Raw genomic sequence first — 72,089 nt, forward strand, 5'->3', positions numbered from 1 at the left:
CTGTAGATAGATAATGTGTTATAGCTGCATACCAAGAAGGGATGGAAGTTGTATCAATTTTGAATAGACCTTCGATGTCACTTCCTTCAGCCAGAATTTCCTTTGGCTCCCCAAAATCCACAAGACATTCCACAATGCTCTGCAGCTTTGATGGCTTACTCTTAATCTCATAATCAAACTCGTGTAAAGTAATTAACCATTTTGCTAACAATCCAGCGGTTGCAACTTGTTCATCAACAGTCTAAGTTCTTCAGCCTTCATAAAAAATACCACCTTCTCATAGAGAATATAGTGTCTAAATTTCTTTATCGCAAAAACTATTCAAAGGCACAATTTCTCCATGTAAGTATAGTTGACTTTAGATAACCCCAATTTATGACTAGCAAAGGCTATTGAATGATACCATTTCTCTTCCCAAATTTGGGCTAAATAGCAACTAATACTATGCATTGTTACTGCTGAAAATATATAAAAGACCTCACCTCTTTTGGGTGGTTTTAGGATTGGTGCTTTCGCTAGTTCCTGCTTCACACCCTCAAAAGATACCCGAAATTCTTCTTTCTAATTAAACAGATAGTTAGAAGATAACAAGTTCGTCAATGGCAATGTTCTTCCTGCTAGTGCATTAATAAATCTTTGATTATACCCACTGATGACAGAAAGTTGTGTACCTCTTTTGGAGTGTGTGGCGAACTCATAGCGACTATAACCTTTATCTTTTCTGGGTCAATTGTGATCCCTGCTCAGGCTAACCACATGGCCTAGTAACAAACCATAGAGCACCCCAAAGACGCACTTTCGTGGATTAAGAGCAGTGTAGAATTGTCTATAATGCTCAAAACATTTCCTTAAAATGATTAGTTGGCTTTCCCTTGTGGTGGCTGCCCCCAGATCATCAATGAAAACTTTTAACTCATGTGGGGAAATGTCACCAACAGTCTTATTAGCTACATGGTGCCAAGACCTAGGCACATTGCATAACCCAAAAGCCATCACATGATATGCAAAGGTATCAAAAACAGTGATAAACATAGTTTTTAACTTATCTTCCTCTCCAATAGCCATTTAGTTGTATCTCGCATAGCAATCCATAAATGAATAAATTTTCCTACCTACTAATTGATCTAAAATCTAAGCAATAAATGGTAACGGATAGTAATCCTTAATCATGTGCTTATTAATCTCTCTGAAATCCACACAAAGCCAAATTTGATTATTCTTCTTCTTCCTGATAACACTGGTGAACACCACTCTATATGTTGTACCGGAAATATTAAGCCAACTTTCCATAAATTTGTCAATTTCTCAAATAGCCCGTCCATTAGTTCAAAAGGCATGCGCCCTACTTTTTTTCGCACATGGCGGCTACCTTCCTTTAGGGGAATGGTATGAACAACCAGGCTAGGAGGAATATCTCTCGACTCATCATAACTCCAAGCAAAGACATCGGGGAATTCCTGAGTCAAAGGCACATAGTTCTTCCTTTCTTCCAAACTGAGCATGGACCCTAATTTAATTAGCTATGAATCATTCAACATACCAAGGTCCAACTCAATTGCATCTGCATCTCTTATCCTATCCTGAGCCTCTATTGGCTCATTCAAAGTTACTTGATAGATATCCTCTGTAGTAATGGACTCCTCATTGGATTTGTCACTTACTGATGTCTCACTCCTAGCTACATCCTCCAATGTATCTATCTCTATAGAGGATTAATGAACTCTCTCACTTTGAGGAGATTTAGGGTAGGCATCTACTACTACATGTCTAGCACCTCTACTAAAGATTAATCAAACAACGAATATATCGACTTGACAGTCTACTTATAAGACCCATGGCCTACCTAACAATACTTGATAGCTAGGCCATCCCACAAACCTAATCACCCTAAATTCTAGAATGCACTCCACATTAGTGACAATCACACAGACTTTAGTAATGCACTCTTCAGGTTGTCTTAAACTGTTGTTAGCCATTCAAAGAATCATGGAGGCATATTTTTGGATTTCTAACCCTAACCTCTCCATCAATTCTGAACTCATATTGTTGATAAAGGATCCCGTGTCCACAATGGCATGATCCACTAATATGCCATCAACATATGTTGCTACCCTTGGACAATCCTTTTCAGCATGCTCAAGCCAATCATCTCCTACCCGTGCTATGCCCAAGGGCTCCACGATATACCCCATCCATGTATAGAATATTTTTAAACTCCTTGTGCACTTCTGGAGGCAACTTGATTAATTGTAGGAGATTTACATCTAGCATAACTTCGCAAAGAGAACTCGCTAAATCAAATTCATGATAGCTAGCAAAAGTTCTCTTTTTGTGCCAGACCATTCTCTCATTTTGTCCTTGAATAGGATTTGGTGCCTCTTTCTTGGCTTTTGCCTTCTTCTTTGGCGATTCCTTATGGCATCAGTTTTACCATCAATGGCTTTTAGAGGTTCGCCTTCCATGTCGGGATTAAGGACTTGCATCCCCTTATCATCTTGCTTAGGGTTTTCCTTGACAAGTTTCACCTTGTCTTTTTCAATGTCTTTACCCTTTTGACCTCTTGTAATGACCCGTAAATTAGAAGCTTCAGTGCCCTTGACACAAACAGCTCTAATAAGGCTAACTCCGCTACCACTGAGCAACTCCTCTACAATAGCCTTCCTCTTTGTAGTATTTATTTTGGTCTGTCATCTTGCTAGAGATAATTCCCTTATGCTTGATGGTTTACTAGACCTAGCTGTTTACCTCCTTGTTGGAGCTCCTTGTTGGAGAGAGCTAATCTTGCTCTAACAAGTACTAGCTAAGTGGCCAAACTTTTCGCATATGTCACATTTAACATTTGGACAATTCCTAGGGAAACCTTGGCCGCCACACCACTTATAGCTAAACCTTGAGGGGGCACCCTCTTCAGGGCATCGACTCCCTATCAAATTTTGCTCCTTCTTAAGGAAATTGACATCAACAGCTATTCGCCTATATTGTTTGGTGATCATGTCAGTATAGTGCTTCATCATATCTTTAACTTCGCCAAGGACATTCGAGGCACTTGACTCATAGTCGTGATCGTCTACTTGTCATTCCATTGGCCTAACCACTTGATTAGAAATTGATTGTCAATTCCCTGGAACAACATTAGGGTTTGTTGTTTGGCCTTCAACACTTAGTGGAGCCATCTGACTAGCCATAGGCTCCCCTACCATTGGAAGTACTCATGGTCATCCCTTGACCTCCATTTGTCAATGCCAAAGTATTTCCAACACCTACACTTCAATTCCAGTTTCCCTAGAGGTATAGGCTGCTTGTAATCGTGACTCTACCTCCTCTGCTTGTGTAACAGCCGTATCAATATCAACAAGAGAAACACTACTCAATTGCACCTGAATGTTAAATTCTAGCCCATGCAACAAGTATTGTAGTTGACCAGCAACTAGAATGGGAATATAAGTCTGCAACTTACGAAATACTTCCTTCAATTTTTTGGCATAGCCTCAAACATTCTCGTGTGATTATTGGCATGTTACATTGAGAACACATAGCTAGTACACTGATCTTCCCTTTTGGGAGCAAACTCTCTTCGGAAGGCCGCAAAAAATAAATCAATCATTCTAGCCTCTAGGGTGTGATACCATACTACAGCTCATTCCTTTAGAGTCATATTAAAGAACATCATCAAGTGTCCTTCATCTTGGATTCGAGAGTTAAACATTAACTTTTGGAATTCATTAATATAAAGTTCTATATCTTCCTCTGCTAACCCAGTAAAAATGTGTAGAGGAAATCCTAAGGCTAACAAGCATGATGTTCCTACTAGGATTGCAATGGGTTGTGCCATGACAACAATGGAATTAACCAAAGGAGTTTGAACTATGAAAACTATTACTCCACTCGAAGTGGGCTGACTAACTGGAAAAGGGGATGTACTAGAACTTTCTCCTTCTCCTAACAGATTATGCGTGAGGCTAGGGTTACTAAGATCCCTCCCTTGTAGGGATATCAGACCATTCCTTTGAGGAGAATATCTCCTAATAATTTCAGCCTGCCATTTGGCCCATTCAGCTCTTTCTTGCTTTCGATCAAGCTCAGCTTGATGGTCTTTTGACTCTATTTCACTGCCTTTTGGCATACGCTAATAAACTTGTCTCTATCGACCAAGATTCGGAGACCACCAATTATTGGCAACTTCTGGTAATGCACCACCTATCCGAACCTAAAATGGGCCCGACATTGGCTCTATGGCAATGGCCAAGCCTCTACTATGCACCCAAACCACCCCTCGCGGCCCCAAGAGTGTCTAAGGGCTATACTACCCTAACATCTAATGCAGAACTTTGCGTTTGTATGGATTGTAATCCAATGGATAACCCTTCCCACACTCCTCAAAGGAAGTATCTACACATATCAATGTAATACACCACGTAAACACAAACAAAGGGAGCACCCCTTGGCTAATTGTTGTGGCCCCACTATGGCTCTCCTATACCTCGAGGATTGGCCCCAAGATGAGTCGTTCATACATAGAACACATATGAAACATGCTCCACTCTTTTAATCAATCGATCTAGGAGATGTAATATATCCCTCATTGAACACTCCCCAAAGGAACGAACAACTAACCCTATAGCTTAGGGTACCTCACCTCCTCAACGTAGGTCATTGTTCATGAAAACAATTGTTGTGCATCCAGGATGATACCACATTTTGCATGCAATGAAATTGTGTATGATTTATAGTACTCAAACAAATTTTCCATCAACAACTAGCATTGTGAAGGTGCAAAAACATTTCTTTTCATGCCTTTACTCTTAACAAGATTGTTGCATTATATAGGGCCAACACTGAGCATGCTCGTGCTACTAGACCCTCTTAATTTTAAACTACATGTTTCCTATATGCTATGCATTATAAAAACATCATAATTCAGCGTATTATCAGCCCTTAACACCCCCCTTCTCCCTACCGCTTAAGATTGTGCATTCAGCGGTAGGTTTAGATAGTATTTTTAAATGTATTTTTCATTCATAAAAGCAGTAAATATCCACTTTAACATAAAGAAAGGACTGAAATGAGGCTAAACCTCATGCCTCAACCTTATCGTACATTCATAACCACAAATGTGATTTTTTTCAATTTTTTGGATGCAAAAAATCTATTTTTTTCTTATTTTTACTATTTATTTATTGATAAATATTGATTTTTTTTATTTACTAGTTTGGATTGATTAATTTTGTTGAGAATTTCATATCACATTCCATCCCATGTGAACACCATACGCACAACAAAACCCGAACATCACATGATTTTCCTTAAAACCGTAATATTGCGGGTTTTGCGTGTTTATAAAGAAATTATTAAATGGATAAAATTTCTCAATTGCCTTAACATTTCTAACAGCAACCATTTACAATCATTTACCAATAGAATTGATCATAAAACGATTAAATTTACGACTTACTCATAGAATCGCGCCTTATATCATACGCTCCAACATCATCCCATGATGATCGAAATCTCTTATCTCAGCCCACCCCCTTCTCTCATAGAATCAACCATGGAAACACACAACAAGAGAAGAGAAGAGAGAGGAGAGAGAAAGACTAGAATTTTATCTTTCCATTTACTACATCATTTTCTGATCCGTTTTTTATGATGGGAAGAGTGGAAATTGTTCATCTCAGTTCCTTCTTCATTCCTTCTAATGCCAACAGTTGTAGAAAGCCAGTTTTTAATGCAAAAACGGGGCACAAAAAAAAGACACCCCCCTCACGTCATTCAATTTTGAGGCTTTTTGCCTCTTAATCAAGTCATTAAGTTTAAATCGTTAAAATGTCTAGTTCGAACTTGGGATTTCCACACTAGACATAAGTGGTTTTTTTATGAACTGAGGCCCAAACAAACTCCGATTCAAGATCTAACTGGGCATGCAACTTCAAGTGTTGAAATCTATCAACTTGGCCTCTATCATGCACTGTCCAGCTCCTAGATCACATATCTGCTTTAGAATGCCAAACCTTGTGAGGATTAAATGGGGGGTCAAACGGACTCCGATCAATGAACCAAGACTTGCATTGCGTTCCTGGCATCGAACTCTATCTAGGAAAACTCTAACTCATCAATATGCAATTGTTTCATTTCCCATGAAAAATTGGTCTTTTATGCCTCCCATACACTTTTCAGCATTAAATCGGGCCCCAAAATTGAGTTCTCAAAGAGAGAGAGAGAGAGAGAGAGAGAGAGAGAGAGAGAGAGATTTTCATGCTTCTATCAATCGCTATGTGCTCACCACATATTTGATTCATGCAACAATTTTGGTCACCTACATTGACCTTGTCACCCCTAGCCCCTAGTCCCTAGCCCTACACAATGCACATAGCTAAGGCAAAGCATACCTAGGAAGACTTGGCCTACCTAGTGTTGGATATGTCTCCATGACCCCGTAATCACTTTGCTCTTCTCCCCATACCTCTTCATTGACCATTCCCCCTTCCATAATGTGACAATGCTATAATGCCAAGGCTAAAAGAAGCTATGTAGTATTCTAAGTGCTACACATGTGCACTCTCCAAACATCTACATCTAGCTTATTCACATGGATTCTTAAGTGTGGCACATGCCTTTGAGGTCAGTGGCCTCCTTAGACGCATCTCCCAATCCCTCTATCCATGTAATATGAATTTGAGAGAGACCTAGCACTTTCCCCTTGGGGGGTGATTCACAAAAGGTGTTTATCTTGCATGTAAAGAAGAACATAGAGATAAGGATTAGTGGCTTTTCAAGAATAATCTAAATGCATCAACAAGCTCTTCATTATCTCATTTCTATTACAAAATCATATTCAATAAGGCCATATATCTCTAGGCTCATTCTTACAAAGCTCATTGAAGAATGGCACCAACCTTTCATCCATTGGATCATTTGTAACTTGTAAAGGAAAAAGGAACGCAAGTATCCTTGTAGAGGGAAAAAAATATAAATCACTCCAATTCAAATGATACTAAACTATGGCCCAAGAAACCTCCTAATCAAGCCTTAAATGAACATTGTCCTATCCATAATCTTCCCCCATTTCCTCCCCTACCTCTTTTGTACATAATCTTCTCAAATTTTGCTTTACTAACCTCAACATACTAGGAACTTCCCTTCTCCACATATTTATAGGACCTTTTGTGCCCTTCAATAACGATTATGGCTCCATTCCCAATCATCTTCATGAGAGTGTTCAAGAAGCAGGACTCAAATTTCTCAATGGGTATTTTTAGGAAATTAAAAAATGGCATAAAATCATAAAGATGTGAATGGAAATACAAAAAGTGGTAAAGATCACAAAGATGTCGTAAGTTATTTTAAGACCAAGCCATTGGCCAAACATGATGGTGCTACAAGAGACACAAACAACCCATTTATCTAGGGTTTTAGGGATGTGCCTATATGTAAAAGCTCTTTGGTTAAGAGACTTTTTTTATCAACTCTTTTCTTGAGCTCAAGAATTCGTTTCTTCTTCTAAGATCTTCACATTGAGTGTGAGGGAGAGTTGAGAGTGATAGGTACAAGTAGACAATTGAGTGTTGAGTGCTTCCATTCAATTTACTTTTTTCTTCTCCTTTCTCTTCTCTTCTTCTCTCATTTCCATGGCCCTCACAAGCAAGAAGCATGCTTATGCTTCTTGCAATTTAAGATTTCTCATCAAGATGTTGTAGATGTAGTTAGGACACTCCTTACTAAGGGATCCTTAAACAAGCCCAACAATCCCCTTAATCATCCTTACCTATCTTTTACGATCTCCTTTGGGAAAAGCTCCATGACCTCTCGTAGAAAGCATAGTGGAAGGTTCATACATGCATTGTCATTAAGAAGAGCATTCAATCAAATGGTCCCATGTCTCCAAGAGAAACAAAAGTGTTTTCTATTATGTTACGAGACTCCTCAAGGTTGATAGGATAGTCTAGGTTTTTGGCTACAAAATGAAAAACCCATGAGCAATACAATTACTATTCCCATCTACATAACATCGACACTCTAGAAAATACACTTAAAGTCAAAAAATGTGAAGCTAATCGAATATAACTTTAACACTAGTTTGATAATAGGACGTACAAGTGTTCTTTGACATGTTTATTTCATCTTAACTAACCAACATCCATTGTTACAATAAATTTATGGTTTGATTGTTGCCATATGCTTCTATTATGGTAAAAGAGAGATTATTAAAGCATTGTTTGCGTCTTTGACTTTTAATTCCATCAAAACTCTAAAGGTATCTCATTGAAATTTCACATTAATTTTTCAAGTTTGGAAACCATGACTAAAATAACCTTTACTTACAAGACTTCTCTCTCAAATTTTAAGACTTAACATCATTTACTTCATACAACATGTAAAAGACTTTATTTTGGGACCCAAATTTAAGAATATACTAGCATTATAGCTCAAGTTATGGTTTTTAATATTGTACATTGCAAGGCTAATATCTTATACATATCTTTTGTGAGATGTATGAATCAAACATGAGTTTCATGCCAGCTACTCATGTGTACAACACTAGTTTGAGGCATTCCTTCATGATTGATTACGTTAGATTTCTTGCTAACATGTATGTTAGCAAAGTACATGATATTACAAGCTATTTTGTAGGCTCTAAATGTAACCATATGTCTCTCTAGTGAAGGGTGTCATAACTCTACTTGAAATATTTCTATATAAGAGATTTGTGCATTTTGCAATTGAAAATTGATGGCTTATACTTTTATGTAAATAGGATTCATGCTTTTAATTATATATCAATGAGTAAAATCCACTTTTATTATTTTTATGATCTAGTACTATAGTGGATCCATGTTAGCTCAATTACCTTTATTTTTTAAACCATCATGGATCATCTACCATGACTTGAAGTATATCCTTCAATGACTAAGTTCTGTAAGAGAATACAATCGTGTATAATTTAGCATAAAGTGGACCTAAATAAGTGAGGTCTTTTACATGTTGCATCCTTCACAACTAGTTTCCCATAGTACCAAATATAATATTCCAACTTCAATTTACAAATTCATTTTATTTCAGAACAAGGATATCTATGAGCACAATTGTTGCAAGTTGCTAAGAACCATGCACTACTATCCTAGGGATGGTCTCATTGCCATATGCATTGCTATATTGACAACTTTATCTTTTGTCATATATTTTGTGAGACATAGATGTATGATTTTTCAAGTAATGCACTTCTAAACAAGATATGACCTTTTTTTCTAAACCTTACAATAGACACATTCCTTTTCTACAATAGTACCAACCTAGAGTCAAATACAATAAACAAATCTAATGGTTTAGTACACAAAATCAATCACAAAAACAAAATGTACTAAGCTAGGCTCCTTCCATTTTCACTTGTTAAAGTTTTATACATCATTGTTAGGTATTAGATAGTATATTATCAAGATGAAAGTAATGAATGTACATTACTAACCATTCAATATATTTATCAGGGTTGGCACGCTTACAAGGATCCTCTTTATTCATTGAGAGAATACAAGTCCTTTCTGATTTCTCAATAAAAAGCTGCCATTGCGGAGCTCCACATGGCTTGCCCATGTGAAAGAACCTATACTCTATGCAACCAATAGAATAGCATTGTTGCTTGGCATGAAAGCATAGGGAGTTTGTCAAGATGCACTTCAATGACACATACTTTTGGAGATTATACATTCAACGGGTTTTATCCAGCCTTTGGTTTTTTATTGCAAAGGATACATAATGAGCATGTTGAACTCTGTAGACATGTTCCACTTGATGATGCCAATGAACCCCCTCCTTGATGTTCTAGGGAAGTAAAGCATTAAACTCTTTGTATGCAAATTTTGATGAAGAAATATGTCTGTGTTTAAAAAAAACCATCGTGTTCAAAAATCCACAAATGAAGTGTAGGATGTTCTCTTGGACACCTTCAAACCATTTATTTTCTTGAGGCAATCATTCAGTATTGAGGTGATGTCCATTAAGATTCATCTTTGAAGTGGTTACATCGATCCATGTTGGAGATGTAAGCCATTCTAAAGATGAAATGCTAAGATGGGATGTTGTGCATACACAACGAACCATAATGCTAGGATGGTGAAAATTAATGGGACACCATCTCCGTCCATTCTTGATGGTGTAATGGTGTCTTTGGGCTTGGTTGGATGAAGAATTTGGTTGGATATGTCCATTGTGAATGCCAAATCATGCAATATCGCCACTTAAACTATTCCCATTGGCCATGACCCAAGAGTGGGTTATAGAGGCGAATAGGAGCATGACCGAGACTACTAATGGACCTCTTACTTCTATGGTGTACACTCCAAGCCCTTCTTCTCGCGGGCTATAACACAAGGAAGGTGGGAACCCACAACTGTTAACAATCCCAATGTGGGGTTAATCATGGTGTATGACAAAATGCTTTTGACACATTATCATTACGGAAGATTGTAATAGAGAAGAAAGTCAATGGCTAAAGAGAGAAGGCACACAATATGCACATTCAACAATTGTTCACTATATTTCCATTACATACAATAGTTACATTTTATAGAGGAGGTGAGGCCTCATTTATGTAGCCTCACAATTTCCATGTGTGTCTCCATGTGACACACTATTACTCAAACTTTACATGTATGCACCTATGTCACACACTTCTCTCGACACCTTACATCCATGTCCTCACATGATACAATGTCGAGCACATAAAGTGATGTCACACACACACACACACACACACACACACACACACACACACACACACACACACACACACACACACACACACACACACACACACACACACACACACAACACCAAGCTCACATTCTCAACACCCCCTCTTAAGCAAGGTGCTTACTTTACTTTTCCAACCATCCAATGTAGCATTGCACAATCGCACTTGTTACCTCTCAACACTCCCACTCAATACTATATTGGAGTGTTAACACATGACTAGACACCTAGTCACCATATGCAAGCTTCATGTGCATGTACCAATGTTCGGTTGAGCAACAGTTGCCCGAGTGAACCTACCCCATCCTTTTGGAACATTTACAATGTTCCGGAAAGGTATGGCAAACCCACATGTGCAACAACCATGTCCACGCTCTACAGACCACACACTCACAAATTCTTATCTCCATCCCAAGCAAAGGATCCCATCACAAGCCAATTCGTGTGCAACCTCATCTCTCAAACACACTTTGTCAAGACATACATGCATATAAATGCATTCATTTTGAGCCTCTAGGTGGGCTCGACAGAGTACCCTCATACCATGGGTATACAATTTTTATTTTAAGGACTTAGGCTCGGGTATGATTACCCTACTAACACATTATTGAATATTTTCTCACAAGGAAACATATAGAAATTATATGATTTTACTTTTATTATGTGAACAAGCTTAGATAGTTTTTTAAAAAATAAAAAAGTTTGGATAAGCATGAGCCACGTGTGTTCTTCTTTTTCTTATATTTTTCCACTTTGTACCATGCTTTTGCTACATTTGAATGAATAATTGTTGGCATTCTCCACAGTTCTCCCAAGCATCTCGTTGGCCTTCTCAGCCTCACCCTCAGATGCCCCTTTGACTGGCAAAGCATTATGGACTCTTGAGAATTCAATGATGTGCTTTCAATGCTTTGAGACTCCAACTATTGTTCACTTTGTTGCAAGCACTATGTGCACACTTAACAATTGTTCACCATATTTCCATTGCATACAATAATTACATTTTATAGAGGAGGTGAGGCCCCATTTATGTAGCCTCACAATTTCCATGTGTGTATCCATGCAATACACTATTACTCATGTTTTACATGTGTGCACCTATGTGGCACACCTCTCCACATCTCACATCCATATCCCCACATTACACAATGTCTAGCACATAGAGTTTTTTCACACACACCTACAAACATCGAGCTTACATTCTCAACAAATTCTCAACAACAACACTCTCACTATAAACACCAGTGGTACATATGGCCCTTATGTCTCTATGTGGAGGACCTTGTTTAATTTTTTCTCAACCAAAAGGTTGGAGGTAACTATTTCCACACCTAATGGAATTGGCCCTCTCTGCAAAGGTCTTCCAAAGGTTCACCAAATATTGCATGTCTTTCTTTGGCTTCTTAAACATCCTTGACACTTTCTAGCAACTTCCCTTAAGTTATGTTGCTCACCATGTATCAAACCTCATTAGTGAAGGTGGTTCACTTGGGGTCATGGGTTAACCCCAATAAACACCATTGCTTCATAACCTTTAGCAACTCAAAGTTTAAAGAATCTTCCATTGACAATAGAGTTTGAAATGTAGACTATGAAGTCCCCTTTTTGTGCATGTTTTGCTAGGGTAGATATGACCTCACTTGCAAACAATTTGTGTTTTCCTTTTCTTTGCTTAGGATATATGGTGACATTATCTTCCTCTCTATGTTCAGGATATATTGTATTACTAACTTCCTTCCCTTGTCTCTACTAGATATTTTAACAACAATTTCCTTATTGCCTAATACAATAGTAGTCTACAAGCAAGGTGCAAGTGTGTTGCATCAAGTTGCGCTAAGTCATAAAGTTAAGTAGTTATTTAATTAAAAAACCTACATACATGTTAATGTAGGCTACAAGCACGTGACATCGACATGCACTTAATCTTAGTTTTATAAATCATCTACCTCATATCACCTTCCAAAAATTTGGGAGATGTAGTTTGATAGAGTATGATAGCTACCAAGACTATGGAAAGGTGTTTACATGCTAGCAATATGTTTACCTTTTATTGTGCTTGTAACTTGAGTACATTGGATCATTAGTTTTTCAATTCGACAATAGAAATTTCCCTTTTTACTACAAAGCACAACATTGCAATATCTAACATATCAATCATACAAATTCACTTCTGCTTGGAAGCTCCAATTGTGATGAGATTCTCATGTTTTACTTCAAACAAGGGCATTATCACATGCAAGAGCATTTCTTTTTCTTTTTTAAAAAAGAGAAAGAGAGAGGGAGAGCACCCTCTTTCTTTAATTTTCTAAAAGTAACTCTTCTTTCTAAAAAAACAACATATTCACACATTTCAAGGCTAAGTTGACCACTTAATTGAAGTTACAATAGGTAATTTTTTGGGACCTACACCTTGTCAATGCACTATTGCATGAGCATATGCCCTAAGGGGAAATGCTAATAAATTACTGATGAGATGTGCATGCATTGTCATCACTCTTCTTTTTTCATTATGCACAAAAAAGTTAAGCAATTATTTTAAGCTTTGTTAATGGCCGTTTACTACTTGTAGTCATCATGTTACCCTAGTGTGCATCAATCAAGGGTCTTTTTATGTTGTAGCCAACTGTTGTTTGCGCGCATTTCTTCGGTATTCGTGAGTTCTCATCATCCTTATCAAATTTAAAAGTGAAATGTCATTTAATTACTAGCTCACAATAATTTGTTGTAGCAAGACTAGCAAAGGGGCCATGCAAAGTCACTAATTTTGAGATTTGCACTGTCGGACAAACACCCTAAACTATTTTGGCACTTAAAGTTCAATAGCAAAAAGGTGAGGCCATAGAAAGGCTCAAAAGTACAAGTCATTCTTCTATACAATGCCAGTGCTACTAAACAAGGGCTGCATCTCCAAAGAAGAATACAAAACTCAACCAGAAGTAAAGCCCTATACATACAACACTTCTTACAAGCTCAAAAGGGATCCAAAAATCAAGGGTGTACCACTATCAGGAACAAACAATTAACACTACGTAGAGAGTCCTATGATCATATCAATCATCAAGAGTATGGGGGTTTCCTATCAAGAGACATCTATGATAGGGTTGTGTCAATAGGTAGTGGAAACTATGTTTTATCAATAGACATCTATGATAGCCTTGAAGTTGCTTAATTTGTCACATTTGCATCTTGATGAGACCCCTCTACTTTGGCAGCAAATGGTGCATTGTTTTCTGATGAAGCTTTATCTTCTTTTGTGCCTTCCTCCAGCTCATGAGGTTGGTTAATTTTATCTTGAAAGGCTGGCTGTTCCAAAGCATCTTCCTCTGGCTTACAGGAATCAACCATCAAGTCTGAATGAGACTCATGTGCTGGTAAACTAGGGCTGGCAATGTCCGTCTGTGGGGCACTGCTATCAGGAGCACCTCTATCTTTGATGCTGCTATCATCAGGCTTTTCTGAACCTTCCTCCAAGCGCAGAATTACGCTTGGTATGGTGGCAGAGAGATGTATCTCAGGATCCGATGCTGCTTTTTCATCTTTCTCCTCCTCAATGGGCCCTTGATCCTGTGGCTTGTGGATGTCAGCAGCAATGTCTACTACATTGGAACTGGCCACTGGTGCAGCAGGAGTATAAGTTATGGTTTCAGTTCGCATTTGATCATCATGTCCATCCCCAGTAGCTTGTCCAGAGCTAGGCCCATGTGTCTCTGTACATAATGAGAAGGGATTTTTCAGATGACCATCAGCATCAGGATGACCTTGGGTTGCAGCACATGCTTCCTTCTCTTTGGCCGACACAGATTGCCCATTTTCACTATCCTCTTTGGCTTGCCCTTCAGTTGCTGCTTTGATCCTTTCACAGCCCTCAAGCCCCTTCATGCCTTCAGTCATCTGATCAACCTCCCTTTCCCCCTGATCATCTGCATCTGTGCATTTGCATTCAAACCCTCCAAGCCCACCCTCCTCTTCCTTATTTTCAACTGATTTTGTTGCTTCAACTTGGCTCCCATGACTTTCATCTGCACTCGGTTCGACACTGTGCTCTCCCTTGCCATTCCAAGCTTCCATTTGACCTTCAGCTATGTTCTCTGGTGCTTTATCATCCTCTCTCTCTTTAGATGAACTGTGTCCATGTTGTTCCCTAACATCATCTTCACCCTGCAGAGAGTCACTTTCAAGTAGACTTTCAACTATGCTCTCTTGCACACCACCATCCTCTCTCTCTCGCGCTGAGCTGTATCCTTGATGTTCCCCAACATCATCTTCACCCTGCTTAGAGCCACCTTCAATGTGACCTTCAACTAGGCTCTCTTGACCGCCTTCTCTCTCTTTAACTGAGCTGTGTCCATGTTCCCCAACATCATCTTCACCCTGCTTATACCCACCTTCAATGTGACCTACAACTAGGCTCTCTTCTGCGCCACCTTCTTCTCTCTCTTCAGGTGGGCTATGTTCTCTCTCTTTAGCTGAGCTACGTCCTTCATGTTGCCCTACATCATCTTCGCCCTGCTTAGAGCCACCTTCAAGTAAACCTTCAACTATGCTCTCTTGTGCACCACCATCTTCCCTCTCTTTGGCTGAGGTGTGTCCATGTTCCCCAACATCATCTTCACCCTGCTTAGACCCACCTTCGATGACACCTTCAACTATGCTCTTGACTGCACCACCATCTTCTTTCTCTTTTGCTGAACTGTGTTCTTGTGCCTCATGATCATCTTCACCCTGCTTGGAGCCACCTTCAAGTTGACCTTCAACCATGCTCTCCCCTGTCCCACCATCTTCTTTCTCTTCAGCTGAGCTGAGCCCTTCGCTCTCTATGTCTTCTATAGCTATGGAGCTGGTCCCTTCTTGGTCAGGCTCAGTTAAAGTCTTTCCTGCTTCACAAGTCTTTGAAGGGAGCTTCTCCTCTACTTGCAAAGATGACTGACTAGCTTCAATTTGTCTACTGCCATTATTTTCCTCTGCTTGCAAAGATGACTGACTGGCTTCAGTTTGTCCACTCTTATCATTTTCCTCTACTGACACGTGTGAAGACACCTCTCTCAGATTCTCCTCCATAGAATCCTCCAACTGCCCACTTGAGTTCATTTCCTTATGTATCACATGCAAGCCTTCTATAGGCAGCTCTCTGGAGGAAGATGCGAGATCCTCATCCACAGCTTCTTCACTAGAGAAGGCATTTACGTCTGATCTGGGTTCCCCATCAGCAGGAGGATTGGGGTCTTCTGTACTTTCTAGGACTGTCTGAAGGGTTTTGGGTCCTTCCTCTTTGTAGTCCAAGACTGTCTGCAGCTTGGCATCGGCACCATGCAGCAAGAAGTCCTGCAAAGTTGGAGCATTGCCATCTACCAGAACAACAGCATCTTCTTCTTTTGCGTGCTGCAACATCAATAAGACTTGTTATTATTATCAGTTTTAAGATCCTTCCATCCCTGTTCAAAGCACGGAATTTTGCCTTGAACTTGAGCATATTTTCACATGTAACAAAATTTTGCCCCAAGATCGTTTGCAAAATCTATACGTATTTTATCCCAAAAATGAGAATTTGCTTGAAAAAGGGGGTAAAAAACGTCTACACTGTTTGAGCAAACAATATTTGCAGGTTTTTCGGAGATTTTTAAAGGCTTCCGAGGTGTATATGACCACACAATGAAATGACTTCGCACTCCTCCATCCTAAACCGTAATTAGTAATTACGGGAACTAATATGTTTTTTGAAATGGATTTTCAAAGCTTAAAAATCGCGCTGACAAAGAGAAAACCAACGACTCGGTCCCAAAAAATTTATACAGAGCGCCAATAATTTAATATAGTAGTTACATTGAAAAACCACACAAAAAAGCAGAAAACGAAGGATGCTAGAGAAAATGGGAGGGAAAAACCCATCTTTTTTTTTTCAAAATATTTCATGTAAGGGCAAAATGCTAGAGGGAGGGGAAAACAGCTAAAGCAGTGTAGGTATCGAGCAGACATATAATGAGACAGGCACAAATCTCCTTCAAGCAGTACTACTACCATACTTTACCCATATGATCACACAGGCACAAAGCATTTCTTGTCAGTGATACTGCTACCATACATTCTCCATGTCATCACTCCAGACATACAGGCTTTCTTTTGTAATGCTACTATCTGCTACCATAGTTTCTCATGACTCAGATATTACAGGTTTTCTTTAGCAATGCTACTACCACCACAGATACACAGAGAGAGAGAGAGAGAGAGAGAGGCACCTGCACAAACAAATTCTGCAAGGTGTTTTGAGATGACTTGTGGACTGATGAGTTGCTCCTCTCAAGGGCCTTCAAGCCAGCATCAGGCCCCTCTCCTGGTCGTGGCTGCTGCTGCTTCATAAGACCCTCATACTCTGCTGTCTTGGGCCTGCTCGTGCAACCGCCCATCTTGCTCTCCCACCGAAACCCAAAAAAAAATGTCGCGAAGACAGGAGCCCAAAAACCCTCACACCATGTCACAGGCCTTGCCTTGGAATCTGGGCTTGCAGGGCCTTAGTCTAAATGAGTCCTCTACTACCTCCTCTCTTCCAGCTCTCTCTCTCTCTCAGCCTTTCACACATCCATGTAAGTAGCCTATAGCCTATGTTGTTATGCTTTTGCCACACAATGCTTGCCAGATGGAAAGACCACTTTGCTTTACCTACATGTTGAGAGGAGGCTTTCTTGGGAAGAGGGGAAGAAGAGTGGCAATGATGAGAGCACACATGCATCCATTGATTAGAAATGAGGGATCTAATATAACCTCGGATTGGATTTGGACTCGGACTACTCTCTGAAGACTCTAGGTCAATTCATTAGGAGAACTTGAACCTTGAATGAGTAATGTCCCCATAGGAAACATGGATTGGTGGACAATGGGGTTCTCACAGCAATCATTACATCGGAATGAGAAATATACAAATCACTAGTGCGATATTACAAGGATCCTAGAAAGTGTGTTGTAGAAACTTAAGTAGAAAAGGCAACATGATAACTTCTCCTTGGAAATGCCAAGTTCTAAAATGTAAAGAGCTTCTCTTCTCAAAGTGAAAGGCATGCCATACATGAGGTCCTTATGATGAGTACGCTTACCTTATTCTTCTAGGTCCCCCACCGATATGGTACTGCTATAACATGTTAACTCTAAAACAATATCCTTTACTTATCTATTAAAGTTCTTTTGTAGAAGCTTTAGTAGAAAGATTCTCATTCATAACGTATGTATGTTCTTCTCATAGAGAACGGACTACCTAGCTTTGTAAATGTAGTTTTGCACCACGCATGGCAAAACATACAATTGAAGATGCATGGTTGATGCACTATGATATATTTGATTTTTGCTTTGGACATAGTTATGAAGGTATTGAGGGGTCTCTTTCCTTGATAAAATCTAAGATGCAATTCAACCAACAAAAACACTCTTGCAATTTCATACAAATCATGCCAAGCACAACTATTTAAGAAGTTTGACTATTATTTCCTAGAAGACATCATCCTCGAGATTTGTCCCATTGTGTGATATCTACAAAAGGCATTTAATCACGCTTGAAAGTCCTTGTTTTAAAAAACACAAAACATTAGTATAAGTAATTGTAGTAAAGCTTTAGTGAAATGCTAGGAATAGAATCTTGATGTGGAGATACAAGATTTAGATATGCTTATGCTAGAGAGAGAGAGAGAGAGAGAGAGAGAGAGAGAGAGAGAGAGAGAGAGAGAGAGAGAGAGAGAGAGAGAGAGTGTGTGTGTGTGTGTGTGTGTGTTGCGGGGAGGGGGGGGGGGGGGGGGGGGGGGATGGATGAGTGAAGGAAGGAGGGAATTGGGGAGGGAACATAATTGAGCGAGGGAATGAGCAAGTAAGCTAGCAAACTTTTTCCTAGCCTAAATGCATTCACAAGAGTAGATTTCATGTATGTTTGATAAAGATTTAGACAAACATTGTTTTCTTGTAATAGCATTTTAAAAGCATGGTAATTGCATGTTTCATCTCCATACAAATGCTTTAAGCATTAACCATGGAATATAACATGAAAATTTATTTAAGCTACAAGTGAACTTTCAACATGCAAGCATCTTGCATCTTTGGAATTTTTCAAAAGGAAGTACTAAACCAATAGAAGGCAACTTAGTTCATCTGTTCTTTTGTAAGACCTTTCAATGGGAGTAAGAGCTATCATACATCATCTCATTTTTCATAACAAATAACCCCTACCCAAATGCCCTATCCTTTTCACTAGTAGTAAAAATCACTCTTTTCCATTCTACCAAAAGTACTATTTCTTTCAACTTTACCTCCAAGACAATCCTTTACATCTACCAGATGTACTTTCTTCAAGTTCAAACTAACTAAGAACAAGACATGATCGTGTACATCCATGCGTGCAACACATGCACATGTGTTTATAATACAAGCAAATTATGTATACACATACATGCTCATAATTTCATATGTATATATAACACAAACAAAACAATGGATACACAAATATACATGATTAATACAAGTAGACAAATTGTTAAGGAACTTGTGGCCATAAGTATGTCCACCTTAACCATTGTCCGACTAATTAATTAGTCTATTTACACTACATCAAATCTATTTATATATGCCAATCTATGCAATGAACTCTTTATCCATCCAAACATGTCTATTTATCAACATGTATAAATTTTCATGCATTAGTCACTACTAGTCTTTCCACACTCTATCATGTGCATCCTTCCTTACTTCCATTTGTTCATGAGTGCACTAATCCATACATCCATCTACATATCTCCAAGTAGTGGCATGCAAGAAAGTTTATGTTTTCATGTACATATTTTTATTGGTATGTGTTTGTGTGTTTCCACATGTTTGTACATATGCATCTAACAATATTTATGTGTGCTTTTTTATATGTATATGAAGAAAAAACATTTGGGGGTAATATAGCCCAAGAGCTATCTAAAGGGGTTCTTATATATTCAAATGGTGTTTTTTTTTTAAAATTTGGAAATGAAATAGTCGTTTGTGTCGATTATGGTGGAATATTCAACAAAATGCACAACAATTCTTCCCTACAACAAGACAAAATTTCCAAAAGATTTCACTAAGGATTCATGTTCATCATCAATGTATTGAGCTTTTTGGTGCATATATAATCTTTGGAGGTCCATCTTCTTATACAAACATATTGGCTATTTGGCCTATGATCTTCTAAACAAGCTTTCTTTAGTCATCTTTGCATATATTTACTTTATCCATCTTTGTAATGCAATCTTTCCTACCATAAATTCCCTATAACTTTTGTTTTTTTTTTGGATTACCTCATACTTGAGTTGGGTTTTCATATGCAATATAGTTTAGATTATTAATTTCACAAAGCAAACATGTGATTCAAAGTCATGTTAAGTGTATGGTGCTAGGGGTTGTGCTGCAAGCACATGACAAAGCATTGTATCCCATAAGCATAGAAGGAGATGTGTATCCAAGCTGAAAAGCTATAAATCAATGTACTTGCAACCATGAAAATCAATCAAGTCTCTTTCATGCCAACATGATTCCTTACTTGTTCATATTTTATTCCATCTATTCTTCTCTTCTTGCTTCAACCATGTTTTGCAACATAGAATCAGAGCCCTTTTTTTAGAGGTTGTGAGGTTGTAGGAGCTTCCACAGCTACTACTCAAGTTCAAGAGCTCAAACATTGGAAGTGTTGCTATCAAAGAAGTCTAAGGCTTAGAGAAGAAGACTTGCAAAGTTTATGAAGGTTCTTGAAGTTTTTGAGGAGGCTACAAGTTAAGCAAGTTATCGAAGTGCATCTTCTCCATTTGTGTATTATTACATTCTTGGTTATTAGTTGCCATTTTCCACAAGCAAGGGGTCTGCTTCAAGGGGCTAGTTGTGGAAGAAGTTGGGGGGCACCTTATTTCATAAGCCCAAGGCCTGCTAAAGAAGGGGGACTACTTACTAGAAGCTGAGAGTCTAAATACCTTATAAGCACAAGGCTTGCTTCTCTATTAGAGATAGAGAGAGGAGAATAAAAATAGAAAAGAAGCTTGAAGCTAATGCATTATTGACTATGTCTCAAGCTGTATCCATTGATGCTAGATTTGTGCGTGCATGTAGAAGGCTTGTACCATTCACGACAAGTAGCAGCATCCTATTCTCACAATTCTACTTTTCTTCCTTATTCTCTTAAGAATTAAGATTAAAGCCTTAGCTCAAAATAACCCCTTTCACACTTGCTTTCAAACTAAGCAATTTACATTAAGGCATGTTCACATTGCAAGTCTCAAATCTATTTTTCCACTGATTAATGCTTCAAGATGGTCAAGATTATTTGCAAGTTGCATTCGATAATAGTGTTGAAAAGCTTAAAAGGTAGTTTGTGTGTGGGACACCTATTATCAAACCCGATTCTAATTGAAAATCAAATACGATGACACTCCAATTGTAAAATCTGAAAAATTTCACCCTTCTAATTAGAGTTAGACACTGCTGCATGAGTCACCTCAAACTTACCGCATTATACTTGTATACCTTGTTAGGTGTTGCTCCATGATACACATATGTCACTCCTCACTCATGTATGTGCTTCCATTGTTGGCCATGCAAAGAGAGGAGTTATTCTAGGCAAGCTTGAGAAGAACAAGAGAAGAAGAGAGCTTAATATATGTCTTTCACTCCCTCACACCCTCAACCACATGCACTCTCACTCACATACTCAACTCACCAAGATGGGATGGAGAAGAAGATAGAAAAAGAGAAGAGAGCTTCACTCCTTCTTCCTCACTCCTTCCCTACGTCTCTTAAGGGGAATAAGAGAAGGAAAGAGCTTCTCACTATATGTTCTTCACTCCCTCACACAATCAACCACATACACTCTCACTCACATGCAACTCACCAAGATGGAATGGAGAAGAATATAGGAAAAGAGAAGGGAGCTTCACTCCTTCTTTCTCACTCCCTCACTATCTCATACACTCCCTCTCCTTCACACTCTCTCAAGAGGCAATAGAGTTGCAATATAATGCAAGCTTGAGTTAGCACACACATGAGTAGCTTGTTCCATTCTTCCTTATCATTTATATATAAGTTTTTAGGGTTAGTGTTTCCACCTTCCCCTTAGGCATCCAACCCATATCCAAGTCTCTTGATTGGTCTCCCTCAAGTTGCATGCATCTATCTTAGCTTAAGCCTTACTTCTAATGTGTGAATTCATTTTTGCATATTCTCACCTTATGATCCTATTCAAAATTTCTTTCGAAAAAATTCTAGTGGCCTATTTATATGTTTTGTTGACAAAACATACTCCTACCATAGAACATGCAAGCTACTAAGTCTTCTCATGGCAAGCAACCATAATAGGAAGAATGTTCAATAGTTAAAACCATTTCCATTGCAACCATGGGTGAGTCACAAAGACCCCCATCAATTACAAATGGTTGATCCTTTAAAAAAGGGCTAAAAATTTCTCCCACACAAAGAAATATATTCCTATAATAACTAGCTAATTGCAACCTCCAAGAATGGGCCCAATTAATAGCACATTTCTTATTCAATGATCTTTATTCACACTATGAATCATGTGTTGGTTTTTCTTTCTTCCATAAAGCCAATAGCTTTCATAAATCGTGTGTTGGTTTTGCTTTGCTCAATAAAGCCAATAGCTTTCATAAATCACCATAACCATGCTGCATATCTCATGAGAATTGGACTATCTTAGTTCATGGAGAGATCAAGGATTCCAAGGATTGAAGTGTTGCAAAACATGGTTGAGCAAGAAGAGAACAATAGATTATGGGGGGGAAATAAGAACAAGGAATCATATTGGCATAAAAGAAACTTAATTGATTTTATGGTTGCAAGTACATTGATTTATAGATTTTTGGCTTGGATACACACTCCTTCGATGCTTATGGGATACACTGCTTTGTCATATGCTTGTAGCATAGCCTCTAGCACCATATGCTTTAACCCCCTCCCCTTGGTGCTAGCTCACTCTCTAAACAAGTGCACCTAAGGATGTAGGTTCCCCCCCTGAATGCTTGCAAGGCCTTTTGCTCATGCATTAACAACCAAGGTGCAGACAATACAACTGTTTAGAAAAGAGTCTCATTACATTGTTTAGAGGATGATGATTCTTATATATAGTTGGCTTTTTTATTCCAACAGCCCTTATTGTGTCTGAATATGTTGCAACCTCTTCCCATGCATCTTTTGCTTCTTTTATGCCCGACATGTGATGGAGCACATCATCTAAAAGCCCCCATGCAATAATTTCCAATGTCTTATTATTTTTTCTTCTCCATTTCAAATCGTTAGGATCTTTTGCTTCTTCAAATAACTCCCATAAGTCCTTACATATGAGGTGGTACATAGTTTTCATTCTCTATGAAAACCATCATTGTGGAATTTTTCCATTGCTTCTATTTATAACATCTTGGGAATGGAGATCACTTCTACACCTTGGGTCTTTGCTAAATAAGCATAAACCAAATACGTATCAACTAGAGAGTTCCACCCAATCTTTGTAATCTATTTGCTGCATTGTGCCCTTATTTGCAGTCTATAAAGCAAATGACCATACCTTTGACTTAACATTCAGGTTTCTTCTTGATTTGAACATCATAAGCTAAAATATCTCTTACGATGTCCCAGTAGACATATCCTAAAAAATATTTCTCATTCCACCCTTACCAAAGTTGATAGCAGTAGGCTTAGTTGACATGCATAGGTCTTCCCACCTTGTCAAAAAACCAAATTCTTTTGCATAACATCCTTGAATGATTCATAGTCTCTATGCTCATGTTTAGGGTATCACACCATATGCATGTATGCATAAAATTATTTCTAGGTAGAGCTTGTGAAGGGCTAGCTCTCCTAGAACCTTTCTAGTTAGCCAATTTAATTTACAACTCCTACATGTTCTTCGCCATCTTATTAATGACATCCTCTTTTCCTAATACAGGAACAAATACTATAGGCGCAGTGGCCTATGCAAAAGCTCTAGGCTATGAAGGAGTAACCATGGAAGTAGAAACATGAGAAGTTGCACGAGCTATATACCCATTTTGCAACCTGGTTTTCCACATGTATCTCTTAATCAACATAGACGCAATGTTGGGGGTAAAGGCGCATGTGCCTAGCTGCTCGTATATTAGTTACATTAAAAGAGGGCTTCTACTCTCGACTCACTCCCTTCAACCGATATCAGAGCCATTGCACTAGCATTGAAGAGCTCAACTTGGCATTGTTTCAGCTTGTGGAGAATACTTATAGTTCATAGGTTTCATGGCAACCATGTCCTCAGCTTGAAGTGGTATGTATTGTTGTTCACTTGCTTCCCAGCTTGTTGTTGCCTACCTAAGCAACTTAGAGTGCTCACCACCACCAACATAAGCAACAATAAGAGGGGTTGCATGCAACATGTTTGCTCTTATTGTCCTTGCTCCTCTTCCTAGCACACTTAACCTTCTTCCCAGCTCTCAGCCACTCCTTCGAAGGCTCCCCATTAGTGTTGGCCACCTTGGCAATAACACCTAACATTGAACATTGGTTTTGAGTCACTAAGCTTTAGCTATTGGCTGTGTAAACATGGCAGCATGCTATAATATAGTTCAAGACAACACTTACCTCATTATTTGGAGGTCACTTATGCTTTCCAGAATGTTTATTTGATATTGGATTACTTGAGGACGCTATGTCAATGTTATGATATGCTATTGAGCTCATTTGAGCACACATTTAGCTTAGTTTTCTCAAAGATTTCATTGCTGTAGTAATAGGGTTGAATGTCATTTATTTGGGAAAAGTATATGCCTCTTGTCATTTTTATGATATTGGGGCTTGGTATTGATGCCCAATGTTAGCTTGACACTTGGGGATGCTTGATACATGTCTTGAAATACTTTTGGGCTTTGATTGATCTCTCATTAACTTAGCTTTGATTGCCATTTGCATGCTCTAATAAAACATACAACAAGCACTTATTTGTGATAGTTTATGCCTATTGTGGGTTCATGCCATCTTGTATCGATACCTCAGATGTATGCTATATGGATCTTGGATGTATGGATACCATTCGCATGATGTTTTGAGCTTTATTTGCTCATCTAGCATTCAACTTTTGCTTCAATGGGAGCTATTTGGGTTTATGTATTGACCCACTTACTTGACATTGGATGTTATATTGCACATTGGATTGTAGTTGAGCTTGAGCTCCTTCTAGTGAGACAACATGATCTTCACTTCATGTTTATGCTCTCTTCATGTTGTATGTATGTAGTGGATGCCTAATGGGCTGATCAAACATTTGTCTTTGAGCCACACCTACCTCTAGATCGTTGTCAGTGATGCATACACCTAACATGGCTATGTATTGAGCTTATGTTATTATTTCTTAGTCAATTGTGCCTTTGGTATGTCTCTTATATTACCCATGAGACCTACTACATGCATGATTGTTATGCCATTGGATGTATTCCACTCTGATACTTTGAGAGGTTGACAGCATTGGGTATTGGTCACATGTTTGTTGACTATTAGTTGTTTGTACATACCTTGCATTGTGAAGGATATCCCTGGTAGTTACAGTTTGTAGTTTCTTGGTGATAGATTATACTTGGCTTCGATTTCTTACTATTGTACTCTATTTTTAGAATGCTATAATTGCAAAGAACTATTTATGAGAGCAATTACCTTGTCTTTCTTGACTAGAGTTTGTGGACAACTCATTATTTTGTCATTACCTCTTGTTTTTGACTTGATTTAGCAGTGGTTTTGGGGCTAATTTGTAGGAAATTATAGTAAGCTATTTTTCCCTTTTGTGCACTTGCTTAGTCTCATTATGGCTAGTGGTTTTCATGATAGTTCTATCTTCAATATTGAGAAACTAGATGGGACCAACTAAAGCTATTGGAAGACCCATATATGGCAGGTTTTGTTGCAAAAATGTTGTGTAATGTTGATTGTTTTAATGTGCTTAAGCTAGTTTTTATGAAAAGTATTGAACATAGCACAATATGATTTTTACTTTTATGCACTCATAAGAGTACAACCATAGTGCTATGGATTCAAGTTTACACACGAAGAAGACTCATGATGATAGCCTTATGATTTTGGTACTCTATGTGGATGACATACTTATTTATTTTGGTACTCTATGTGGGCAAGCTCATGATGAGTTGGATGCCTTGACAACTTAGCTCAAGAATAGCTTTGAGATGAAGGGCATGGGACATGCCTCACATATTTTCTAAGGGGCTCCTTTATCTATCATAAAAGGAGTATATCTAGAAAGTCATGGTGTGGTTTTATATGCAGGATGGTAAGCCTATTGGTTGTCCTCTACCTTCTATTGTGAAGGTTAGTTAGGCAAATTGTCTGCAGTCTGATGAGTAGAAGGCTGAGAGGGCCAAAATCCCTTATGCATCCATAGGGGGCAGTTTGATGTATGGCCATGATAGCCACACGCCCTAACATAGCATTTGTAGGGAGAGTTGTGGCACACTATATGGGTACACCTAACAGACAACATTGGTATGTTGTAAAGGGTATGACGAGGTACCTGAAGGGCATAGCAACTATGTGCATATGTTATGGTGGCTAGGATACATGAGTCATGGGATACGCTTACTCTAATTATGCAAGACATGTAGATAGTAGGAAGTCCACCTTTGGCGTCTTCACCACTGTTGAAGGTGTTGTTTCTTGGGTGTCTAGGGTGCAAAAATGCATGGCCTTCTCTACTACCAAGATTGAGTATACTGCAACTACTAAAGCTTTCAAGAAGGCTCTCTAGTTAGGTCATTGGTGGTAGACCTTGGTATTATTGATGTGGTCTCTACACTACATTTGGATTCTATGACCGCTATTCAATTGGCTAAGAATCCAGCCTTCCATGTGAAGATGAAACACATTGAGGTGTGTTATCACTTCATTAGAGAGGCCATTGAGGCTAGGTCTATTGATCTTGTCAAGATCTCAACTGACCAAAATCTTGCAGATTTTCTCACACAAAATCTATCAGAGAGCATTTTGCCTTCCTTAGGAATTTAATAGGTGTTGGATGAGACGACGTCTTTCCTCATCCTATTTTACTTATGTACATTTGTACTTTGTCACTTTTTTCTCATTCTCTCCTCACTAGGTACACATTCTCCTTTAAAAGGAAGGTTGTTGGGGGTAAAGGCGCATGTGCCCTACCCGTGTATTAGTTACACTGACAATACTTGCACACATGTACGCTATACAAATAATCCAACTTTTTGGGATCACAAAGCTGCCTAGTAGTCTGCAGTATCCAAATGATTGATTTTTTCTTCAAATTTTTGCAACAATTCTGATATAAGTAGCCCCTTATTAGGCTTGTAAATCCATTCTTTGAATGTCCTTTTGATATTCAATGCTATGTCTTTTACAAATTCTCCTTTTTTAGTGCTTTCTTGAATGCCTTCCATTTAGCATATTTCCATAGATCTCATTTATACATGTCTTCAATGCAGAAGAAGTTGAACAAAATATTGATTCATCAAACGAGTAGGAACCCCAAAGAAATCCATTTATGCCTCATAAAATTTCAAGTAACTTAAAGACCTTTCAACCATCAAATAATTTATTTTCACTTGCCACAGCTTCCCTAGCTTTAATTGTTGCATTTTCATATTGTGCATTAGCCTACAATTGCATCTGTTGTAATATTTGTTGTTGATGTAGCAATTGTTGCTACTACAATTCCTATTGATGTTGCTATTGCTATTGTTGCATATACATGTTAAGATTCTAAAAAAGATACCTCACATTATTAGTAGACTCTATCATTCTTGTAGTTCTCAAAGGTTCTCCCATCATTTAGTTGATGTGGCATTTCACATCAGGTTCACTAAAAATGTTGTGGGGTTCTGTGACAAGCCACAATCTAAAGGGGGTAAAGAGACTAAGCAACATGGAAGTTGAAAAGCAATTGATGCCAAATAAGAGTCCTTGTATATTATGAAAAATCAAGAGATACACTAGAGTGTTATCCTCTGAATAAATTTGTTGTGCTTCAGGCATTATATCAAATAAGGCTCTGTCAAGTCAATGCTTATACACACTTTGCATTTCTAAAAACCTTGCTATAGTAGTACATGGAAAATTCTTTGATGTTAGAGGAAGCTTTTCTAATGTCTTCACAAGAGTACTAACCCAAGACATGTTAAATTACTTTATTTTAAAGTTGATTGCAACATCAAATCCCTCCTGAAAAATACATGCAACAATAGGAAAGTTGACATGCAATCTACCCTGATTAAAAGCACTATTAATAGACATTCCTAGTTGCATATCCTACAATTAATTATCCCACAGACAGAACCAAAATAAATAAGGTCATCATTGTGTTGCTTTTCAGCTTTTCCTTTCCTTTCTTGACATTGCAATCCCAAAAGTCATCTTTAAGATTGGCATAAGTTACTCCAACTCATCATACATCAATTCAATAGCAAAAGAAACGCCATGGTTGATAGGTATACTGACATTGCAAGCTAAAAAGATATTTATGAGATTAATGCCAATCACTCCAACTCATCAATTATTGGTTCAACAATTAAAGCTCCATAGTCGATCAATTCAATAGCAAAAAAGCTTCGTGTTGTCAACATGCAGTGTTCTTCTCCATCTTCATCACCATGAAAGCTTTATTAACATGGTTGATTTAGCATTTTCCCAGTTAGATCTTCATCATGGTAGCATTACCCCATAATCAAATCAACTTCTCCCCCTCTACATGGTCAAACCAACCCACTTTTTCCTACATAAGAGCTTTTAGATCTTAAAAAGCATGTAAACTTGAGATCTTTGCTTAAGGCTTTTGCTTTCTAATCATATACTTAAAAAACACTTCTTGGCATCTTTTTATTATTTTTATGACACATGGAAATTAAAATACGAAGGGAAAATTCACATACTATCACACGCAACAAACCAAGACACACTGGAAATGAGTTGACTATGGCATCATTGAAACCATTTTTTGTGGCCATCCTTTGAGGTTTTTCACAAATGAACACATAGCATCAAGAGAATGGTCCATAGTGTGTGTTGTGGCCCCTCAAAACACCATAACAACCCAAGACACACTAATTTACCTAAATTTACCCGAATACTGCATGAAACTTCTTGAATAGGGCGACAATCATTATAAGCATACAATATTCAGCAAAGGCACTGAGATATAGAACACAGATCATATTCAACAATACAGAACTGTTGTCCATAGAAATATCACACAGTTTATTATCATTATAACCACCCTTGATTGAATAACTTGAAAGAAAACATCATTATTACTCAGGAAACAAGCATAGACTAATAATATCAAACATCAGCAACCATACTAGTGCGATGTCCTGAATCATCTATCATCCATGATCACATAACTTCTAATCGAATACAACTGCCTGACATTTAGGACCTATGCCTGGATTTTAGGTGAAACATCATATGACATATAAAGTTGCTTTACACATGCTAATTCAAAAAGCCTACATACATAAAAGTACTAATGTATGAAATCGTACTCAATAGACGATGGAATTTGAGCCCTAACACCTGGCACAGCCCAGTGGATGACTAGGAAAGTCAAGACCCAAACCCACAAGCATGCAACTAATTATCGAAAAGCATGTAAACTAAATATGATGAAGAACAACTCAGAGAACACAGTTATGCCTTGCTAGTGGCCTTGCACCCCTTGACAAGCCACACTGAGCAGTAGTGAGTAGAGCCCCTCTAGGATACTCAAAGCTCTCTGGTGCAGTTGCATAATTGGCTCTAAGAGTCAATGGAATGAACTAAAACATGTCATAAGTAACAACAAAAAGTACAACAAAGCTAATAGCTAAAATGAGTTAGGATCATAAAGGATGATATCTCTGCAAGAAGATGGTTGGCACACTGGACCATTTGCAACATTATCTTCAACAGAATCATGATCCATAACACTAAAGTCCTCATGAACCTTATGGAGCACCTCCTAAAGCACAAAATCCCTGTCATTAGACCAAAAATCCCTCTACTGGAGTAAAGAAGCCACATATTCATCACTTTGTCTTTTTGCCTCCAAAGCTTGCTCCAACTTGACATTCAAATCCACACATTTAGTCTCTAAATATGTCACTTTCAATTTCAAGGCATCTCTCCCATGCACCACATCATCATAATATGCTAAAACAAAAACATCTTAAAGCATACGATACGACTTGGAGACAATACCGTCAAACTTACTTGCAACCATCCGCCATGCATTTTCATATCATCCACTAAAGCATTCCTAATATCTTCAAAATAGGATTTTAAAATCATGGAACCATTGACCAAAACTTCCACATTCCACAAGATATGCTTTTCAACCTCTTGAAGTGGTTGAAATCTTTCTAACAACAATTGATAATCAACTTGAGGTCCAACATACTTTCCCATAAAAGTTTGCATTTCATCCAAACATTTGGTCCTAAGCTCATTAGTCCACTTCTCAAATAAGGCAGTAGACATTTTATTCCTACTATCCATCAACTGCCACAACTTTGCAAATTTTCCCCCAAGCTGAGATTCCATGGCTTCATACTTAGCCTATTTTTCTTGCAATTTCTGAGTCAAATCCTAAATGTCTTTTGTTGAGCAAAAACTATATCTGCAACCCACTAATCCAAACTGCATTCCAAATATTTTTCTTGTCATACTCCTAAAAATAAGCCATTAGTTTTTGCATAACCCCTACGGCATCAGAAAGAATACCAATATGAACATCATGCATCTAAGAATGAACTGAAACAGATGGTGCATTTGCTACAAATTCAGCCATATGTTGATCACCAAGTGTATCACTAGGATGATTTTGAGAATCATGAGAAACAATGTGATGCTTTTCCTTAGGTATAGATCCCAATCTTTTACTTTTTCTTTGCATAATATTACGTGCCAATTTAGAAGCCTCAAAAATACCCTATTTATCCACATTGAGTGCATCCTCAATAGATGCATCCTTATTATCCCCTTTGACAAATTTCGAAAGCAATCTGTTTAGCATATGCTTCATCATACCCCACATGCACCAAATCCTGATGAATGGCCTACTTATCCAAATCACCATCAAACAAACCATGAACATCTGTGATATCTTTGACATCATGAGAAGCAACAGCTTTGATATCTGTTTTGACTGCATTCTTTGACAAAGAATTGACATCCAAATTAAGCAAATATTCAACAGTTAGTTCGGGATGCAAAACCCAAGCATATTCATACAAACCTACCAAAAAATAGCCCATCCTAGATTTTTGAAAAACGTTCTTAGATTTTGAGATCTTAATCTCAACCATTAGCTTGTCGTACATGAGGCCAGCCCATTTCGGCATCCCCAAATTCTCAGCATAATAAATAATTCCATAAGTCTCCTTGGCAATGCTATCAGTCTTGATAAGCATCATAAGTCGCTCCATAAACCATCGTAGCTACGATTTCCAAACCCCATCAATGTGCTTTAGCACATATACATTCCTTGGTCCAGTAGGGTCTCCAAAATCATGGTGCATTTGATCTTCGGTGCACCGATATGATGTTGGGTTATTATTCATCGGGAGAGAAAAAACCTGGCTCACAATTGCAGTGGTCAACTCAACCTGACCGGCAATCTTACCATTTGATTGCCTTAACACATACATTTGTATCGAATCATGTACATTTGAAGCCCATTGATCCAATGGTAATCGGGCATACTTATACATCCCTATCTTTTCCAACCACAAGCGATGTACTTCCACATCAACATTAAGATACAAGTTTGAATCCATGAAAGGTGTACCGATAGCACTCAGACTTGAGAGGTAGGTAGCATTTGTTGGTCTAGCCTCATCCTCCCCTTGATGCACGGACTTGTCATCATCTAAGACCTCATACAGCTCATCATCTTCTTCTTCCAACCGACCATGCTTTAGCCAGGAGAGCTTGCGGGATGAAGAATGCTGTGTATGTGTCATAGCCGCAATAGTTGTAGGTCAAGGAGAAGAAAAGAATGGAGAAAGGGGTGAAATTTGAAAAAAATGAATGTCCTCCATGCAAATGCAACAATCCAAGTTTTCACTTAGTCCACGCCCTTTCATGCCATATGTTACTTCATACTCATATTAGTGTGACAATTCACACCTATAACTATCACTAACTGATTATCTTGTCCTAGTTGGAATGATTAAATGAACAATTGGATAATATGGTTATAGAAGCCTTTTAAGCCTAGATCCATTAAAATTGCAGGCTTCAACACATTTCCTTACAAACCTTTTAATAAGAATGTGCCCTGACCAATATCCTTGAAGATCACAAATGGGTTTGCATACCAAATTTTTAATTTTTTGGGTTATTTTCCAAGCCGAGAATTATAAACTACAGCCCAATCTCCTTCCTGAAAAAGTTTCCTTTTAACATGTTTATTGACCCAGGCCTGTCTTCGTTATCGTGTGACTCCTAAAATGTAGCCTAGCCAGTACCCTGTCCTCCTTTAACTTCAGGAGTTGTTCCATTCTTGTTGCACTGACTCCTGAGGATCCAATTTATGTATAATGACAATTCTCAAACTTGTTACCACAAATTCCATGGGGACCACATCTTCTAATCCAAAGACAAGTGTGAAGGGTGCAAGCCATGTTGTAACCTTGAAAGCCCACAATGCTGAATCAAGTTTAACATCCCAATCTTCAATGCTATCCTCAACAATGTTCTTCAAAATGCGGAGTAAAATCTTGTTTGCCATTAGCCTAAGGATGATAGGTGGTAGACTTCTTATGCAAAATCATGTGCTTGATAGTCAATTCTTAGATAGCCTGATTTATAAAATGCTTACCCCTATCAGTGATCAACTCAATAAGGTATCCAAACCTGGCCATAATATTAGAATAAAGAAAATTGACCACACTAGATGCTTTATTATCCTTCAAGGCTTGAGCTTCCATCCACTTTGTAGCATAGTCAGTGCAAACCAAGTGAAGGGAGCTTCAAGCTCAACCCCCGAGACCTATGGACCGCTTATTGGTCAAGCATTTCAAGCCGAGCGACCATGGCTACCTCTCACATAGCCAATGCGCCCTCCCTACCTATGGGGTGTAGTGAGCTTACCTTGATGCCCGATTGAGTACCCTCCTCTCTCGTGCACGGTGGTAGCTCCATGATCCTTGAGGCAAGCTTAAGCAACATCAATCCCTCTCCAACAAGCTCCATCCTCCATAGCCACGCGAGACAAGAGAAGAGTAGAGAAGAGAAGAAGATGAAGAGAGGAGATGGGGAGCTTCTTCTCCTCGATTCCTCACTCTCACACACTCACTCCCTCACTCCCTCACACTCACTCACTCCCTCTCTCAAGCACAAGCAAGAAGGCAAGAAGAAGAGAAGAAGAAGAAGAAGCTTTTTGCCACACACAAGAATGAGCTTCTCATTCACTTTTCAACTTTATATACATGCCCTACTTCCCACGGGCGGTCATCCTCAACTTTTACATGACCGGCCATGGCGTGCTAGGCCATTCTTCTCCATTCTTTCACTTCCTAGCTAGTCCTACCACCCTTCTAAGTTCACAATTTGCACAGGAGGGAGCCTGGAGCTCTTTTACAAGGATTTGAGAGCGCCTTTGCATTTAAAAGTGTGCTTTCTTGCTTTTAACTCCTCTAGACTTTGACGGTTGCGCCTTGGAATTTTGGCGGTTGTTCCCCTACTTTTGGATTTTTTTCGGACTTATTATTATTCTGGACACCTCCTCCATGCCTGACCTATGCCTTTTCCTACTTCTCAGATTTTTCTATTTTCCCGTTTTTTTCCTATTGCTGGTGTTGCAGTAAACATTATCCCCTCCTAGCCGAGTGCCAGTCCCATGGCACTGATGGGTGGTAGCTTGGAAGGTGGTAGTGTTGGTGGCCGGGTGTCCTCTTGAGTTTGTATACATGCCCTTGTTGAGGATGGTGTTGGAGGGATTTATCCTTGAAGTTGAAAATGGTGTTGAATTGGGTCCCTCTAGAAAGGTGTCTTAACAAAGATATGCTTTGTTTGGACATAGATCTGCCCTTGAAATTGAAAACGGTGTTGGGGCGGATCCATTGGTTGATGTGCTTTCTCCTTGATACGGCTCGAACTTAACCTGCAAGGCAAAAATTGTGCACTTCCTAAGGGGGATGTCTGCCTCTCCGTGGTGCGTGCAGTGCATGTGGCGGTGGAACTGGGAGTTGGGCCAAACCTTGGCAAGCCCACGGTGTTGTCCCACACTAGAGGACCCAGTTCGTGCATCGTCATGGGTGCGGTGTAGAGCTTAGGGTGACAGGTCTGGTAGTCTTGCCCTTGATGTGCCCTAAGCGTGAGGTGGGGAAGGGGCTAGGTGGGAACCCTAGGTGCATTGAATGTGGCACTCAAGATGTTTCCTAGGGACCTCAAATCTTTGCTTTTCTCTTTCTTGCACTTTTTTTTTGGATGACTTATTGATCATGGCTGTGATGAGACTGGAATATAAAAAGAGTTCTTATGTTGTATTCCTATCATCCTTGGATGGTCCATGAGGTGGCCTCAGGCACTTAGTCAAAAAGGCACGGCTTTGCAGATATTGTTTGATGCTAGCTCTTACATTCAAAGGTGTTGATGACAAAAAGGGATGGTTACACCTCATGAAGCAGGTATCACTCATGCCCTCTAGGATTTCCGTGCAGAAGGAGGGGAATAAGGTCGCCCTCATCATGAGCCTAGCCATGGCGCAACTATCAATGCCTAAGTTGATATAAAAAAAGAGCGGGGGAAGGTGGGCTTCCTCAGTTGCAGGCTTTTGCTTAAGCAAGAACTTAATGAGCCTAATGTAATTACATGTTATTATAAATGCCGGGTCTAGATATGAGGAGAAATCCTTGAGGAAGCGGTTGATGGATGAAAGGATATCCTCCAATCTAAAAACCAAGCATCCCTTAGGAGTCCGTGCATTGACGTTGTAGATTATTGGAAAGTCAAGGGCCCCATGCAAGTTCCTATCATGGTCAACTCCATGTCTGCAGGGATAAGGCATGTAGATGGGGTCATTCCGCTCTTCAAGCAATGAGCTGCAAAAAGCATTCTAGGAATCAGAATTGGTGTCCCAAATCCTTCTCCTCCACTTCGGTTGCGCCTCGTAGCCTTGGATGGTCTTGGGAACCCGGTTCACTTTGTCCTAATCTACTGGTTCCTTTGATGCCAGGAGGCATATTCCACGGTGGATTCCGTGAGGTTTTACGGTGGATTCCGTAAACTTAGATGACCGGGGCTCATACGCAAAGAGGATTCTTTGTGCGAGAAGTTGATGGGGACGCCTGTCCTTTTCGGGCGTTTCATTAATTTAGTGTGTACATGGGTGATTCCATAGCGGGTGATTCCGCAAAATGCATATTAAATTAATAAACGTTTATGAGTTTAGAGTGCGCACTCGTAATAAATTAAGGTTAGGATTTATTTCTAACCAGTTGATTTATTTATGTAGCTGAAGACTGCTAGCTATTCACTTTTGTCGGTTTAATTGTGTTATTTTACTAACGATTGTGAATGCTTCAGTTGATGTGTAGAGATAGCAGCAGTGGCGGAGGAAAGCATTGGAGTCTAGCGGGTTTTCGACCTTTGGACTATATTTTGATAGGCGCCACGCCTATATTTTGTTATGTCTATAGAGACATCGATTATTTATTATTATTTTGTATGCGCTTATGCGCCTGGATATGTTATTTCTATTTGGACATTGAGATTGGGCGTGCCAGACACTATGGGCACCGTCCATTAGCTTTATTTTCTTATTTTTGGTAGAAAGCAAACTCAAAAGCTAAAAGCTTGTCATATTTTTGTAATTGGGCTATTTTTGAGCATGAAGATTGGAAATATACATTAAATACATGCTTTGTGAAGCGCTCACACAAGGCATGGGGGAGATTGAACCCAATTTGTCTCTTGTCTCATGTCGTGCTTGCTTTTACATGGGTTTTTGTGCTAAAAAGTAGAGTACTTTGTTCTTGGGGACCTTCCGGGATTCACCACGTGAGCTATCTGCGTCCGATCTGCGCACCAGTGGTATCAGAGCAGAGCAGAGATCAAGGGCTTCCAATCGCTACCAATCTCGGGCGAAGGCGGAGCTCCAGGAACAAACGGCCTCTACAGTCAATCTCGTCGCGAACCGTCGATACAGGCAGACTTCTGGCGATCAAGAACCCCTATTTCTACTGTCAGATCGCGAAGGACCAGGCTCTGTCGGCGGAGGACCACTCATCAATTCTCTTCATCAAGTCGTTGCAAACAGAGATAAGATTTCTTCTTAATCAAGTTTAGTTTGACCTTAAAGCTTAGTCTTAAGCTTAAGAAGCTTTATAAGCTTCAAAACGTCAAATCGTCTGGCAAGAGGAGGGTCCCGAAAATCACGCGCAGGCAAAAACGGCCCCCCCCCCCCACGAAAATTCACGACGTGCTTCTTCCTTACTTAAGCTTATTAAGCTTAAGCTTAAATCATTAAGCTTAAGTCCCTCCATACTCTGCAAGTCAGTGAAGGCAAACAAGTCTGTAAACTCCGGGTCCTGCGCTCCAGAAGTCAAGTTCAGTAAGTCACTTGGAATCAAGTCCTGCAAGTTCTGCAAGTCGGCCTAAGTTCAGCAAGTCAACAACCCTGCAAGTCTGTTAAGTCTGCAACTCTGCAAGTCAGACTAAATCAGAACTGATTAGTGCTTAAAACTCATAGAAGACTTGTTCGTATGCAAAAACTCTGAACTGGAAAGTTGTTCGCAGCAAGCTGTTTTACCTATCTACAAGTTCGTTGAAGTACTTTCAGCAAACGGATACAGAAATATTGCAGAATTTCTGAAAATTGAAGAAGAAAATACCCAAAAATACATAGCCTTGTAACCCCAAATTTGAGCTACGCTCATCCCGCTAATTGATTTTGAGAGAGAAAGGTTTGTTGAGTTTTACAGGATGACTACCCCACATATGGATGATCCTATGGCTGAAGACGACCTACCCGAGCCTACCATGGAACAAAAGCTGGATCTTATCATGCTGCAATTGGAAGAAGAGCGAAGAGCTAGGCAAGCCTTGCAAGCGCAATTGACAAAGCTACAAGGAGCGTCCACTGACAAAGAAGAACCTCAAGCTGAAGATCTGATTCGCCGTACCATCGACGCCACTCTTGAAGCACAAACCATTCGCAAGGAATCCAAGATAAGTAAACGAAGTTTCAAGTTTCGCACTTTCAATGGCATAAGGGAAGGAAAGACTGTTTTATCATTCATTAGCCAAATTGATGATTATTTCCATGAGGAAACTTATCCTGAGAAAGATAAAATCAAGTGTGTTACTAATCATCTGATAGATAGAGCATCACTTTGGTGGACTGTAGTCCGCAAGAGCATAGAATGTCCTGCTACATGGGAAGATTTCAAGAAAAAGTTCATGCAAAATTTTCTACCACCGCAATTTCATGAGAAGGCTATCAAGCAATGGGATTTACTTCAACAGCGCGACCGTGAGCCTATTCCACAGTATACAGAGCGTTTTTGGAATGCACTCCTACAGCTACGCATGCTTGAAGACGTACCAGAGACGACACATAAGCGGAAGTACATGTCTGGACTTCTTGGACATTACTACGCTGAGGTGAATATGTTCAAGCCTGCTACCCTTGAAGACGCCATCTCCTTAGCTCACGACACTGAAGATAAGTTACGTGGAAGAGATCGACGACCACAGCCATTCCAAGCAAACGGTAATTATGGATCTAAACAATTCAATTCCAATTTCAGAAGGTTTAATCCAGGTCGTTTCTCATCACCATCTTTCCGCAAGAATTGGCCTAAACCACCTGCATTACCATCCACTGTCAATCCAAATCCTAAGCCTATCCAACAAGCAAATCCAAATATACCCAGACTCCCAGCCATTGCAAATAATGTGACCAAAGCCAAGCCCATCGTATGCTACAAGTGTCACCAGCCAGGGCATCTCGCAGCAAATTGTCATTCAAAGAAGCCATCAGCACATATCAACTACCTTGGAGCTATGGATGAAGAAGAGCATGAGGATATGCCGGATTTCACTGAAGAAGAAGATGATCCTATTACTACTTCCGACACTTTACCAGGTATGGCTACTTTACATTCATTGTTTACTATGAAATGTATGGTGCATGGAAAAGAAAGAACTATACTGCATGATGACGGAATTACCCATGACTTTATTTCAGCAAAATTGGTAAAGGAATTGAAATTGCATACTGTACCTACGCACTATCGCATAAAAGCTGCATTTTTAGGCACTAGGTACAATGGCACACAAGAAGTTCAAAATTTAGAAATTCAAATTGGTCCATATATTGAAAGAAGAAATTTCTTAGTTGTCCCATTACAGTCTAGCGACATTATTCTAGGAATGCCATGGAGACACCAACATAATCCCAATATAGATTATTCCACACATACAATGAATATTAATTTTCAAGGAAAATCTATTACATTATTTGGTATGCATGCATCTCATATGTTTCCACTGCTTTCGCATACTCAAGCAAAACGTGCACTACGCAAGAACACTAAATCATATCTCATTTGGGTGAATGAATTGCACGCAAAAGAAACTCATATGCACCCTCAGCATAAGGAATTTCTTGCATATTTTAAGGATTGTTTTGCAGAAGACCTACCACCAGGTTTACCTCCATCACGTCCAGAAGACCATAAGATTGACCTAATACCTGGCACACAACCACCTTGCAAAGCCCCATATAGGCACAATCAAATAGAGCAAAAAGAAATCCAGACTCAAGTTGAAGAATTACTAAATAGAGGTTTAATTCGACCTAGCAGTTCCCCATTCGGTGCACCTGTGCCCTTAGTCAAGAAAAAGAATAATACTTATCGGATGTGTATTGACTACCGAGCATTAAACAAGATCACTGTAAAGAATAGGTATCCTATACCTAGAGTTGATGACCTTATGGACAAACTGCAAGGATCTTCTATATTTAGTAAAATTGACCTTAAATCTGGATATCATCAGGTGAGGCTAGATAGATCCGACATATTTAAGACTGCATTCAGGACACAGTTTGGCCATTACGAATTCTTAGTCATGCCATTCGGATTAACTAATGCACCTGCCACTTTCAGTAGAATGATGAACCGTATTTTTCTAAAATATCAATATTGTGTGATTGTTTTCTTTGATGATATTTTAGTGTTCAGTCAAAGTGAAAAAGAGCATTATGAGCATTTATAATTAGTTTTTCAATTACTGAAAGAAAATCAATTGTTTGCAAATCCTGACAAGAGTGAATTCTTTAAGACAGAAATAGAATATCTAGGTCATATCGTATCAAAAGAAGGAATAAAAGTTGATCCTAAGAAAATTGATGCAATATTGCATTGGCCTATTCCTAAAAATGTACATGAATTACGTTCATTCCTTGGTCTTGCTAGTTTCTATAGGAAGTTTGTACGTAATTTCTCATTACTTGCTTTACCACTGACCAAACTTCTTAAGAAAGGCATTGTTTATCAATGGACTGAAAATCAGCAGAAATCTTTTGACTTACTCAAACGTGCATTGACCAATGCCCCTGTCCTACAATTACCTGACTTTAACAGACCATTCTTTCTAGTTGTGACCGATGCTAGCGGATCAGGAATAGGAGCCGTGCTAATGCAAGACAACCATCCAATAGCATATTCTAGTTCTAAGCTGAAACCCTCTGAGCTTAAATATTCCACTTATGACAAGGAACTCTTAGCAGTTGTACAAGCATTAAAACAATGGAAGCATTATTTAATGGGTTCAGAATTCATGATAAAGACCGACCATCAAAGCATTAGACATCTACTTAGCCAACCCCAAATTTCTGACCGTCATATCAAATGGGCTTCATTCATTCAAAGTTTCCATCCTATCATTCAATACCAACCTGGAAAAGAAAATGTAGTTGCTGATGCATTGAGTAGAAGACCTGCAATTCATAACATTTCTATCATATCTTTTGATTCTTTGATTGCTATGAAAGACACATATCACCAGGATATTACTTTTCATTCTGATTGGCAAAAATTAGTTCAAAATAATTTCATTCCTGTTGATTCATTATCATATAATGATGGATTCATGTTCTTTGAAAAGAGACTGTGTGTTACTATTCCATTCCGATCTTTTGTTTTGAATGAAATTCATTGTCCCCCATATCAAGGTCATAGAGGTATCATTTCTACATTACGCATGTTAACTGAAGATTTTTATTGGCCGCATATGGATGCAGATGTATCTAATTTTGTTTCAGAATGTTTGATTTGTCAAAGAATAAAGAGACATCATGGTAAACAGTATGGGTTATTAATGCCTTTATCTATTCCATCTAAACCTTGGGAACATATATCTATGGATTTCATTACTGGTTTACCAAATACTAAATCTAACCATGACATGATTTGGACAATTGTAGATAGATTTAGTAAGCAAGCATATTTCATTGCATGTAAGAAAACTTTAACAGCATCACAAGCAGCACAGTTATTTTTGAAAACTGTTTTTACTAACTATGGATTGCCGAAAGTGATTATTTCAGATAGAGATTCTAGATTTTGTAATAATTTTTGGATTACACTGTTTGCAAATCTAGGCACAAAGATTGATTTCTCATCTGCATTTCATCCAGAAACAAATGGACAAACAGAAGCCACAAATAGCACCATTCTAGATCTTTTACGTGCATACACTATCTCTAAACCTCAGACATGGGATACTCATTTACATTTATTACAGTTTGCTTACAATAATACACCGCACACATCTACAAAGAAAGCACCTTTTGAAGTTATTTATGGACATAGATTATCTACACCTGTTGCATCTTTGTCTAATAGAATACAAAGTGCCGATGATATTGCTGTTATGCATAATAGTATTTTTGATGAGGTAAAGGATATGATTGCTAAAGCCCAACAATCATATACCAAACAAGCCAACAAGAAAAGACAAGCCATGAATTTCAAAGTTGATGATTATGTTTGGCTTAGAATAGAAAAGCGTAGACTGCAAAGTGTAGATAGACATCCAGTTGTCAAATTAGCTCCTAGATTCTACGGACCATTTAGAATCATTCATAAGATTAATGACAATGCATTCAAGTTAGAACTACCATCTCATTGGAAAATTCATAATACATTTCATATTAGTTTATTGAGACCATTTAGAGGACAATTACCTATCCACCCTGTCTATGAAAACCCACCTTTACTAGAAGAAGAGACTGAAATACTTGAACCAGAAGCCATAATAGATACTGACTACATGACCACTAGAACTGGCCAAAGGTATTCTAGATATCTAGTGAAATTTAAGAACCATCCTGTAGAGGAAGCACAATGGATGCACGCTAGAGACCTAAATGCTTTCCCCACTCTGTTAGCTCCACATTGAGCTAATAGCAATTGAGATCAATTGCTATCCCACCCCGGGGGTATGATGCCAGGAGGCATATTCCACGGTGGATTCCGTGAGGTTTTACGGTGGATTCCGTAAACTTAGATGACCGGGGCTCATACGCAAAGAGGATTCTTTGTGCGAGAAGTTGATGGGGACGCCTGTCCTTTTCGGGCGTTTCATTAATTTAGTGTGTACATGGGTGATTCCATAGCGGGTGATTCCGCAAAATGCATATTAAATTAATAAACGTTTATGAGTTTAGAGTGCGCACTCGTAATAAATTAAGGTTAGGATTTATTTCTAACCAGTTGATTTATTTATGTAGCTGAAGACTGCTAGCTATTCACTTTTGTCGGTTTAATTGTGTTATTTTACTAACGATTGTGAATGCTTCAGTTGATGTGTAGAGATAGCAACAGTGGCGGAGGAAAGCATTGGAGTCTAGCGGGTTTTCGACCTTTGGACTATATTTTGATAGGCGCCACGCCTATATTTTGTTATGTCTATAGAGACATCGATTATTTATTATTATTTTGTATGCGCTTATGCGCCTGGATATGTTATTTCTATTTGGACATTGAGATTGGGCGTGCCAGACACTATGGGCACCGTCCATTAGCTTTATTTTCTTATTTTTGGTAGAAAGCAAACTCAAAAGCTAAAAGCTTGTCATATTTTTGTAATTGGGCTATTTTTGAGCATGAAGATTGGAAATATACATTAAATACATGCTTTGTGAAGCGCTCACACAAGGCATGGGGGAGATTGAACCCAATTTGTCTCTTGTCTCATGTCGTGCTTGCTTTTACATGGGTTTTTGTGCTAAAAAGTAGAGTACTTTGTTCTTGGGGACCTTCCGGGATTCACCACGTGAGCTATCTGCGTCCGATCTGCGCACCATCCTTCCTCCATCTGGTAATAACCGCAATGTTTTTCTCCTCTATCCATCTATTGGCGAGGTCATTGGCCATTTTGTTGATTCTTGCCACTATCTCCAGGGGTAGGACACAATCCAAAGCTCGTGGAAAGGAAAATGACAGCTCAAAGGGTCGTGTCTGGAACTCCCGATGTTGCCATATAGCCAACTCCTGAGACTAGTTGACGGGATGGGGATCCTCGTGTATCAGCATAGGCTCTTCAGGGAGTTGCTCTGGCCATACTCTCGCTCTCCTCTGGGCTTGCTTTGCAAGCTCTTGCCTTCTTCTTCGGGCTGCTATTATGTGTTCAAGAGTTTGTGCCCCTTTTGGCTCTTCCGATGGCAATTCAGGCAGGGGTAGACTGGGCTCTCTGTGCTATTCTTCCTCAAATTCTTGCTCAAAGTCCAGCCCCTCTTCCATGGCTTGCTCTACTGCCAATTGATCTTTAGGTGGTGGTTGTTGCACTTGTCCTTCAAACCCTAGTTCCTTGAGCTTGTCAACAGAAAGGCCGGCTTGTCGTAGGTAACTGTGTTGTTGTGCCACAGTAATACTTGTGCCAGTTGGAAGGGTGTGTTCTTGAAGGCCGTATCTTAAGGCACAAGATGCCAATTCTAAATTCCTCTTCATCCTTTCCATTGAGTCCTCACCTTCAACTTGGGTGACATTCAGTACACCTGCTCAAGAAGGCTTGTCTCTAAGTGTCTGAGCACAATTTGGCAGCCTCTGCTCTTGATTCCACGAACATTCTTTTGCATTCACTCGCTACCAGGCGTTCCGTTAGTCCACGCACTCTTTCGAAGTTGTGCTGCTCCCATTGCTGTGCCTTTTCTTCCGTCTTTTTCCTCCCCTCCTTCATTTCTCGAGATAGTATCATTACCACGTGTTTCTGCTCATTCACTAAGTCTAGCATCTACGTCTTCTCCTTATTGTGGTGGTTTAGCTACTCTTCTGCTATTTTCCTTCCTTGTTCCACAATGGTAAACTGCAATTTTGCCTCTGCGAATCTCTCTGACAGCTCTTCTCGGATCTGCTTGCGGCTTTCTAACTCTGCAAAATGTAGTCTTCTTTCTGTTATTGCCATAGCCATGAGGGCTTCCACATCACTTTTTGCGTTTTATAAGTCATCTTTCAGCTCCTGTGTGCTTCTTCCTGTGGCATCCTGCCTTTCTTGCTCTAGGACTTGGATCTCTCTTTCTAGTCTTCCTTGCTCCTCTATTTCATACCACAGTCGGAACGCCAAGGCATCCTCTTGCTCTTGACATTGCCCTTCTGGCTCCTAGCTTTCTTCCTACTAGTGCTTCTTCAAGCGAGCGGTCCTTTCCATTAGCTCATTATATTGCTAAATTAACATTTTTTGACTGTTTAGAAGAGCTAGTGCATCCTATTCTTCCTCCTCCAATCTTTGCCTCAAATGATCCTCACTCTCTTGACCTTCCTTGGTCTTGGCATCCAATTGCTCTTTTAGGGCCTTAAGCTCTTTTTGATGATCTGCAGCTTGCTTGGACATGTTGAGCATCAAAGCTGCCGAGGTTTCCTTTTCAATGTCCAACTTTGCCAAGGCCGCTTTCTTCTCCTCTCTAACCTTGCTCAACTGAGTGAGGAGTTCAGCCACGTATGTGTTGTAGTTTGCTGATGGTGGCACTGTAAGAGGGGCTGTAGTGGTTAATGCTTCCAGCTTCTGTCGCTTAGAGTCTTGCTATGATTTTGCATCTGCTATAACTGGCCTCTTTGTTCTTGCTTTGGGGGCAATCTCCACCACTTTGTTAGCTAGGAGCTGTAGCATTGCCATTAATTGAGCCGTGTCCACAACTGGCATCTACTCATGTGTCGTGGTGGGTATGGTTTCAGCTGGGAGTGGCACAAGGGAAGAGGGTAGGGGGTATAGTGGGGCCTTGCCCTTTCCTACAACCACCAGGTCTATTTCTACACTGCCACTAACTCTAGCCTCATGCTGCAGGCTCAATGGGCTCATCTCTCCCCCTCCATGGGTCTCTTCTATAGACCTGTGAGTTGCCTCTGCCAAGTCCGCATCTTCCTTCCTCCTCATTTCTTTGGCTTCATCTTCAACTCTCCTCTTCCTCTCCTCCTCAGCTCTTCTTGACTCTTCTCTGATTCTTTCAAATTCTTCCTCTTCTTTTCTCCTTCGTTCTTCCTCCATTCTCTTGGACTCTTCTTGTGCTCTTTTCAACTCAGCTTTCTCTTCCTTGCTTATCTTTTCCTTCCTCTATTTTTGGATCTTGGCAATCTTTGCCTTTCCTTGTGCCCTAGCTTCGACTTGAGTGGATGGTGCTTCAGGCACTTCTCTGTCACTCATGGTGCGTTCATTGGATCCGTCTTCCTCATGGTGCAGTGGTTGGGAGGGTGCTACTATCTCTTCAATTCCCCCTGCTTCCTTGTTGGCCTTGTGAATAATGGCCGTCAATACACCACTGTATCTGATGGTAGAAGCCTTGGGAGAGGACTTCTTGCGGGCTGATCTCTCTGTAGAGGCTGGGGACTCTCCTCCAGCTGCTACTGCACCCGTAGCAAGGGCCTTTGCTACTTTCTTGATGGTCTTTATGACGAACCCGTTCCAATCCACTTCTTCAGGGGACCCTGCTGCTATGCTTTCCAACGCTGGGACACTGATTCTATTCATCAAAGCATTGTATCTCTGTCCTAAGAAAAGGGAGTGGACCATCTTTGCTTGCATCTTTACTTTCGAGTTTGGGATGTCTGCCAAACTTACTATGTCCACTGTGCGCACCTCACTCCTATTCATCCCCAGCATGGCATATATGTCTCTTCTATGATGCTTCACCACCTTGGGGGCCAAGCCAAGGGCCTTCTCCACCACTTTTGTGTTAAGCGGTACCTCCACATGGTGGGCAAAATCCCCTCTTCTTACTGTCAATGTGCCACAATTCCTACGAGCATCAAAACTCCTAAGGAACTCTACGCAAGCGCTGTAATCCACTGCTTGTCCCACTTTCTCCACATACTTCCGAAGAGCACACTTGTCCACCAGCTGCTTTACTACTGGCTCCTCTAGGACGGCTTCGTCTAGGTTTAGAGTGTGCTTGAAGGTGAACTGATTAAATCCTTGTGTCTCCACACCTATCCCATACTCGGCCTATTCTTCTTCCATGAACGGAAGCTTACCGCCTTTTTCCTGTCCTACCATGCAACAACACTCATAATTAGTATTGATGGGGTAGGCAAGACTGAATTATGGCATTATGAAAGAATTGAACAATTAGAAAAGCTGCACGAGAACGTGAAATTTGAGAAATAACACACTGAAAGAAAATACATGAATTTTCCAAGTGCACTTTGCTCTTAAGTTTTTATGCATAGTTCAACTCTTCATTATGTTTTTCCTTTGTGTTATGTTTTCCTGATCACCTTACTCCCTCCCTCTCGTGGGAAGATGAAGATCCTTCCTAGGATTGAATAGGATGAGGCAAGGGTGTTAAAGCACAACGTGGTGTGTTTAATTTGACAATAGCCAATGGTAGAAATTTGGGTTGTATTCCAATTGGGCATGACGGCCAAGTTCATGCAGTCTAATGGATGCTTGCATGATATATGTTAGGACATCGTGTAGCACATCGCCAGATTTGAGGCGGCTAGCAATGCCTAGCTCTTTGTCTGTAAGGACTTGGTCGATGTAAGGATGGGTCATCAAGCAGTTTGTTACGCAAGATGGCCATAACCCTAAAAGTAGTAGGAGCTACGTACGTGGGGTCATATTCCGCAGCCTTGATTGCGCGTCTTTGCTCGGCATTTGTCATAATTTGGCAACCTTTTCGCTCCCATTAGAGACGTAAGGCATACCATTGCTGTAAGATTGAAGAGGTAGAGTTTGCAAGACTCAGAGCTCTTCAAGCTCTTGGATTGGTGTAGAGCCGGTAGGCTTTCGGTATGAGGTCAGCATCTTGCCGATGATTGCTTGCTCCTTTGAGACTTTACCACTAGCGATAAGCTTAGCTGCAATTTGAGGGAATTTGATGTTCATGAGCTCGTACTCTTCCTAGGTGCATGGTAATGAAAGGTGAGAAGGATCGAAGCTTGCACTCGAGAGCTATGGCGAGAGAGCAAGAGCAAGAAAGAGAGAGACACGTCAGTCGAGATCTTGACAAGGTCAATAGACTTGTCCTCAATGACCCCACGTATGAAGTGATACCTCACCTCAATGTGTTTTGTCTTTGCATGGAAGACTGGCAGATTCTTGGCTAACTAAATAGCACTCATAGAATCCGAATGCGGTGTAGGGATAGCATCAATACCAAGGTCAGCAACCAAACAACCCAACCAAATGGCCTCTTTGCAAGCCTCAGTGGCTGCAACATACTCGGCCTCTGTAGTAGAAAGGGCCGTGCATTTCTGCACCCTGTACATCCAAGAAACAGCACCTCCAACATAGGTGAATACATAGCCAGAAGTGGACTTCTTACTATCTGCATGTCCTGCATAATCAGAGTCAGTGTACCCCACAACTCCTGTATCCTGGCCGCCATAGCATATGCATATATCTGCAGTGCCCTTCAGGTACCTCATGATACCCTTCACGACATCCCAATGCTTCTTGCCGAGTGTAGCCATATAGCGTACCACAACACCAACTGCAAAGGCAATATCTGGATGAGTGGCTATCATGGCATACATAAGACTACCCACTGCGGATGCATAGGGAATCTTGGCCATCTCGGCCCTCTACTCATCTATTTGAAGATAATCAGCCTGTGATACCTTCACATAAGAAGGCAATGGACAACCAATAGGCTTTACGTCCTGCATGTAGAAGCGCTCAAGGACTTTATGAATGTACTCCCTCTGTGACAAGTAGAGGAGCCCCTGATGCCTGTCGTGTCTAATGCGCATACCAAGTATGTGAGCGGCCTGTCCCAGATCTTTCATCTCAAAGCTCTTCTTGAGCTGAGCCTTAAGAGCATCTAGCTCATCATGAGCTTTTCCTACTATTAGCATATCATCCACATAGAGGACCAAAATCAATAAAGAGCCATCACGGGCTTTCTTCGTGTAAAGACATGGATCCATAGCACTCCTGTTGTAGCCCTGTGACTGCATAAAGGCATCAAACTTATGATACCACTCCCTAGGTGCCTGCTTCAAGCCATAAAGACTTTTCTTCAATTTGCATACTAGGTGCTCCCTGCCAGGTTCTGCAAAGTGTTGAGATATCGAGCTCCACTCGTGATATGCCAGGGTGACCGTTGTGCATTTATGTCACCGACTTGTTAGCTGCAGATGTGGTTAGTACACTGCCCATGAATAATAGCTAGATGACAGCTATCCTTATCTACTCTTGTTCGTGGCTTAGTTAGTATGCCACCTTAGTTAGTTGAGTTTGGTTTGAGACTCATATATAGGGTTCTTCTATTTCTCTGTACAAGAGTTCTTTTGGCTTACACAACTAAGAAGAGGAAAACTGTTTTCAGCCTCCACCTTTGTGTGTATTCCCCCATTGTGTAAGTGAGAAAGCTACAAGTGAGACTCCTTCCTTCTCTCCCACAATCTTGACATAGTATCAGAGCTTGGTTCGTGGTAAGGAGCTCAAGAAAGCAAACCAAGTTCGCGGTGTTCTGGTAAGAGGACCAGTGTTGCTTTCATTTTTCGAGTTTGGGAGCAAGTCTCTGCAGGTAGCACAGCCGGAAAGTACAAGAGTGCATTGTCTCAGATTGAGACGCCTTTCGTAGTATAGCAAGAGGGCAGTATATGCTGCGAGAAAGGGCTTCAGTCTTGGCTTGCCCTCTTTTTTTGATTCGAGGCCATTTCGGGGCCCGTTTTGGAGGCGGAAGTTTTCCACACGCACTCAAGAAAAGGCTATTTTTTTGCTGTGCGACCACTGTTCTACAGGTCGGTGAAAAGTTACTATAGAAATTGCATCGTATGCCTGTGCGTAGAAACATTGGGAGTTACAGAATCATCCTTGTTGCCTATTGATGCAAAATCGTCACACTAGAAAGTGACTGTATGGTCAAATACCACTTTCGTTAATTTTGCAGATTTGCCCTTGTGAGGTTGAAGTTGTGTTTTTTGCAGTGACAAAATTTTTTGCAGTGTTCTGTAATGGCGTCTGATTCTCTTTCACAGATTGTCACTGAAAAGCTTGACAAGAACAACTTCCAAGCATGGAAGTTTAGAATGACGAATTTCCTTATGGGAAAAGGATATTGGGAATTCGTTGCAGGAAAGGAAGAAGAACCAGTTCTTCTTGATGTTCCCAATCAACAACAAATGCAGGCATTTAAAGGATAGCATGAGAGAGCCAGAAAAGTTATGTACTGGCTGTCTATCAGTATTTCAGACTCTATGATTGTGCATATTTAGGATGCAAGTATGCCAAAGGAGGCATGGGGTACTTTGTCAAAAATGTATAGCACAAACACGCAAGCCAAGAAAATGCAAGCTCAAGTAAGAGTTGCACAATGTGCAAAGAGAAAGTATGAGCATCAATGACTACCACATGAAGGTGAAGAAGATTGCAAATGCACTTGCTTCCATTGGGTCGCCAGTGGAAGATGATGATTTAGTTTCTGTGACCTTGAATGGTCTAGGAAAGGATTATGCATAGTTCTGAACATCCATTTCCGTCCATGAAAGATTTCCTGATTTTGAGGAGTTGATTGCTCTTCTAATTTATGAGGAGCAGAGAAATGTGGTGCATCTTCTTCAAGAGGAACTTCAAAAGAAGTTGTCTTCTACTCAAATGCTGGAAGAGGTAGAGGCAGAGGTAGAGGAGGTTGATCTGGAGGCCATGGTAGAAATCAAAATATACAGCAAACTCAAGAAAACCAGTCCTATGGAGGAGGACGTGGTAACTCTAGAGGCAGGGGGAGCTAAAAGAGGTCGTGGTGGATGGCAAAGAGGCCAAAATGCAAACAGCAATGTTGAATGCTACTACTGTGGTAAAATGGGTCATATGGCTAAAGACTGCTATAACAAGCAGAATGACATCATGAATGGAAAATTGCAACAAGCGAATTATGTATCTTCTAGTAGACAGGGTGATGACAGAAACGAGCATTTGTTTATGGTGCAGCACATGACCAATTCTGCGACAAGTGTAGAAGAAAGCAACGATGTGTGGTATGTTGACTCAGGTGCATCAAACCACATGACAGGTCATGGAGAATGGATGCAGGATGCAAGGGAAATGAAAAAACCAGGATTTGTGGAGATTGGTGATGATACTGCACATCCTATTGTGCAGATGGGAAAATTTCCTTTGTCTATGCAGGATGGGAAAAAGAAATACTTGTTGGATGTATTTCATGTCTCGAATATCACCAAGAACCTGGTTTCTGTTGGTCAAATGGTTGAGCAGGGCTTGCAGGTCAAATTTAATCCTCATGGATGCTTTGTTGAGGATATGAAAAATAAAGGTTACTTGATAGCAAAATGAAAGAAGAAGGGCAGAATGTTTACGTTGGATGCAGACATGCCTGAATTGAGTGCAGTAATGTTTGCACATGGGATCGGTGTAGTTGCAGATATTGATATCTGGCATAAACGCATTGGTCATGTTAATGTACAACGACTTAAATCAATGCAAGCCCAAAATATTATTGCAGGATTGCCTAAATTCAAGGTTGCAGAAATGCATAAGGTATGTGAAGCCTGTCAATTTGGAAAACAGGCAAGGAAACCATTTCCTAGACATGTTCAAGGGAGTAAGAAGCCATTGGAATTAATCCACTCTGATGTGTGGACTACTAAAGCTACATCTATTGGAGGCTATCATTATTTTGTCACTTTTATTGATGACTATAGCAAAAAAGTTTGGGTGTACTTTATGAAAAAGAAAAGTGAAGTGTTTGGGCATTTCAAAACTCTTAAAGCTATGGTTAAAAAAGAAATAGGACTGCAAATAAAATGTCTAAGGTTAGATGGAGGGGGAGAGTACCTCTCAAATGAGTTTGCAAGGTTCCTATAGGAGCATGGCATAAAGCAGCAATATTCATGCAGTCATACCCCACAACAAAATGGAATTGCAGAAATGAAAAACAGGCATATTGGAGACGTATCTCGTGCCATGCTCAACGAAAAGGACTTGCCAGATTTTTACTGGGCTGAAGCAGTTGCTACAGCAGTCTACATAATGAACAGGACTCCCACTGCAGCAATACATGGGATGACTCCAGAGGAGAGGTATACTGGTAGGAAACCAGATATTTCTCATTTGAAAATTTTTGGCTGCATTGCCTATGTTCATGTGCCAGATGAGGTGAGATCCAAATTGGATCCAAAAGCTGAGAAGTACATCTTTATTGGTTACTCTCTACAACAGAAAGGGTATAGATGCTATAACCCTTCTACTCGTAAGTTTACAGTGAGCAGAGATGTTGTTTTTGATGAGATGAGTAGCTGGTATAAACTAGTAAATGTGATTGATGATGTAGATGCACAAAATGGTAATGCTACACAGAATTCACAACAGGAGTCACAAAATATTAGTGGACCTGGAGTGTCCTCTAGTAGTGGTTCACATTCTTCGCCATGGACAGGTAGATTGAGATCAGGAGAATCTCCTCAAAACAATGCAGATAGTGGTATGCAGGTTTCACGAAAACGAAAAGAGAAGGTAGATCAGCCCATGTTTGATGTGAATGCAGGTCACTCTTATGTGGATGGTGAATCCAGTGGCTCAGAACAGAGCATTGATGATGAGTTGGGTATTCCTTCTATTGTTACACCTAGAGTAAGGAAGACCAGGGATGTTTTGAGAGCACCTGGGAGTGAACCTACTTTGCGCAGGTCTACCAGAGCTAGGTATCCTGTGGATAGACTGAAATATGATAGATTTACAGCCATTCACTATGCCTATATGGTCAAAGTGATATAGGAACCAGAACCCACTTCTTTTGAGCAAGCCATGGGAAAAGAAAAATGGGAGAAAGCCATGGATGAAGAAATGGATGCCTTGGAAGCAAATGCTACATAGGAATTGGTATCTTTGTCTAAAGATAAGAATATAATTGGTTGTAAGTGGGTTTATAAGGTGAAGCACAATGCAGATGGTTCTGTGAACAGATATAAGGTAAGATTAGTAGTCAAGGGGTATGCACAAACATATGGCATTGATTATGAAGAAACATTCAGTCCGGTTGCAAGGATGGCAACCGTAAGAGCAATCATTTCTATGGCTACATCAAAGGGATGGCCTTTATATCAGATGGATGTAAAGAATGCCTTCTTGCATGGTGATTTGCAAGAAGAGGTCTATATGGAGTAGCCACCAGGTTATGTGCATGCTATTCATCCTAAGTTTGTTTGCAGGTTGAAGAAAGCCTTGTATGGCTTGAAGCAAGAACCTAGAGCATGGTCTGACAAGATAGGACAGTACCTTGTCACTATTGGCTTTCAGATTTCCAAGGCAGATTTCTCACTTTATGTGAGAAAAACAGAGAAATGTATTATGCTACTTGTCATTTATGTTGATGATTTGATTATGAAGGTGATAGTGATGAAGATATCCTTCATGTGAAAATGCTATTGAAGCAGAAGTTTGAGATGAAGGATTTGGGAGAGCTGCGTTATTTCTTGGGCATTGAGGTGATTAGATCAGCAAGTGGGATATGGCTCTTGCAAAGGCAGTATGGATTGGACATGCTGTCCAAATATGGGATGACAGGCTGTAAGCCTATTTCAGTTCCTTTGGAGCAGAATGTGAAGCTGAGTGCAGATGCAGGTGAGCTTCTGGAAGACCCTACTTTGTACAGACGCATAGTAGGAAGCTTGATTTATATGACTATTACCAGGCCAGATTTGAGCTATGATGTTGGATTGGTAAGTCAGTTTATGCAGGCTCCAAGGAAGCCGCATTTGGATGCGGCTAGACGCATACTCAGGTATGTGAAGTCCATATTGCAGTATGGACTATTTTATGAGACTGGGGTTCAGATACAGTTGCATGGATACACTGATGCTGATTGGGTTGGTAGTATTTCTGATAGATGATCTACCAGTGGATTTGTGTTCTCTTTTGGGAGTGCTACAATCACTTGGAGCAGCAAGAAACAGCCTATAGTTGCCTTGTTGAGTACAGAGGCTGAGTACAGGGGTGCAGCAATGGCTGCATGTGAGGTAGCTTGGTTGCATAAGCTACTTTATGATATGCATCACTACAGATGGGCCAATTGTCATTTATTGTGACAACATGATTAGTATACACTTGGCAAATAACCCAATCTATCATGCTAGAACAAAGCACATTGAGGTGCATTATCACTATGTGCAGGAGAGGGTTTTACTAGGTCTTATTGATCTAGTTTATGTCAGCACAGAGGATCAGGTAGCTGACATATTCATGAAGGCATTGGACGCAGAGAAGCTGCGCAAGTTCAGAGACCTGCTTCGTATGCAGGAATTGGGATTGAGCTCGAGGGGGAGTGTTGAGATATCGAGCTTCACTCGTGATATGCCAGGGTGACCGTTGTGCATTTATGTCACCGACTTGTTAGCTGCAGATGCGGTTGGTACACCGCCCATGAATAATAGCTAGATGACAGCTATCCTTATCTACTTCAGTTAGTATGCCAGCTTAGTTAGTTGAGTTTGGTTTGAGACCCATATATAGGGTTCTTTTATTTCTCTGTACACGAGTTCTTTTGGCTTATACAACTAAGAAGAGGAAAACTGTTTTCAGCCTCCACCTTTGTGTGTATTCCCCCATTGTGTAAGTGAGAAAGCTATAAGTGAGACTCCTTCCTTCTCTCCCACAATCTTGACACAAAGCCCTTAGGCTACTCCATATACATCTCATCATGCAAGTCTCCATGTAAGAAAGCCGTCTTGACATCCATCTGGTATAAATCCAAGTCAAGCTGAGCAACCAAGGCCAAGACTAAGCGCAGGGTGGTCATCTTAACCACAGGAGAAAAGACCTCATCAAAGTCCACACCATGCTCCTGCTTAAAACCCTTTGCTACCAATCTAGCCTTGTATGCCGGCTTGGGATGTCCAGGGGTACTTTTCAACTTGTACATCCACTTGCATGGCAAAGCCTTCTTGCCCGTAGGCAAGGAAACCAAATCCCAAGTCTCATTCTTATGCAAGGAGTCTATCTTAGACTGCATAGCCCTCTCCCAGGAGTGACTGTCACCCCTGCGCATAGCCTCATCATAAGTGAAAGGCTTTCCTGCATTTGTAGCCAAGACATAATGCATCGAGGGCTGAAATCTATCATGTGGACGTCTGTCTCTAGTAGACCATCTCACGGCAGGCTCTATTGCCTGCCTAGCTGCCTGTCCAACATCCGGACCATGAGCATCTGCTGCAGCTGTAGGTTGTCCAACTGGTTGTACAGAAGCTCTCGACTCCTCCTGAAATATGACCCTGTGGATCTCAACAACTCTCTCAGGCTGCCGATGCATCTTGTCTTCATGGAAGACTATATCATGACTGCGGATGACTTTCCACGCATGTGGATCCCAGAGACAGTAACCCATCTCGCCTGCATCCCCATAATCAAGAAAAATGCATTTGACACTCTTAGGATCCAGCTTACTTCTCTTGTCCTTGGCCACATGGCAAAATGCCTCACATTCAAAGACACGGAGATACGCATAAGAGGGAGGTTTTCCAGTCCATACCTCCTCTACAACCTGTAAATCCAAACCACTAGAAGGTGATATGTTTATGACATGCACAGCTATACTAACTGCCTCAACCCAAAAGCTCTGTGGTAGGCTTGCGTGGCTAAGCATACTATGTACACGCTCTTGGATGGTTCTATTCATCTGCTCAGCCAAACCATTCTGGGGGGGGTGTAGGGGGCGGTCAACTGATGCTTAATACCCCTCTCATCACATAGCTGCTCAAAAGAACATGAGATATACTCACCCCCATTATCTGTCCTTAGGCATTTTAGCCTATACCCAAACTAGTTCTCAACCAATGCAAGCCATCTCTGAAACATAGCCAAGACATCGGATTTGAGCTTAATGGGATAAGCCCAAAATTTTCGTGAAAAATCATCTATGAAAGTAACAAAATACTTGGTACCACCCATAGACTGACAAGGCATGTGTCCACATACATCCGAATATACCAATGACAAGGGCTCACTCATGCGTGGCCTACCAGACTTCTTATGCGTAGACCTAGTCTGCCTGCCATAAAGACAATGCTCACATGAATCAAAACATGCATAATCAAGGGGCGGTAAGTACTGCAAACTAGAAAGCATTTTCATTCCCTTCAAAGACATATGGGCCAAACGGGCATGCCAAAGAGATACATGTGGGATAGAACCCACAGACAAAACATGATCAAGGGAAGAAGCTGATACAATCAAGGGATAGAGGCTGCAGCCTTGGCACCTCTCACAATCACAAGTCTGCCACAAGTGATCTTCCATGCAGAGTCTCCAAAACATACATGATATCCTGCATCATCAAGGAATCCAACTGACATGAGACTGCGTGTCAAAGCAGGTACATGACGTACATCTTGCATAACAAAACTGCTGCCAAAGGGAAACTGCAGCCTAACATCACTAATGCCCACAATATCAAGAGAGCTGTCATCACCCGAGCGCACAAAACCCGAAATAGTACGGTATGAATGAAACCACTCTTGGCAAGGTGTCACATGAAAGGACGCACCTGAGTCCAAAAGCCAACACTGTGCATACATAGAGTGTATCTCTGTCATCTGTGAAGCACTAGAAGAAGTTGCAAGGATATAATCATCATCATCAACATCCTCAGGCTGCATAACATTGATCTCTTCAATTTTAACATTGGACTTTGCAGGCACTATGCTGCGATCAGAAGACTTATCCTGCACTTTGTCTTTCCCCTTATCTTTGCACCTTTCATTGCACAGTTCATGGCATTGTGGCCTAATATGGTCCTTTTTCCCACAATGGTGACAAGTAACATCTGCATTCGTGCCACGGGATTTACTACGTGACTTCCCACGAGACTTGGATCGAGATTTCTGAGAATCCCATCCATGGCCACTACCACTGCCATGTTTTCCATATCCATCATTTCTGCCTCTAACTGTCATAGCATGTGACATAGGAGAGGCATCCAAATTCTTACGGTTAACCTCTTCCTGCAGAAGAGTACTCTCAACATCAGATAATTTCAAGGTAGCAATAGAGGCAGATGCAGTGCGGAATACATCCCATGACTCATTAAGAGTACCAAGCAAGAAAAGAGGAGTGACATCCTCTGCAAAAGTGATGTCCTGCGAAGTCAAGTTCTTGAGTATAGCATGGAACTGGCTCAAGTGAGCAAACATGGTCACATTCTCCTTCATGCGCAGATCCATAACCTGCTTCAGCCAATACATTTGACTCGCTGGACTTTTCTTGTCATAGAGATTCTTGATTTTATCCCACAACTTCCATGCACTCTGTTCTTCCTCAAAGACATTGTAATGAACCTATTCTGTGAGAGACAATACAATAGTGGACTTGCATAACTCATCAAGCTCAAGCCATTCCTCATCTGGCATAGTTGCAGGCGGATGCCCGGTCAACCTCAAAGGTTTGATCTGCAATTTCTGCACCAACACCTGCCAAATCTGGCTCTTCCAATAAGTTTAATTCGTACCATCAAGCTTAGTGATGTTGAAAATAGCATGATCAGTGGACGAGCTCGCCATAATGCAGGCTAGAAGACTGTAGATTGTTCAAAACTGCTTGCTGTTTACTGCAAAAAATGACCAAAAATCACCAAAAATCGAGAGAAAATGGCGAGAAAAGTGTAATCAAAGCTGCTGCCCACCAAGTACTAGTGAAAGTACATCATTTCAGAATGTTTCAGCATGAAAAATCCATGTCAGTCCATACATATATGCTTGCTGTAATAAATTATAGACTTCAGTAAATGAGAGCTAACAGTGCCAAAATTAGATCCCAGGTCAATCAGATACTGGCAAGACCAAAGCTGGCATCATGCTGGCATAACATAGGCATATGATAGTCGATAAGCATGAATCCAACACCCAAACATGTCATACAAACATCTTCCAGTGAGTAGGCACCCCCCCAGTCAACTGGACAAAGTGTTCCTGCCACTACCAAAACTTGACACAAGTAGGTGTCAGCTCACAAAGATACGGATCCAAATCTGAGACTCAACTCATAAGCATACAGTGAACCAAGCCATATAATGTATCATCCCAAAGGGTAAGAAATCCCAAAGTCTCAGGTGTTTGTAACTGCTCAATGAATAAAAGCACCACCTACTCAATGTCTGATAAGCATTCAAGAATGCTCCCACTGGCACAAAATCTGTATGTACGAGCTCAAGAGCTCAAACCAAGGCAAAAAATAGTGCCAATGATATAAGTCCAAGACAATACATCAATAGTACATCCCGAACATGTAGGTGGTAGAGCATCCGTATGTAGCATCCATAAGTATGTAAGACATCAAATACATCCCAATCCAAACTTTGACGAGCCACGTAACATCCAAGACAACTCTAGATAATCCAAATTGCATCCAAGTTAGAGCTTCAATGAGCACTCAAGCTCAATGTATGCATAGGGTAATCAACCATGACATGAGCATCAAGCTGTAGGCAACGGGTATGCATAAACCCAAGGAGCATCACTGTCAAAGCATATACCACTGTCAAGCATGAACCATGTCAATGAGTGCATAATTTCAAAACTCTTCCAAAAGCATCTGGAATGAAATCCAAGCTCGAAGTCATACCCCGAAGATCAATACTTCATGGCATACATCCAAGACATAATCCAGAACCAACAGGCATAACCCAAAGCATGTAGAATAGCTTCAGCCTGCTTTTATTACAGCAGTGATTCACTACTCAAGACTGAGTATTTGTAGACCCAAATGAGTACCAAACCGATGACAAACCATCAACATAGCATCCACCAACAATATGTAGGCATCCAATGGCATACGAGCATCATCAAGCTATCACCACTCACCATAGGCATGAGATGTAGGAGGGTTGCTTTGTATTACAGCATGTATACTTGTAAACAGTGTGAAGCTCAGCCAAGATCTGAATGTAGGGAGCTTAAAGCTCAATGCCAAGTGAAGGGGGCCCACACAAGGAGTCAAAGGGTAATGCCCAATAGATAGAAGGCTGCCCAAGAGCCTACAACAAGGCAAAGGGCTGAAAACATGCTGTGGGAATGACCTGGACTGTTGGCACAAACTGTTTAGCCAGTGTGGATAGATTTGTAGGCCCTCTTGCGCTCAAGGGGTAGGTAGGGTGGGCCTCAAGGGGCCCAAAGGGGCCAATGGAGGGCTTGAATCAAGCCTAAGTGGTAGAGAGAGCTTCAACTCCAATGAGAGGCTCAACCAATGGCTACCCTTTGTTCTTTCAAATCTGAAAACTGAGGTAAACCTTGTAAAGAGTGAAGCAATACCTTTGTGTGAATGCCTTGAGGATGCCCAAAGGGGTCGGGAAGGTGCTCGGGAAGCCGGGGAGTGACGGGAGCTCGAAGGAGTCAAATATGGCTGCCGGGAAGGAGACCTAATGCGAGTGGGGAGTCGATGGGAAGCTGAGAATGCCACGAACCAAGATCAAGAGTCGAGAAGCCGAGCTCTGATACCAGTTAAAATGTGAGAAGGATCGACGCTTGCACTCGAGAGCTATGGCGGGAGAGCAAGAGCAAGAAAGAGAGAGATAAGAAATGGGAACTCCAATAGTCACAATGTGTGACTGGGCCTTCCTTTATTCAAACTGTCACTAAAAGAATAAAGAATAAAGTGACGGTGACGGGTGTCCGCCACTTGCAGTGTGCAGTGGCGGTGATGACTATCAGTGTAGTAATACATGGGCGGCTAGGTGGAGGCGCCTTTACCCCTAACAGGTAAGGTACGGACTTTAGAAGTAAGTGGCTCATCGAGAAGGCCAAGGTCTTGCCACTCATAACTTCGGGGGCGAAGGTCGTGAATGTGCTGTCCAGCATTTTAATGCAAGTAACCAAGGCCTAAGACTTGTTGGTGGCTGTGGTGGAACAGAACTAGATGGATGCATTAGCGATGATGTTCCGCTAGATTGCTCCTTGGGAGGAGCATCCTCTTGGAAGGCTAGTTGTGTGTCCTGTGGCTCGGAAGACATGCAACTTTCATCATGAGCTGCTTTGAGCATGCAAGAATCGGTCACGTTAGATGATTGCGGGACATCTAGCTACTGCGTAAGTTGATGTGAGATCTCGAGAGACATAGTGAGTTCAGGCGGCACGTGACTGATTGATAGAGTCTCTAGAGACTTTGCTGTAGAATCAGTAGTGCCTGGTTTAGAGCCAGTGGGTTGCAGTTTTGGCCGATAGATGGGTTGAGGTTTTGGGGCTTCAACCTTTGTGGTTGTCATAGATTTGACAACTTGGGTCTTAGGTATGGCTGGTTGTTTAGTGAACGCACTGCTTGAAGCAGGTGTGGCCACAAGTTGTGTAAGGGGTTTGTTCTTAAGGATTGCTGTCTTGGGCACGTAATAGGGTTTTCCCTCATAGTATCCTTGGGCACGTAATAGGTTTGTGGAGACCCCTCGTGGCTAAAGGGTGTGTTTACAGCTTTGGCATCTAGGTTGGTTTCTAGGCTTTGCATGGGAGTTCCTAGGTCTACGGGGTCGCATTTCCTTATTGTGGGAAGGCTTGCTTGATGTTTAAGTACCCATTGAAATGTAGGTTGCTTTGTCAAGATTGTGGGAGAGAAGGAAGGAGTCTCACTTGTAGCTTTCTTGCTTGCACAATGGGGGAATACACACAGAGGTGGAGGCTGAAAACAGTTTTCCTCTTCTTAGTTGTGTAAGCCAAAAGAACTCTCGTACAAAGAAATAGAAGAACCCTATATATGGGTCTCAAACCAAACTCAACTAACTAAGGTGGCATACTAACTGAGCCACGAACTAGAGTAGATAAGGATAGCTATCATGTAGCTATTATTCATGGGCGGTGTACCAACCGCATCTGCAAACTGATAAGTCGGTGACATAAATACACAATGGTCACCCTGGCATATCACAAGTGGAGCTCGATATCTCAACACTCCCCCTCGAGCTCAATCCCAATTCCTGCACACCAAGTAGGTCTCTGAACTTGCGCAGCTTCTCTGCGCCCAATGCCTTCGTAAATATGTCAGCTACCTGATCCTCTGTGCTGACATAAACTAGATCAATAAGACCTAGTAAAACCCTCTCTCGCACATAGTGATAATGCACCTCAATGTGCTTTGTTCTAGCATGATAGACTGGGTTATTTGCCAAGTGTATACTACTCATGTTGTCACAATAAATGACAACTGGCCCATCTGTAGACTGATGCATATCATAAAGTAGCTTATGCAACCAAGCTACCTCACATGCAGCCATTGTTGCACCCCTGTACTCAGCCTCTATGCTCGACAAGGCAACTGTAGGCTGTTTCTTGCTGCTCCAAGTGACTGCAGCACTCCCAAAAGAGAACACATATCCACTGGTAGATCGTCTATCAGAAATACTACCAGCCCAATCAGCATCAGTGTATCCATGCAACTGTATCTGAACCCCAGTCTCATAAAATAGTCCATACTGCAATGTGGACTTCACATACCTGAGTATGCGTCTAGCCGCATCCAAATGTGGTTTCCTTGGAGCCTGCATAAACTGACTTACTAATCCAACATCATAGCTCAAATCTGGCCTGGTAATAGTCATATAAATCAAACTTCCTACTATGCGTCTGTACATAGTAGGGTCTTCTAGAAGCTCACCTGCATCTGTGCTCAGCTTCACATTCTGCTCCAAAGGAATTGAAATAGGCTTACAGCTTGTCATCCCATATTTGGACAGCATGTCCAATCCATACTGCCTCTGCAAGAGCTGTATCCCACTTGGTGATCTAATCACCTCAATGCCCAAGAAATAACGCAGCTCTCCCAAATCCTTCATCTCAAACTTCTGCTTCAATAGCATTTTCACATGAAGGATATCTTCATCACTGTCACCTGTCATAATCAAATCATCAACATAAATGACAAGCAGCATAATACATTTCTCTGTTTTTCTAACATAAAGTGAGAAATCTGCCTTGGAAATCTGAAAGCCAATAGTGACAAGATACTGTCCTATCTTGTCAGACCATGCTCTAGGTGCTTGCTTCAAGCCATACAAGGCTTTCTTCAACCTGCAAACAAACTCAGGATGAACAACATGCACATAACCTGGTGGCTGCTCCATGTAGACCTCTTCTTGCAAATCACCATGCAAGAAGGCATTCTTTACATCCATATGATGTAAAGACCATCCCTTTGATGTAGCCATAGCAATGACTACTCTTACGGTATGCCATATGTTTGTGCATACCCCTTGACTACTAAACTTGCTTGTATCTGTTCACAGAACCATCTGCATTGTGCTTCACCTTATAAACCCACTTACAGCCAATTGCATTCTTACCTTTAGGCAAAGGTACTAACTCCCATGTAGCATTTGCTTCCAAGGCATCCATTTCTTCATCCATGGCTTTCTCCCATTTTTCTTTTCCCATGGCTTGCTCAAAAGAAGTGGGTTCTAGTTCCTGTATCACTTTGACCATATATGCATAGTGAATGGCTGTAAATCCATCATATTTCAGCCTATCCACAGGATACCTAGCTCTGGTAGACCTGCGCAAAGTAGGTTCACTCCCAGGTACTCTCAAAACATCCCTGGTCTTCCTTACTCCAGGTGTAACAATAGAAGGAATACCCAACTCATCATCAATGCTCTGTTCTGAGCCACTGGATTCACCATCCACATAAGAGTGACCTGCATTCACATCAAACATGGACTGATCAATATTCTCTTTTCCTTTTCGTGATACCTGTATACCACTATCTGCATTGCTTTGAGAAGATTCTCTTGATCTCAATTTGCCTGTCCATGGCGAAGAATGTGAACCACTGCTAGAGGACGCTCCAGGTCCACTAATATTTTGTGACTGCTGCTGTGAATTCTGTGCAGCAGAGAATAACCAATAAAGATGCACTTCTCAGCTTTTGGATCCAACTTGGATCTCAACTCATCTGGCACATGTACATAGGCAATGCAACAAAAAATTTTCAAATGAGAAATATCTGGTTTCCTACCAGTATACCTCTCCTCTGGAGTCATCCCATGTATTGCTGCAGTGGGAGTCCTGTTCATTATATAGACTGCTGTAGCAACTGCTTCATCCCAGTAAAAATCTGGCAAGTCTTTTTCGTTGAGCATGGCACGAGATACCTCTCCAATATGCCTGTTTTTTCTTTCTGCAATTCCATTTTGCTGTGGGGTATGACTGCATGAATATTGCTGCTTTATGCCATGCTCCTGCAAGAACCTTGCAAACTCATTTGAGAGGTACTCTCCCCCTCCATCTGACCTTAGGCATTTTATTTGCAGGCCTGTTTCTTTTTCAACCATAGCTTTAAGAGTTTTGAAATGCCCAAAAACTTCACTTTTCTTTTTCATAAAATACACCCAAACTTTTCTGCTATAGTCATCAATAAAAGTGACAAAATAATGACAGTCGCCAAGAGATGCAGCTTTAGTAGTCCACACATCAGAGTCGATTAATTCCAATGGCTTCTTACTCTCTTGAACATGTCTAGGAAATGGTTTCCTTGCCTGTTTTCCAAACTGACAGGCTTCACATATCTTATGTATTTCTGCAACCTTGAATTTAGGCAATCCTGCAACAATATTTTGGGCCTGCATTGATTTAAGTTGCTGTACATTAACATGACCAATGCGTTTATGCCAGATATCAATATCTGCAACTACACCGGTCCCATGTGCAAACATTGCTGCACTCAATTCAGACATGTCTGCATCCAATGTAAACATTCTGCCCTTCTTCTTTCCTTTTGCTATCAAGCGACCTTTATTTTTTATATCCTCAACAAAGCATCCATGAGGATTAAATTTGACCTGCAAGCCCTGCTCAACCATTTGACCAACAGAAACCAGATTCTTGGTGATATTCGGGACATGAAATACATCGGACAGGTATTTCTTTTTCCCATCCTGCATAGACAAAGGAAATTTTCCAATCTGCACAATCGGATGTGCAGTATCATCACCAGTCTCCACAAATCCTGGTTTTTCCATTTTTCTTGCATCCTCCATCCATTCTGCATGACCTGTCATGTGGTTTGATGCACCTGAGTCAACATACCATACATCATTGCTTTCTTCTGCACTTGTCACAGAATTGTTCATGTGCTACACCATAAACAAATGCTCATTTCTGTCATCACCCTGTCTACTAGAAGATGCATAATTCCCTTGTTGCAGTTTTCCATTCATTATGTCATTCTGCTTTTTATAGCAGTCTTTAGCCATATGACCCATTTTACCACAGTAGTAGCATTCAACATTACTGTTTGCATTTTGGCCTCTTTGCCATCCACCACGACCTCTTTGGCTCCCCCTGCCTCTAGAGTTACCACGTCCTCCTCCATAGGACTGGTTTTCTTGAGTTTGCTGCATATTCTGATTTCTACCACGGCCTCCAAATCGGCCTCCTCTACCTCTGCCTCTACCTCTTCCAGCATTTGAGTAGAAGACAGCTTCTTTTGAAGTTCCTCCTGAAGAAGATGCACCACCATTTCTCTGCTCCTCAGAAATTAGAAGAGCAATCAATTCCTCAAAATCAGGAAATCTTTCACGAACTGAAATGGATGTCCAAAACTGTGCATAATCCTTTCCTAGACCATTCAAGGTCACAGAAACTAAATCATCATCTTCCACTGGCGACCCAATGGAAGCAAGTGCATCTGCAATCTTCTTCACCTTCATGTGGTAGTCATTGATGCTCATACTTTCTCTTTGCACATTATGCAACTCTTGCTTGAGCTGCATTTTCCTGGCTTGCGTATTTGTGCTATACATTTTTGACAAAGTATCCCATGCCTCCTTTGGCGTACTTGCATCCTGAATATGCACAATCATAGAGTCTGAAATACTGATAGACAGCCAGTACATAACTTTCTTGGCTCTCTCATGCCATGCTTTGAATGCCTGCATTTGCTGTTGATTGGGAACATCAAGAAGAACTGGTTCTTCTTCCTTTCCTGCAACAAATTCCCAATATCCTTTTCCCATAAGGAAATTCGTCATTCTAAACTTCCATGCTTGGAAGTTGTTCTTGTCAAGCTTTTCAGTGACAATCTGTGAAAGAGAATCAGACGCCATTACAGAACACTGCAAAAAATTCTGTCACTGCAAAGAACACAGCTTCAGCCTCACAAGGGCAAATCTGCAAAACTGACGAAAGTGGTATTTGACCACACAGTCACTTCCTAGTGACGATTTTGCATCAACATGCAACAAGGATGATTCTGTGACTCCCAATGTCTCTGCGCACAGGCATACGATGCAATTTCTACAGTAACTTTTCACCGACCTGTAGAACAGTGGCTGCACAGCATAAAACTGGGCTTTTCCTGAGTGCGTGCAGAAAAGTTCCGCCTCCAAAACAGGCCCCGAAATGGTCTCAAATAAAAAAAACAAGGTCGCCAATGGCTAAAGCCCTCTCTTGCAGCATATACTGCCCTCTTGCTTCACCGCAAAGGGCGTCTCAACCTGAGACAATGCACTCCTGCACTCTTCGGCTGTGCTGCCTGCAGAGACTTGCTCCCAAAACAGAAAATGAAAGCAACACTGCTCCTCTTACCAGAACACCGCAAGCTTGGCTTGCTTTCTTGAGCTCCTTACCACGAACAAGGCTCTGATACCATGTCAAGATTGTGGGAGAGAAGGAAGGAGTCTCACTTGTAGCTTTCTTGCTTGCACAATGGGGGAATACACACAGAGGTGGAGGCTGAAAACAGTTTTCCTCTTCTTAGTTGTGTAAGCCAAAAGAACTCTCGTACAAAGAAATAGAAGAACCCTATATATGGGTCTCAAACCAAACTCAACTAACTAAGGTGGCATACTAACTGAGCCACGAACTAGAGTAGATAAGGATAGCTATCATGTAGCTATTATTCATGGGCGGTGTATCAATCGTGTCTGCAAACTGACAAGTCGGTGACATAAATACACAACGGTCACCCTGGCATATCACGAGTGGAGCTCAATATCTCAACATGCTTAACCTTAGGGGTGTGTTTGGTGGGGTGGTGTTTTGTGAGCTGGGTGGGGTGTGACACATTACGACCCCCCTCCTTAGCCTTTGTCATGGTTTTCTCTATTGGTGGAGTGGTGGTCTTGGAGGGACCCGCACTGCCCTTGTTGAAATTTGTCACAATGTGCACATTTCCTATGGCGAGGTGGATACACTATAGGTCATAGTCGATGTAACAATGGATTTGGTTTTTGAAAGTGTGCCCTAGCAGCGACCCCTTGCTTGCCTCCTTCGTGTTGGGCAACACATAGAAGATGATTGGAAAACTTTCAAACTCAATAGAGACAACGACTTGGCACTTCCCAAGGAGTGCATAGGTTTTTCCCTCAAATGGGCTAAGTTTAGCATTAGGTGGCTGCAATTGTGGTTGACCAATGAGGGTCCAATGAGCATGGGTTAGGATATTGAAGTCAACTCCCTCATCAATCAAAGCATCAAAAGAATGTGTCTTTTGGGATGTGGCCATGATTCATAAATAAGTTGGAGCAATAGCTTCCTCATCATCCTCTATCTCGGTGATGGTTGCGATGCAGACATGGACAGGGGCCTCTATCATAGGGGGCTCATATAAAGGATGTGTGGCAAGGTAGTACCTCTTCATGCAACTACCATTGAAAAAGCATATGCCCTCACCTTCCAATGTTTCAAGTTCGACATTGCCCATCCTACTGATGGCACACACTCTAAAAGGTCCTAATCCTTGAAACTTCATTTTTTGCTTATGGCCCTTCACAGAGTACAACAACACAAGGTTGCCCTGGTCAAAATCACGTTGTTTGACATGCTTGTCAAACCACATCTTTCTTCGCACCTTTTCATAGATTAGAGCATGGGTGGCGATGAGTCTAGTTTTAGTGAGGCATTCCAACTCGATAAGATGGTTAGTCCAAGCCTCTTTCCCTTCCCAACGCTCCTGCACTACTATCCTTAAGCTAGGGATAAAAAATTCTAAAGGCAGGATAGCCTCGATTCCATATGTCAACCTGAAGGGCATTTGTCCCACAACCATTTTATAGGCTATTCAATAGGCCCATAAAGCTACCATGAGCTTGTTATCCCAGTCGCTTCGAGAAGTGGAAACCACCTTTGTGAGCACATTGACCAGGATCTTATTCGTTGATTCTGCTTGGCCATTGGCTTGGGGATAGTACGGTGAATGGATGATCAAGAAGGTTGAGAGCAGGTGGGAAATCACCTCATTGATGAAGTGATTGCTCTGGTCGTTCACTATCTCAATAGGGCAACCAAATCTCGAGATGACCTGCTCCCATAAGAGCTTCACTGTGGTCCTTGCGTCATTCTTCTGTGTGGCTCTTGGTTCAGCCCATTTCATCAAATAGTCAGTCTCGCTACAATGATATATCGAGCCTGTGAATACTGAGCCATAGGACTAATAGGTCCGATGAAGTCAATGCCCCATTTCTCGAAAGGTTGTCATGCTATTACAGGGGTTAATTCCATTTTGTCCTTCCATGTGGGGACCTTGGTCCTTTGGCACTCATCACAGTGCTTCACAAATCTATTTGCATCACGGAATAGCATGGGCCACCATAGTTGAGACTGCAGCACCTTGCAGGCTGTCGTGTCTCCATTGAAATGCCCCCCAGTGATTTCGGTGTGTGCCTCTCTCAACGTGTCATGCATCTCATGTTTGCACACACTCCTGCATAGCAACCTGTCTTGCCCCAACCTATAGGGTTGGTCGGCAATCAACTGATAGGGTTGGAACTTCACAATAAGCCTCCTAAGCTTGGCCTTCTTGATAGGTCTCTTGGGTAGACCGTGTTTGAGCATGTGGATGACATCGTTAGTCCAGTATGGTGCTAAATCAACCTTGAATAATTCCTTGTCACTGGACAGGCCAAAGAGATGCGCGTCTGGAAGGTCGTCCGTTATTCCTTGTCCAGCAGCTTCACCTCTGGGTATGCAGGACATGTAATCTGCCATGCAATGCTGTTTCCCTTTGCGTACAACCACAGAGAAGTCAAACTCTAAAACAAGCAATAACCATCATGCAATGCATCCTATAGCACAAGGTTTGTTCACTAGATAGAGCAATGCTTGATGGTCAACAAGAAAGGTGAAGGGTGTGGCCAAAAGATAATGTCTAAATTTCTTAATGGCAAACACCATGGCTAGCCCCTCCCTTTCTGTAGTGGAATAGTTCATCTCCGTGTTAGTGAGCTGCCTGCTAGCAAAGCTCATTGGGTAATCCAGGTTGTGTTTGCCAGGTTGACACAGAATAGCTCCAATGGCAAACTTAGATGCATCTATAAGCACATGGAACGTTTTGGTCCAATCTGGGTCTCATAAGATGGGTGAGGTGGTAAGAGCCCTTTTCAATTCTTTGTAAGCACGTTGGCATTCCTCGATCCATTCGAACACAATTAGCAGCTTGTAGAATGGTCTTGCGATTAGTGCATAACTCAGTACAAAGTGCCGACAGTACCCTGTGTGACCTAAGAAGCACTAAACACCCTTATAATTATTGGGTGGTGGCAAGTCCACAATAGCCCTGATCTTTGAGAAATTAGTGGCATCACCACGTGCCCTAGGATGCATCCGTGTTTCACCAAAAATTGGCACTTCAGGGGGTTAAACGAGATATAATAAAGTTGACACCGCTCAAAGACTACCCATAGTTTCTCTAAGTGTTCTGCCTAACTAGAGTGTACACATAGATCGCCCACAAACACCTCTAGCTCGCATTTGAGCATGTCTTTGAAGATCCTGCACATTAGGCATTGGAAGTTTGCAGGTGTGTTTATTAGCCCAAAGGGCATAACGATGTAGGTGAATACCCCCCACTTTGTAGCAAAGGCAATCTTGTGCCTGTCGTTGGGGTGTACTTGCACTTGATTGTAGCCTGAGAAGCCGTCCAGGAAACTGTAGGCTTCTTTACCTGCCACCCTCTCAAGCATGTGCTCGGTGTATGGCAATGGGTAGTTATCTCTTTTCGTAGTGGCATTGGCTTTCTTGTAGTTGACGCACACTCAGATCTTTCCATTTTTCTTCATAACAATCACTATTGATAATACCTAGTCCGTGTGCTCTATTTCGTAGATGAATCCTGTTCTCATGAGTTTATCAATCTCCTCTTTTACTGCATGGGCATGCTTTTGATTCATGGCATAAGGACGTTGTTTTACAAGAACAACGTCAGGGACCATAGGGATGTTGTGGATCACAACCCTGGGGTCGACCCCCTTAAGTTCATCTAGAGACCATGCAAACATGTCCACGCACTCTCGTAGGAGAGAAATAAGGTTAGCCTCCTCATCCTTGGTCATGTTGTCTACTATGAATATAGGTCGAGGCTTCTCGCTTTCCCTTGACTTCCTTAACTTTGATGGGTCCCTCGATAGGCTTGCTGGTCTGGCCCTGCCTCTTTGCTCCTAGCACGACCACCACCCTGTCACCCTTCTTGAACTTAATGAAGCGCTTGGGTAGGTCATGCGGTTTCTTCTGTTGTTCTGCATCTGGCTCTTTTGTTTGTTTGTTTCTTTCCTCCTTTAGCCGATTGTGTCTTAGGTGGACTGGCAAGTCCCCCTTGGTGCGCTTGTTTTTGGATGGCATGGGTATTTTAGGGTCACTCTCCGTACTGGCTTCAGACTTCGAGTTGAACTCACAACCCTCACACTAGAGAAGGAAGGAGTCTCCTCGGGTGGTCATAGTTCAGTAGGTGTGTCTGTCCTAAACACAGGTACCACTGGTGGTTGGGCAATTCCAGCCTGCTCATAATCCACTACCCCTATGCGTTCCAACCAAGAGCGATCACAATCCAATCTCATAACTCCTCTCTTGATCTCATATGCATTCCTTTCTTAGGGCCTAGAGTCTACTCTTATATGCTCTATCACCCTTCCATCAGTATCGTACTCCATGGTACCCACTTCCTCCTCGCTCTCCTCAGTGATGGAGGAACAATCCTCATATTCATTGTCAGAACCATCACTCCCTAACTGCTTGTCGTCTTCTGGATCCTCCTTTCTAGCCTCTTTCTCACCAGTGACTAGAGCCCAATTGTACAATAGGTTCAGGTTGTGAACTTTGGTCTACTTCCACTTGTGCTTACCTAGGAGGTCTTTGAGGGGCAAGAGATTAGCGGAAGGATTGCCCTCCAATCTGCCTGTCAAATACTCTAGGATCTCCTGGAGTTCTAGCTTATTGTTTGGGACATGGAAAGTGACAGGTTTGGGCTGACCACATGCACTCCTTGCCATCATGTAGAGTGGTATTGAGTGTTTCTCATCTGGCGTGCACATGGCTTGTGCGACTTGCTTATACTCCTCCTCATCGTCTAAGAATGGGAGATCTATGGTTGCAAGGATATGCATCCAATCTCGCTCATCCTCAGGGCAGGTGATGGACCTAAAAACGGGCCGGCACTGGCTCATGCACTAGCCGGACCTCGTCACTACGCACAAGACAACCCCTTGGCCTCGCGGCCAGGAGCGTCTATCAAAATCTCTGCCTTCCTAAACATTGCGTTTGTAATACGTTGTAGTCCAACTGATCCTAACCCAATATTACTCCTCAGAGGGAGTCCCTTTCACATAGCCAAAAGGCTCGAATCACATACACATGGGGTTCCTCCTACGGCTGAATGCCGTCAACCCTCTGCGACTCTCCTACACCTTGGGGATTGGCCCCTCGATGCGTCGCTCCACATTTAGACATTTCGCACAAACGTCACTCAAGGTACCAAATAAACGTATCCAGGAATGTACCATTGTCCTTACTTGATTTCCCCTTTAGGATCCCACGACTAGCCTACAACATAGGAACCTCACGCTCTCAACGGTGGGTCAAGGGCCTACTGAAAACAATTGCTATGCGTGTCCAGGAGCTGACTCTGATACTTTTAATTTCCTCTAAATGATCATGCAAAGAGGTGGATGCCTAGTGCTCAAACATTTTAAAAACCAGCAGCGTGCAAGTGCAAAACATCTCTTTCATGCTTTTCTTTCTAACCGCTTTGTGCTTCGCTGCAACACCTAGCACCGAAGTGATCTTCGTGCTACTAGGTTTTAATTTTTATCATTATTATTCCGTCCTAGATGCAATGCATATAAAATCAGCAAATTATTCCTCATGCTCAGCGGCATTTAACCATTTTTTCCACAACTCTACCCTTCCCCGTTGATAGTGCATCATTGCATTCATTTCTTTTAGGGTTTCCTCGTCATTTTATGTGGAGAAAGGAAGGAAACACGCACTAAACCATATAAACAAGGCTGAACTGAAGCATAACTTCATGCCCCAGCCTTGCTATACATCAACAAACATAAATCCTATTTTTCTATATTTTTCGTAGCCCCAAATGTAATTTTCCCCTATTTTTCATGGTTTTTTTATCATTTTCCTGCAAATTTTCCCATTTTCTCCCATTTTTTAATTGCTAAAAATTAAGTTCAGTTTATGGGCTGTGGCCCCTAGTTCATTTCAGCAGAAACAGAAATTTTAGTAGGTGTGGATTAATTTATTGCATCATTTTTAGCCCAAAAAACCCTATTTTCCTTCATTTTTATGGTTTTTCGTGTCTCGGTTCCCTATTTTCTGCTACCCCACACATGTTTTCCTGATTTTTAAATGATGAACAGCTAGAAACCAACTCAAAGCACGACATACTCAAAACTCAATCCATATGAACACATTTTTATCAACCAAATTTGCATCAAAAGACCATTTTCTTTGAAAAAAACAATTATTACCGTGTCTTGCGGGTTTTTCATTAAATTTGGCACATCCCACGATTGATTTCCAGCCATGAATTCTGCTTGGAATCATCAATCTACAATGGTTTTGCATTGCTCTTTCATCCCGTCAAGAATCGGCATCCATCCGGCCGTCCCTCTCCATCCTATTCCTTCAAGCACGAACGGGGGCTAAGAGGAGAGAGAGAGAGGAGAGAGAAAGACTGATTTTCTCTCTCTCCAACCAGTCCACCATTGCGGGAGCGGAGACCGGCGATTCACTCGGCATGATGCTTTGACCAGGCCTGGAGGTTCATCACTATGGCTTCTTTGCAAGCCAGCAATCGATTGCGGGGGGGGGGCGTTTTTCTTCCGCGCGTGCAGGTCGACAACCTCCTCTCGTCCTCACGCGATGTTTTGTGGGGGGGAAGCCCCCAAAGGGCACCCCCCACTTACTATGCCTTTTCATTCCACAAATTTTGGCCCTTCTTGCGGGCGGTCGACCGGTTTTGGGCAATCTTGAGCATCCGGCATCGAAACTGAGTTCTGGAAATTTCTGTGAGTTCGTCTCGGACCCTCGGACAGGCCTGCGGCTTCACTGACTAGCACGGGCGCACGAAAAAATTATGAAAATTCACGGAGTGTCGCATGGGCGCCCGTCAAGCACTTAATGCTTAAAATCGTCCTAGGTCGAGCTGCCGCCTTCGTGGTTGAGCATTTTCCCCCGCATTTCCATATTTTTCTTCTATTTTTAGGCATGTCCCGGGGCCTAAAATCCATCCTTCATTGGCGACCACGGGATAGGACGACTCAGTCCGTCGAACCCACGAACATATCTGCACATAAACAACCAAAGAAGCATCAAACTGATACAAAACAATTATCATCATAAAACTCAGCACAATGCTCCCCCTACCCCTGGCAGAACCAAGGCATAACATCCACAAGGAGTAGGCCTAGCATCATTTAATAGAAGATCCGAAGCGAGTCACTAACCAGCTGCTCCAACACAGCCAGACTAAAAAGAACTGTCAAAGAGGTGGCCCTAAGTGGTAGTCTGAACTACTGACCAACTAAAGACAACACAACTAGGAGTTCCTACAAGGCGAGGACTCCTATAGCCTGAGCAAAGGATATTTTCTTTCAGTACATGTCTTCTTTGAGGATTTTTATTGGATGAACATACTTGGGCATGTAAAAAGGAGGGAGCTGAGCGTAGTGACCCAAGGAGAACAGGGCATCGGTCTCAGGACCTTTCTCGGCACCCAAGAACCTACCAGGCCCTCGTAAGGCGACACTTAATCCTTTTCTAACGCTCACTTTTATTTTCGCTCCAACCTTCCTTGTTTTGATATTATTTTTTCCAGCAAGAAGCCACCCCTAGGAAGACAAGGTATCGGCCCCAGGACCTGACTCGTCCCCAGGAACCTACCAGGCCTTCGCAAGGCAATGATCAACTGCTTATCTATTTTCATTTCATTTCTTTTCTTTGATAGGGGTTAGAACCCCTTTTTACACACCTTCGCATTTATATTCATCTTTTAGGATATTCAGGATTTCTTGACATCATTATTATTATCTTCTAGCAGGCTTCTCTAACTGCCTCACTACTAACAGGAACTCCTAGAACGGCTGCCTAGCAGGCTAGCAGAACAGAGCCACTAGGGCTTCCTTCTAAAACAGGTCTTTCAATGTCTAACAATGTCTTTACAGGAGGCAATGACTACTCCAACCTCCCTCAAACATACTTAGCCTAAACCTGGGACTTCATGCCTTGGTTGCCGATCCCCAACAAAAAGTATCCCCTCAACAAGTACAAATACACATATAACAGGAAAGAAAGGTACTCGTAAAGGAGAAATATCACCTGAAGTGGCCACAAGAAGCTTCCATCGCAGCAAAGGCTCCTCCAGGCTCCACAAAATTCCACAACCCGCGAAACCTGTCCAGCACAACACTAAACAAAAACCCACTTAAACGCACCCGCACTAGACAGGGAAATGGCCCTCTTGGCCTAATGAATTCAGACATGACTTTCCTAAAAAACTGAATCGGCCCTCTTGGCCTAATGAAATCAAACAATACTATGCAGAACATCCACCTGGAAACAACCATGATAGACATCAAAGCATACTATTCCCAGGGGAATAGGGCTTGTAGCCCTAAACTAGGTGCATTAAATTATGACCTATCCCTCCTGCGTATATCGCAA

General features: G+C 41.2%; 1 protein-coding gene across 1 annotated transcript; it reads right to left on the minus strand.

The window, feature by feature from the left end:
- Nucleotides 1-13,597: 13,597 nt before the first annotated feature.
- On the minus strand, nucleotides 13,598-17,469 carry LOC148026503 (uncharacterized). Its single transcript, XM_087690947.1, has 2 exons — nucleotides 16,977-17,469; nucleotides 13,598-16,122 (listed from the first exon to the last, which is right to left on the minus strand). Exons 1-2 carry the CDS (start codon nucleotides 17,142-17,144, stop codon nucleotides 13,909-13,911), a joined length of 2,382 nt encoding a protein of 793 aa, XP_087547073.1. The 5' UTR covers nucleotides 17,145-17,469; the 3' UTR covers nucleotides 13,598-13,908.
- Between the last annotated feature and the right edge of the window lie 54,620 nt (nucleotides 17,470-72,089).

Source organism: Lygodium microphyllum, chromosome 13 (assembly GCF_053477565.2).
Source record: "Lygodium microphyllum isolate KBCC chromosome 13, Lygodium_microphyllum_v1.1.10, whole genome shotgun sequence".
NCBI classification, from domain to species: domain Eukaryota; kingdom Viridiplantae; phylum Streptophyta; class Polypodiopsida; order Schizaeales; family Lygodiaceae; genus Lygodium; species Lygodium microphyllum.

What these genes read in the sequence shown, in the direction of transcription:
- LOC148026503 (XM_087690947.1), bottom strand. Translation starts at nt 17,144, where the DNA reads ATGGGCGGTTGCACGAGCAGGCCCAAGACAGCAGAGTATGAGGGTCTT. An exon ending in TGCAGAATTTGTTTGTGCAG is followed by an intron (nt 16,123 to 16,976) that starts GTGCCTCTCTCT and finishes TTGATGTTGCAG; the next exon opens with CACGCAAAAGAAGAAGATGC.